Source organism: Rana temporaria, chromosome 11 (assembly GCF_905171775.1).
Source record: "Rana temporaria chromosome 11, aRanTem1.1, whole genome shotgun sequence".
Lineage (NCBI taxonomy): Eukaryota > Metazoa > Chordata > Amphibia > Anura > Ranidae > Rana > Rana temporaria.
Window position 1 is genome coordinate 33,108,407 of NC_053499.1, and position 72,089 is coordinate 33,180,495.

Below are 72,089 nucleotides of genomic sequence, written 5' to 3' on the forward strand. Positions count from 1 at the left end.
GGGAGGGGGGTGGGCGTACTAAGCGCAGGCTTACCTCGCATAGCACACCCACCGGGAGCCAGGCTGAGACCACCAAACTCAATTCACATGTAGCCGAGACCGGGATCCGAACCCCTAGCTGCAGAGGTGAATGGCTTGTCAGCGCAGTGGCAATCGCGTTGAGCCACCGCAGCTCCCTTTTGTACGCCTAATAGTTTTTGTTTTTTGTTTTCAGCATCACCCCGGACAGAAAAAAAGAAAATCTGTCTGTGAGTGTCATTCAGGGACATTTATGGACAGATGCAAAAATTACAGATTTTACAAACTGTTTGTAAATTTATTGGCAATGGGCTACCTTGCAGCATTATATATTTCTATCTAACCAGATATTTGACAGAATAAGATAATATTAAATCCTTTAAAACTGAATCACTCTTGATGAAAAATTTCAGCCGAGTCCACTTTATTAAACAGGTCATCATTCTTTTTTTTTTTTTCCTTTCCTCTCACAAGGCTGCCTTTCCTTCTTTTGGACTCTTGATTCACAGCAGCATCCCCTCCTGCAAAATGTTTTATTAGAGGGATATGCATAATTTAAATTTGAAATAGTTACTTCAATAATTAATATTTCTTTTTACAGCAAAAAGAGGGGGAAAGAGAATGTCAATGGCAGCTCCAGACAGAGGCGCAGTTCTGACTTGAGCCCACTAGAGGCCGACATGGAGCTTGCGAGCCCTGGGAATAAATCAGGCTGGGCTCACTCGTTTGTCCTTCAGTGGTACACAACACACAATTGGGAATTGGAGACTTCGTAGGGAGAACACAACACTTGCTCCTAGCACGGTCTGAATTCTATGAAGCTTCTTTTATTTTTTGGGGGCTGATCATTGGATTTTTTTATATATTTTTTGTATGCCTTGGATCCTAGCAATTGCACTGCAAATCCACTGGATGCTGCTGAGGATCATCTTAGCCTGTAGATTGGTCCAGCTTGATACAAGAGGTTCAGACAGAGAGGCATTAAATGCTTGTTGAGGGAGAGAAATCTCTAAACAGTCATCATCCCCTTTTGTCAATATGACAGTCAGCTGAGGACATGGGAAAACACACAGAACAGGTGGACCAGGAGCAAAGCAACAGCAGCAGCAGCAGCAAGACAAGCAAGCAAACCTAACCTGGGCTTTACAATTCTTCTTCTTCTTCTTCTCTGCCTTGAGTCCATCAACTCCTATTCATCATCATCAGACCTGTGTGCGAGATTACAAACAAATAAAAATAAACAATCTAATGCATAAGGAAGCCTCACTCCCAACTACCCAGCATAGTGACCTCCCAGCCAACAGATGCCTACAAGAATGGAGCTGTAAGTACATGTTTTAGGGGGGAGGTGGAGAAAATCCAGATTAAAAAGGGGAGAAAATAATCTAAGCTTTTTTTTTTCTTGGTACATCACAATATCATTAGTCTGGGAGATGCAGAGCAGAAGAAAGATAGTGGTGTTTTTTTTTAACCTTTGCATGGCTCTATTATTACATAATAAATACTCCAGATCACTGGGGGGCTGGTGTGATGGGTTTGGATGTATTCTATTTATTCTGCTGCTTGGCCCTGTGTGACACTGAAGTGCTGGAGATGATCCCTCTCTCTCAGATATGATCCCTCTCTCCCAGATCTGTTCCCTCTCTCCCAGATCTGAGCCCTCTCTCCCTGATCCCTCTCTCCAAGATCTGTTCCCTCTCTCTCAGATATGATCCCTCTCTCCCAGATCTGTTCCCTCTCTCTCAGATATGATCCCTCTCTCTCAGATATGATCCCTCTCTCTCAGATATGATCCCTCTCTCTCAGATATGATCCCTCTCTCCCAGATCTGTTCCCTCTCTCTCAGATCTGCGCCCTCTCTCCCAGATCTGTTCCCTCTCTCCCTGTTCCCTCTCTCCCAGATCTGTTCCCTCTCTCCCAGATCTGTTCCCTCTCTCCCTGATCCCTCTCTCCAAGATCTGTTCCCTCTCTCCCAGATCCCTCTCTCCCAGATCTGTTCCCTCTCTCCCAGATCCCTCTCTCCCAGATCTGTTCCCTCTCTCCCTAATCCCTCTCTCCAAGATCTGTTCCCTCTCTCCCAGATCTGTTCCCTCTCTCCCTGATCTGTTCCCTCTCTCCCAGATCTGTTCCCTCTCTCCCTAATCCCTCTCTCCAAGATCTGTTCCCTCTCTCCCAGATCTGTTCCCTCTCTCCCAGATCTGTTCCCTCTCTCCCAGATCTGAGCCCTCTCTCCCAGAATTGATTCCTCTCTACCAGAGCTGATCCCTCTCTCCCAGAGCTGATTCCCTCTCTCCCAGATCTGAGCCCTCTCTCCCAGAATTGATCCCTCTCTACCAGAGCTGATCAATCTCTCCTAGATCCCTCTCTCCCAGAGCTGATCCCTCTCTCCCAGAGCTGATCCCTCTCTCCTAGATCCCTCTCTCTCAGATCTGAGCCCTCTCTCCCAGATCTGATCCCTCTACCAGAGCTGATCCCTCTCTCCCAGATCTCTCTCTCTCCCAGATCCCTCTCTCCTAGATCCCTCTCTCCCAGAGCTGATCCCTCTCTCCTAGATCCCCCTCTCCCAGATCCCTCTCTCCTAGATCCCTCGCTCCCAGATCTCTCTCTCTCCCAGATCCCTCTCACCCAGAGCTGATCCCTCTCTCCCAGAACTGATCCATCTCTCCCAGAGCTGATCCCTCTCTCCCCAATCCCCCTCTCCTAGATCCCTCTCTCCCAGAGCTGATCCCTCTCTCCTAGATCCCTCTCTCCCAGATCTGATCCCTCTCTTCCAGAGCTGATCCCTCTCTTCCAGAGCTGATCCCTCTCTCCCAGATCCCTCTCTCATAGATCCCTCTCTCCCAGATCCCTCTCTGCCAGAGCTGATCCCTCTCTCCTATTTCCCTCTCTCCCAGAGCCAATCCCTCTCTCCTATTTCCCTCTCTCCCAGAGCCGATCCCTCTCTCCCAGAGCTGATCCCTCTTTTCGAGAGCCAATCCCTCTCTCCTATTTCCCTCTCTCCCAGGGCTCATCAATCTATCCCAGATCTCGATTTCTCTCCCAGAACCCTCTATCCCAGATCTGATTCCTCTCTCCCAGAGCTGATCTTTCTCTCTCACAGATCCCTCTCTCACAGAGTTGATCCCTCTCTCCCATATCCCTCTCTCACAGAGTTGATCCCTCTCTCCTAGATCCCTCTCTCCCAGATCCCTCTCTCCCAGGTCGATCCCTCTTTCCCTGATCCCTCTCTCAGATCTGATCCCTCTCTCCCAGATCCCCCTCTCCCTGGGCTGATGCTGCTTTCACTAGTCCAGGCAAACCTGTAGATACTGCAGGAAGCAATCCTCCCCTGGATCGCACAGGCAGCGGCACTCTGATTTTAAACGCAGCAGCAGGAAAGATGGATGTATTTCATTGAGCTTAGTGTACATAATTTATGGGGTTTTCATCTTTGTTTATAAAAAGTAAAGCATGCTGCATTTATTTCACATATAAACGCATGGAAATGCGACTCCGTTACAGTAAAAAAAAACATAAAATGTGACGCAAATGCATGACAAATTAATGTAAACACACATGCGTTGTATTTCACACACTCAACATGGGGATTGTAGTGTCAGACGCAGACAAACGCAGTTTTAGGGCCGGTTTGATGCGTTACAGTGTCTTTTCCCCACTTTTTTCCTTCACCTTAAACGCAATGCGGGTACACATGCAAGGAAAATGATTGTGTGTCAACGATACTAGTTTACACCATTGCGGGGCTTTTATGTGTATTTTAAAATTAGTATAGATTGCTGCATTTTTCTACACTGCACTGCAAATGCATCTGAATGCAAAAAAAAAATTTAATGGCTAAAAAACGCACAGCAGATGCATGTAAAAGTGTATTTTATTGCACACACTATGCTGTAACTGAACCCCTGGGGCCGGCTTACGCCGCAAAAATGCACTCAGATGCGTTTTTGCTTACAGTTGCTTACAGTTCACGCAACAAAAGCTCACTCTGGATGCGTTTCTGTAGGAACGTTTTTGATGCGTTTTTAATGCGCTCCAGTATGTTTTTCCCCCTTATGTTTTTCTCTTTTTTTAAGGTTTCCCTTCTTTTTTATTTTTTTTTGCTGTAATGCATTCCAGTGCGTTTTTACCCCTCTTGATTTTTTTTTGCTGTAATTATAATTATTATAATACAGGATTTATATAGCGCCAACAGTTTGCACAGTGCTTTACAAAATCTAAAGCGTTTAGATGTGTTCTGGTGCACTTTTGATGCGTTTTCTAACGTGTTCCATTTTTTTCCCCCTCCTCTTGTTTTTCTATTTTTTCCCCAAGGTTTTCTGTTTTTTTTTTCTGTAATGCATCCCAGTGTTTTTCATACTTTTAGATGCGTTCCAGTGCATTTTTTATGCATTTTCAATGTGTTCTAGTGCATTTTTCCGCCTCTTGTTTTTTTTTTTCTCTCTTTTCCAAGGTTTCCCTTTTTGTTTTTTGCTGTAATGCGTTCTGGTGCATTTTTGATTTGTTTACATCCAGTATGCTTTTAATGCATTTTTCCACATTCCAGTACAATTCAGTGTAAAAAAAAATACAGCATGTTCTAATTTTTTGGTCTATGCCAGCCCTCAAAATTTCCACTCGCCTGCTCGCATTTTGCGAGTGGATTTTGAGGGCTGGCGAGTGTGGGCTGCCTGGGACCGGGGGGGGGGGGGGGGCGAGCAAGGAGTGAATTTAGGGGAAGAGAGAGGAGAGTTGCCGCTGCCTGGCTCTCCTCTCTCTTACCCAGCACAGGTAGGCTACAATGGGGACACATGGCTCTACTGGGGACACAGGCTGCACTGGGGACACAGGGCTGCACTGGGGACACAGGCTGCACTGGGGACACAGGCTGCACTGGGGACACAGGCTGCACTGGGGACACAGGCTGCACTGGGGACACAGGGCTGCACTGGGGACACAGGCTGCACTGGGGACACAGGGCTGCACTGGGGACACATGGTTCCACATGGCACATGGTTATTTTTATAACCTAATTCTGCATAAAACATTGTCATTTCATGAGATAATTTATGAGGGTGTGTCTAGGGGCGGGACATGGGGGGGTTGGGTGGGGCAACTGGTGGCGAGTAACCCTTGAGGCATGGCTAGTAGCTCAGGACTTGAAATTTTGAGCCCTGATCTATGCCATTGGAATACATATAACTTATTGTCCATGCGTTTTTGATGCAGTAAAAAAAAAACGCACTGGACTGCATCTGGTGTGAACCAGCGCTTACACTAAATGCATTTGAATGCATTTTTTAATGTAGTAGGAACGCACATGCAAGAAGAATGTCAAGGAGCCTAGTTGATGCCATTTGTGGCGCTTTCCAGCGCATTTAAAGAAAGAACAGCATGTTGCATGTAAAGGCACCTGAATGGATGTGAACGCATCACAGATACATGTAAATTAAACTCCGTCAAAAAAATTGTAAATGCAAGGAACTTCACTGCAAATGCGACACAAATGAAACGCATACCAAACGCATTGCGCTGGATGCATTTTTAAGCACAGTAGGAATTTATGTGCAAGAAAAATTTGTGCGTATCAATGAGCCTAATTTGCATAATTTGTGGTGATTTCATGTGCGTTTAAAAAAGTATAGCATGCTAAAAAATCAGAGGCGAACATGTGAATGCACCGCAAAACGCATGTAAATGTTACAAAAACGCCTGTAAACACGCATGCGGGATGTCACACTTAACTCAGGGATTGTGGTGTAAATGAGCGCTCACACCACATGCAGTCAGACACCTTTTAAACGCAGTACGGTTGCACATGCAAAAAAAGAAGTGCATGTATTCCAATGAGCCTAACTTCCATCATGTGATGTAAACAGTACAGCATGCTGCAATGTATGTGCATGGAACTGCAACACAACAGATGTGAATGCATGTCAACACATCGCAAATGCATGGAAATGGAACTGTGTGGGCCCCGGTTCACACTGTCACATCGCATTCCTGTTCAAATCACAAATGATTTTATGCGGTGCGATATAAGTCCATTCATTTTGTTTGGCTCAAATCGCACCGCATCAGCCTGAAAAAGGTGCCGGCAGCTTTTCTTTTTTTTGCACTGGAACCGGATGGCACTGGAACCGGAGTGTTCATACCCATGTGATCCGGTTCAGCGAGTTGCTTTTGGAGTGTTGTTAACTTTTAATTGATACAGCATGATGCTGCATGAACACAGTGCGATTGCTATGCGGTGTGGGAAACACACAGGAATCGCTGCGTTTCTTGCATCCCATCCGTGTGAACGGGAGAAAAGAAAAATGCCCCAAAACACAAACACATTATAAATGCACGTCAACTGTACACTGTACACGGGCATTGTGGTGTAAAGGAGTCCTAAGGGCTCCATAATGCCAAATAAATGTCAATTCAAACGGATTACAAACACGTTGGAAGACTAATTAATGAGTTTCAGCGAGCCTAGTTGACACCGATGCGGTGCTTTCTGTTGCGTTTAAAAAAAGTACAGCATGCTGCATTTTTTTTTTTTTTGCTGTCATTAACCACTTCCATACCAGGCACTTACGCACCTTCCCGCCCAAGCCAATTTTCAGCTTTCAGCACTGTCGCACTTTGAATGGCAATTGCGCGGTCATGCTACACTGTACCCAAACAAAATTGGCGTCCTTTTTTCCCCACAAATCGAGCTTTCCTTTGGTGATATTTGATCACCTCTGCGATTTTTTTTTTTTGCGCAACAACTAAAAAAAGACTGAAAATTTTGAAAAAAAAATACGTTTTTATTTTTTTCTGTAATTTTTTGGTAAATAAGTAAGTTTTCTCTTTCAATTACGGGCACTGATATGGCGGCACTGATGGACATCGATGAGATGGCACTGATGGACATCGATGAGGTAGTACTGACGGGCACAGATGAGGTGGCACTGATTGGCGGCGCTGGTATGCGGCACTGATGGGCACACATAGGCGGCACTGATGGGCACACATAGGCGGCACTGATGGGCACACATAGGCGGCACTGATGGGCACTCATGGGCGGCACTGATGGGAAATCATGGGCGGCACTGATGGGCACTCATGGGCGGCACTGGGCACTCATAGGTGGCACAGATGGGCACTCATGGGCGGCACTGATGGATACTTATGGGTGGCACAGATAGGTGGGCACTGGGCATGGATGGGCACTGTGGGGTGGCACTGATGGACACTGTGGGGTGGCACTGATGGACACTGTGGGGCGGCACTGATTTACCCATGTTGCCAGTCAGTGCCCATTTGGGTGCACTGATTGGCATCTTTTTTATTGCTTTTTTTTTTTTCAGACTTTTTTTGCAAACGCTTTCCAAACGCAGAGGCGGATCTCTAATTAGACAAATTAGGCGGTCGCCTAAGGCCTCGCACCCTAATTTGCCTGTGACCAATACTAATGTCAGCGTCATCAGATCGCTCTCTTTCTCACCTCCCCCTCTCTCCCCCCTCTTATATTGTCTGAATATGTCTGATGGGTGAGGAGGGTGCCCTGGAAGTGGTGCTGATCACCTGTGTGCTAGATCCGCGCATTTTCTGCAGCCATTTTTTTTGCTTGAATAATTTTTTCCATTATGGGCGTGAGTGGGGCATCATTTCTAAGTTTTGCTCAAGGCCTCACAAAGCCGCCTCTGTCCACACGCATGTATAACTGCGGTGTAAAGGAGCCCTGAGCACAGGCCCTGCCCTGCCATGTCCTTGTCTGGTATTTCGGAAGCAGCAGAGATAAGAAATCTGATGTGTGGACAGATAGAGGGAACCTCCACAGATCACTCACAGGGCCCTTCTAAGAGGAGATCCTCGGGGCCACACAATGATCACCCCATTCTAATCTTCAGTGTAAATTGTATGGATCTTGGGGGGAAAAATTGATAAACAGACCCATTCCAAAGATTACTGTACAATCTGACAGCACAACCAACTTTTTATCTGTCCAAACCCTGTAATAGGAGGGAGGACCTTCCCAATCTATCCAATCAAACTGCATCCAACCAGGCAGGCCTTTGGGATTGTCAGTAGATCTACTAGAGATTGTACATTAGACTGCAATGTGTGTGGAGAGTTAAAAGAGGAAGTAAAGTCTTTCTGTTTAATTGTACCTACAGGTGAGCCTATAATAATAAGACTTACCTGTAGGTACTGTAAATATCTCTAGGCCTATACTAGGCATGTGCAAAAGGGAAAAATTTGTTTTGTTTCGTTTTAATTCGTTATTTAATTAATTTCGTTAAGTTAGATTCGTTACATGTGTTAAATTCGTTTTCGGAATTCGTTCGTTCGTTTTCGACCGAATTTCGAAAAATCGGGTCGAATTCGATAATATTTCGACCGGATTCGAAAACAAACAGTCTCTTTTCGAATAGAATTTGTTTTCGAATTCTATTTTTTTTTTTTCGAATTCCGATCGAATCTTTTTTTTTTTGAATTCCGATCGAATTTCGTCTGCAGGTTTTCGATTCGGAATCGAAAATGTTCGTTCGGATTCGGTAAATTCATTAATATTGCAATTCGGGAATTCGTATGCATCCGAATAATGAAAAATTTGTCCGAATTTCGATTCGGAACGAAATGAAATGCACATGCCTAGGAGATACTGTATTCACTATATACGCCACAACGTCATTGGCGCATGCGCACTGAAGGGACAGCTGATGGTGCCGTCTCTTCAGGGCCCTGTGCTGTGACCAGCGGGACCCATGCGCATGCGTGGGAGTGACATCATCGTGGCTGCGGCCAATCACAGCACCAGAGCCCACGAACCCGGAAGAAGCTCCGGGGAAAATGTCTCAGCGTTGTGCAGGGCCGCTGCAACAGCTTCATTCTAAGGTAGGTATTTCATAATGAGCTGGAATGCGATGCATACTAGCTCATTATTCCTTTATCGTAAACGTTTTTATTTTTATTTTAGGGTCTTCAACCACTTTAAATTGGTTGTAAAGCTTTCCATATATCCAGTGAAGTGACTGGCCTCAGGTGATACACAGATATGAAACAAATCCTCCTACATAAGTTATACCTATTTATCTGCAGTCTTCTCTTCTCTACATCCGTTCAAAATGCAGAGTTTATAAAGCTTGTCTGAGCTGTCAAAGAAGGGGGCAGAGAGGAGAGCTGTGAGGAGAGCTGTGAGTACTGATTAAAGAGAAGGGACACACCCTCCTTCACACAGGAACAGAACTAAGGCTCCTCTGCCAACTTTTTTCTCTTGGTGTCAAGGAAACTTGTCAGAAGTGATTCATACTGACAGCAGAGGAACAAGGCAGCAGACAGAAATGACACTTGGTGCTCTAGACAAATACACACTATAGAGGGATATGCTTTGTTCAGATTTCATGTCTGAGGTTTACAATCACTTTAACCACTTAAGGACCGCGCACTGTATATATACGTAATTTTTTTAAAGATGGATATCTTGGTAACGGCAGCAGCTGCTGCCACAACCGAGATATCCACCTTTTCAGTGAGCGGTCCTTTAAACGATAACGGTGGTCTCTCAGCGGCGGATTCGCAGTGAGATCACCATTATCGGCTCTCCCGCGCCCTCCGCCGCTTACCGGAGCCGTTGGCAGCGGCGGAGGCGATCGGGTCCTGTCTCCTGCGATGCGAGTGAGGGCAAGATGGCCCCCACCCGTCTCCATAGCATAGCAGGGCGGAAGCGACGTCAAAACGTCACTTCTGCCCATGCTTCTTAAAGGCATATTTTCTTGTTGTCATTTCTTCAAATGACAATTTTTTTTTTTGCATTTTAGTCTAAATATGAGATCTGAGGTCTTTTTGACCCCAGATCTCATATTTAAGAGGACCTGTCATGCTTTTTTCTATTACAAGGAATGTTTACATTTTTTTATTTTTTGTGTAAAAATGAATAAAATAAATACAAATAAATAAGAAAACAAAAAAAAAATGTTTCAAAGCGCCCCGTCCCGACGAGCTCGCGCGCAGAAGCGAACGCATACGTGAGTAGCACCTGCATATGAAAACGGTGTTCAAACCACACAACTGAGATATCACCACGATCGTTAGAGCGAGAGCAATAATTCTAGCCCTAGACCTCCTCTGTAACTCAAAACATGCAACCTATAAAAAAAATTTAACGTCGCTGATGGAGATTTTTAAGGGTAAAAGTTTGACGCCATTCCATGAGCGGGCGCAATTTTGAAGCGTGACATGCTTGGTATCATTTTACGCGGCGTAACATTATCTTTCACAATATAAAAAAACATTGGGCTAACTTTACTGTTGTCTTATTTTTTAATTAAAAACATTTTTTTTTTCCTAAAAAAGTGCGCTTGTTAGACCGCTGCGCAAATACGGTGTGACAAAAAGTATTGCAATGACTGCCATTTTATTCTCTAGGGTGTTAGGTAAAACAAATATATAATGTTTGGGGGTTTTAAGTAATTTTATAGCAAAAAAAACTGTTTTAATCTTGTAAACACCAAGTCTGAAAAACAGGCAAGGTCCTTAAAGGGGTTGTAAAGGAATTTTTTCACTTCCTCATTGTTCGTTTTTGCTCAGAAGTTGCTCTATTTCTTCTCTGTTCTGTTCACTTCCTGCTTGTCTGATTGTTACTCACCACCGTGACGGGAGGCTTTACTGCGGTGGTCAGTAACATGCTCACCCCCTCCTGGGAACTACTTCTGTGTGGCAGGACGCTCTCTACGTGTTAGAGACTTCAAGGAGGTGTAAATTACTGGGTGTGCCGCAATGCATGCTGGGAAATGTAGTTCTTACATGAACGAGCGATGCAAACCAGGAACTGAATGAGAAAACAGAAACTAGAATGCCGGAGGTGATATAGATGAAGGAATTTAATAGGTATTTACTTGTTTTTTAACAGAATCATTACACTATTCTGTCTGTCTACCTTGCAGACATTAATTTTAGGCAAACTTTTTTTATTCCTTTAGTGACCCTTTAAAGCGGAGGTTCGGACGATTTTTTTTTATAAAAGCCAGCAGCTACAAATACGGCAGCTGCTGACTTTAAAAAAATGCACACTTACCTGTCGAGCGGGCCTGCGATGTCAGCAGCCGAGGCTGAGCAATCGCTCGGTCCTCGGCTGCTTCCGCCGCCATCCTCGGTGAGGGAATCAGGAAGTGAAGCCTTGCAGCTTCACTGCCCCATTCCCTACTGTGCATGCGCGAGGATCACTCCGTGCCGTCACTGGTCCCCGCTCTCTGCTGGGAACAGTGTTTCCCAGAAGACAGCAGGGGGGGGGGGGTGAGGTCACAGGCTGGATTCCCCTGCGGGGATCCGAACCCTCAATCTCAGACAGGTATCTGCACCCCCCTGAAAGGTGCCAAATGTGACACCGGAGGGGGATCCAAAAAGCGGATATGCACTTTTTGTGTGAATCTCCGCTTTAAGTGGTTAAAGCTGACGATGAACTATACATCTGACTGAACAAACTTCTTTTTAGTTTACCTCTAGCTATGTAGTACAAGGGTCTGTCTGAGTGGATACAACTTGATTGGATAAATTAAGAAAGTTCTCATATTACAATGTTTTTGTAAATCTAAACATGATGGTGCAATCAGATCTTTTAGTGTATGGCCATCTTAAAAGAGATTGTGCAGTTTGATCTGAACATGTATGACCATCCTATGTCTGACCTATACAATCTGATTGGACAATATACTTTAGATCAGCCATCAACTATGTAATGCTAGAGCCTGCCTTATTGGATGCAGAATGAATGGATTGTTAAGGTTTGCCCTCATATTACATTGTGTTTCTATATCAAAAGGAGATGTTACTATCAGAATGTATTGTGTGTGGTCACCTTTAAACTGACCATGCACTATACAATCTCATTGTACAAACTATTTATTACCTAAATAATCCATTCAATGTATATCGAGTAGGACAGGCTCTTGCACTACAGTTGATGGAGATTGTATAATCAGATGGTATAGTGTACGGTAAGCTTTAAATGGTTCTAAAGGCAGAAGGTTTTTTAGCTGAATGCATCCATGCATTCAGGTAAAAAACCTTCTGGGTGCAGCTACTCCCCCCTCCCAGCCCCCCTCCCTTATACTTACCTGAGCCCCATCCTGATCCAGTGATCTGCATGAAAGCAGAGGCTCTGCCGGGTCTCTCTCTCCTCATTGGCTCACCTGGCAGGGGGAGCCATTGGCTCCTGCTGCTGTCAATCACAGCCAGTGAACCAATGAGGGGAGAGTGGGGGGAGGGGCCTAGCCATGCTCTGTGTGTGAATGGACAGTGTCAATTCATGGAAGTGAGCCGGCGCTAGTGCCCCCATAACAAGAGGCTTGCTATTGGGGGCACCTGGCAGGGGGGGAGGGGGGAGCCAGGACCGCCGGGGGACCCAAAAAAAGAGGATCAGGGCTGCTCTGTGCAAAGCTATTACACAGAACAGGAAAGTATAACATGTTATATACAGTGGAACCTCGGATTGCGAGTAACGCGGTTTACGAGCATTTCACAATACGAGCGCTGTATTTTGAAAAATCCTAACTCGGTTTGTGAGTGTTGTCTGGCAAAACGAGCAGCATTCAGGCCAAAGCGGTGTGCAGTACAGCGCTTGGCCTATGGTGGGTGGGGGCCTTTCGGATCAGAAATGCTCGGAAAGACGCGGAAATACTCCGTTCCTGAGCCTTTCCGAGGTCAGCTGAGCTGTCCCCGGGCCTTTCCGGCTGTTTCCGAGGCTCTCCGCGCCCCCCCACCTCTGGCCACATGTGGTATTGCATGCCATTGAAGTCAATGCGGAACAAATTATTTTCATTTCCATTGACTTCAATGGGAAAACTCGCTTTGATATGCGAGTGCTTTGGATTACGAGCATTCTCCTGGAATGGATTATGCCCGTAATCCAAGGTTCCACTGTATAATTTTTAATTACAGTTTAGAATCACTGAGTGGTAGTAACGCATAACACTAACTAATGTTCCCTCCCCCTCCTCCCAGCTATCCTGCATGCCCTGTATAAAAAAAGATCTGTGTACTTACCTATTTATAATCCTCTCTGGTTTGGTCACGTGATCCTGCACCTCCAGCTCCCTGGTGTAAGGGAACGCTTGACAACGGCTGTGAATTCCCGGGGCTGTGACGTCACTCATAGGATCTCATGGCCCAGCAATTGTCAGTGTTCCCTCCTCCGCAGCCACACACAGGGGAGCCAGAGCTGTGGGATCATGTGACTGGACTGAAGCAGATTATAAATAGGTAAGTACACAGATCTTTTTTCTTACGGGGTAGGCAGGATAGGTAGATAGAGGGGGAGGGAACATTTAAAAAAATTGTTACAGTCAGGCTTTTCTTACACTTTAAAGGTTCACAATACTAGACAATCTGATTGTACAATGTGTTGGTATATGTGTAGCGCTTAAATTAATACAATATATAATAAAATAATTATATTCAAAATAAACATAAATATTATATGCAAAGTGATGACAGACAAATATAAATATTCAATGAAGTCTCAGAAAAAGACAAATTATCCACTTAAGGACCGGACCAATATGCTGCTAAATGACCCAAGGGGTTTTTACAATTCGGCACTGCGTCGCTTTAACAGACAATTGCGCGGTCATGCGACGTGGCTCCCAAACAAAATTGGCGTCCTTTTTTCCCCACAAATAGAGCTTTCTTTGGTATTTGATCACCTCTGCGGTGTTCAAAAATAGAGCGACAATTTTGAAAAAAATGCAATATTTTTTACTTTTTGCTATAATAAATATCCCCCAAAAACATATATAAACATTTTTTTTTCCTCAGTTTAGGCCGATACGTATTCTTCTACCTATTATTGGTCAAAAAAATCGCAATAAGCGTTTATCGATTGGTTTGCGCAAAATTTATAGCGTTTACAAAATAGGGGATAGTTTTATTATTATTTTTTTTTTTTACTACTAATGGCGGCGATCAGCGATTTTTTTCGTGACTGCGACATTATGGCGGACACTTCGGACAATTTTGACACATTTTTGGGACCATTGTCATTTTCACAGCAAAAAATGCATTTAAATTGCATTGTTTATTGTGAAAATGACAGTTGCAGTTTGGGAGTTAACCACAGGGGGCGCTGTAGGAGTTAGGGTTCACCTAGTGTGTGTTTACAACTGTAGGGGGGTGTGGCTGTAGGACTGACGTCATCGATCGAGTCTCCCTATAAAAGGGATCACTCGATCGATACGCCGCCACAGTGAAGCACGGGGAAGCCGTGTTTACATACGGCTCTCCCCGTTCTTCAGCTCCGGGGAGCGATCGCGATGGGGCGGCTATAAACGAATAGCCGCGCCGTCGTCCCGGATCGCTCCCGCAGGAATTCCGACCGACGCATGTAGCGCGGGGGGGGGGGGGGGGGCAGGGACGTACAGGTACGCCAATGTGCCTGTACGTGCCATTCTGCCGACGTACATATACATGCGGCGGTCTGGAAGTGGTTAAAAAACAAATAATAGAATGTCCATATGTGACCATATGTAGCAAAAACATCCACCACGTGTCTCAAGTAGATCTGAAACTCGAACGTTGAAGTGATGAGAAAAATAATACAAGTGACTTCTTATGTGCAGTGAAATAACCCTCCACCGATAAGGATGCAGGCTTACCGGAACTTATGGACTCAAAGAAATATATATCTCATATGAGTCAAACAAGCTTTAGGGACCGATATGATCTCCAAAGGGGTCTCTTGAGAAGCAATGAGTCGACCAATGGCTCTTCAACAGAGATGCATTCGCCCAGGTAACGAGTAGACAATAGCCACAATAGCTTACAGCTTGCCCTCAGTGTGTTTCATTAGTAGAAGGATATGGAGACGGAGAGAGGAGGCAACATAGCGTGATTCCGTAAAAAATAATGAGGTTTAATAGGCAGTTGCACTTACATGGAATTGGAAGTTACAGCGCATATAAAGGGCCAGATTCAGATAGATCAGCGGATCTTTAGATCCGCGTAATCTATCTGATTTAAGATCCGCCGCAGCAAGTTTTAGTGGCAAGTGGGTAATTCACTAAACACTTACCTCCAAACTTGCGGCAGGGTATCTTAAATCACCCGGCGGAATTCAAATTCCGCGGCTAGGGGGAGTGTAGCATTTAAATCAGGCGTGTCCCCGCGCCGATTTAACTGCGCATGCGTCGTCAGCGAATTTTCCCGGCGTGCATTGCACCCAATGACGTCGCTAGGACGTCATTGGTTTCGGCGTGAGCGTAACTTGCGACGAGCGGTTTTGTGAATCGACGTACGCAAACGACGTAAAAAAAAAAAACAATTTGACGCGGGAACGACGGCCATACTTAACATTGGCTGCGCCTCATAGAAGCAGGGGTAAGTATACGCCGGGATAACGCTTACGTAAACGACGTAAAGTGACTACGTCGGGCCCGCGTACGTTCGTGAATTGGCGTATCTCGCTGATTTACATATCGTCGCCGTAAATCAGCGAGAACGCCCCCAGCGGCCATTTTAAAATTGCAGTTAAGATCCAACGGTGTAACACAGTTACACCTGTCGGATCTTAGGCATATCTATGCGTAACTGATTCTATGAATCAGGCGCATAAATACGACCGGCCTAACTCTGAGATACGACGGTGTATCAGGAGATACACCGTCGTATCTCTTTGAGAATGTGGCCCAAAATGTGTAATGATGAGGCAGCAATGGAGTGTTTCCGACACGTTTCGTGTCATAACACATCATCTGGTTGTACAAGCTTCTTAAAGCTCACCATGAAAATGTTATAACCTGACCATACAATCTCAGTGCAATCAACTTTAGATCGACCAAAACTATGTAATATGAGGAACTACCTACACTATTGAATTAATTAGTATGCAGTCAGGCAGGCCCTTGCACTACATAATGGTCGGTTTATCTAAAGGAGATTGTACAATCAGATTGTAATGCATGTGGTGAGCTTTAGACCTACCATCAGCTATGAAGGGCAAGGGTCTGCCTGATTGGATATGACTTTAATTGGTTGTTAAGCATTGACCTCTAAGCGTAGATTCACACCTATGCGGCCCTGCATGGCAGCCTATTTATTTAAATGGACTATCGCGCCTCGTAAAAACACAGGAAAACTGTCCCTGCAGCGGTTCAGAAATCGCAGCCCACACGGGAACTGCAGTTGCAGTGCGGGTGCAACTTCCAGTGCATTTGGCATGCCATTAGCCTAATGAGATTGTACAATAAAATTGTATAGTGTAGGCCAACATTAGAGGCTCTGACTTATTCATGAAAATGGGAGAAAATAGAAAACACTACCAGATTTTTTCATTTAATATTCTATCCATCTATGGCCAGCTGAAGCCTGCTGAGTAGAAATCACACTTTTTGTATTGAATTATTAGGAACAGTGTAGTATTCTGCGATAACCAATCAGAAATCATCTCTCTTGACATTTCTGTGGTGTATGAGCGTTAAAGTCCACCCTATTTGCCGCCACACATGCGCTTCATGAGCAACAAGAGAAGGGCCCATTTACATCTTTGTGTTGCAGGAACGTGCAGGTTACCATGCCTGTTACAGCTACACATGGCAGCTGACATTGCATTGCTATTAATTTGTAATACATTATTAGTATGTCATCATTACTGGTAATGTAAGGTGGGCCGGACTTTGGCCAGTGGGATTAAACAGTCCCTTATGCTTGGTTCTATTGGGAGGAATAATGTCCCATTGTTGGTATTCAATGGAGCATTAGTGCACCATCATTGGTGCCAGTGAGAAGAATCGTACCCCATCTCTGGTATCCATGTGAGCAATGGTATCCCATCACTGGTATCCATGGGAGTAATGTACCCCATCACTGGTATCCATGGGAGTAATGTACCCCATCACTGGTATCCATGGGAGTAATGTACCCCATCACTGGTATCCATGGGAGTAATGTACCCCATCACTGGTATCCATGAAAGTAATGGTACCCCATCGCTGGTATTCATAGGAGTAATGGTACCACATCTCTGGTATCCATGGGAGTAATGTACCCCATTTCTGGTATCCATGACCATAGGAAAAATGGTACTCCATCATTGTTGCCAGTAGATTGAATGGTGCCCCAGGGGACAGATAATGCAAGGAAAGTGCCACATCCTGCCTGTGGGCCGCAGTTTGGAGACCACTGTACTGTGTAGGCAACGAACAGATGCTGCAGCACATGGCATCGCACCATACTGCATTGCTGCAAAAATGTTGGGACACATTCAGTTGGAAGCTTGTTGATTTCAATGAGCTGCCCTAATGGATTGCACAGTAACCTGTGACATATCCAATGTGGATGCCCTGCACCAATGTGATGGGGACCTTAATAGAAGTCTCAAGGCCTGTGTGGACTTCCGCTGTTGCGTGTGTTGTTGCATTGTGGCACCATTCATTCTGAATAGCACCCAGTGCACTAAGACAACGCACATGTGCTGCAAAGCATTATATTGCCTTAGAATGTGCTAAAAACGTTGTGGGATGTTTTGTCGCACTGGAAGTCCATTGATCTCATTGGTCCCCATAAACGCAATGCATATTGTTAACCTGTGACTTAATAGATGTGTGTTATCTTACCGCACAAATGTAAATGAGTCCTTGAGCTGTCCATACATGATACAATATGATTGTGCAATTTTCTTTTTGATTTATCAAAACCATGTAATGTACAGTAAGGACAAACCTAACCGATCCAGTAAAATATTATCACATCAGACAACCCCTATACTACATAGTTGTTGGTAGATCCTATGGTGGTCATACACAGAACGATTTTAAATGATTGTATTGCTGAATGATTTATTGTCTACAACCAGAAGATTGAAAAGATCGATGTGCCATAATTTACCAATCATTTGGGTCTATGGTAACTACTTTCCTACCATCAGACTTTCTGTCAACACAGAATAATTCCAATCAAATTGATTGGTTTTGCTCAAAATCTATCGATTACACAGTAGTTGTCTTTTCGATACTTTGTAAATGTAATTGTTTTTTCGATTCTGTGGATCATTATGTATATAGGAGATGATGCAATCAGATTGTATAGTGTGTGGTCAGCCCTAGGGTCACATGTTACAATTAGATTGTAAGCTCTAACGAGCAGAGCCCTCTGATTCCTCCTGTATTGAATTGTATTGTGATTGTACCGTCTGCCCCCATGTTGCAAAATGCGGAGCAAGATATCCACGCGATATAAATCTTGTATAATAATAATAATCTGACTGTACAATCTTTGTACAATCAACTTTACATTTACCAAAACTGTGTAATAGGAAGACCTACTTAATCCATCCAATCAAGTTGTATCCAATCCGGATGGCCCATTCACTACAAAGATCCAATGGTGGCCATACACACCTCGTTTTTTTTAATCAAAATGACGTGCAATTCTATAAAAGCAATTAATCTGCAAATATTTAAATACACATAACTTCTCTTCTAATCGATTTCGATCAGATATGTTTAAACTGAGTGGATCGGCCTGGGTGGAAAACGATGGATTATGTTTCATCAATCGCTGTTAGTGGTAAAGCTCTGCTGGTTTTAGCTGCGCTTTTTGGAGTGGTTTTAATCGCTTTCAGGGCGCTTTGGAAGTGTTGCCCATTCATTGCAATGGGCAGTGCATTTTGGGGGCGCTAAATTCAGCGCTCCCAACCCGCCCCAAAGATGCTGCTTACGGGACTTTTGGTAACGTCCCGCAAGTGCACCGCCCGAGTGTAAAAAGTCACACTGCAGTGAATGGAAGGCGGTTTTCAGGCGATTTGCAGAGGCTATTTCTAGCACTAAAGCACCTGAAATAGCTTCCTTTACCTTAGCGCAGTCCTCCTTCACTTTCCTCATCCTTCCATTTTGCTTTTAAATGTCCTTATTTCTTTTGAGAAATCCTCACTTCCTGTTCTTCTGTCTGTAACTCAACACCGTAATGCAAGGTTTTTTTCCCTGATGTAGAGTGTCATGCTCACCCCCTCCCTTGGACTACAGGAGAGTCAGGACGCTCTCTACGTTGCAGATAGAGAAAGGAGCTGTGTGTTAGTGGGCGTCCTGACTCCCCTGTAGTCCAAGGGAGGGGGCAAGCACGACACTCCACACCAGGGAGAAAGCCTTGCATTACTGTGTGGAGTTACAGACAGAAGAACAGGAAGTGAGGATTTCTCAGAAGAAATAAGGACATTTAAAAGCAAAATGGAAGGATGAGGTAAGTGAAGGAGGACTGCACTAAGGTAAAGGAAGCTATTTAGGGAGAAAAAAAATTGTACCTTTACAACCCCTTTAAGCTCAGCACACCTTGCAATCTGATTGTGCAATCTCCCCGAGGGTAACAATACAAAGTATAATCTGAATTTGCAATCTCTATACAACTTTAGATTTACCAAAATAATGGAATATGAGGACCAACCCAATCCAACCAATCATTCTGTATCCCAGAAAGCGAGTCCTCCTACTACATACATATTGGTAGATCATACACACTTCAATAAATTATGGATTTCATTTCAGATTGATTGCTCCTGATTGGAATAATCAATCTAAAGTCAACAACCCATCCAATTGATATGCCACATACAAGGGGAAGTGGATTTTGGTTGACATACGATGATATTCCACGCCGGCTGATTGACTTAGATGGATAAAATCTAAATTGATCGAAAAGGCATTTATGGATATTTGATTATTCACAGATTTGATTGAATTGAACATTGATTGGTTCATAAAAATCGAAATGTATGTGGCCACCACACGGACTCTTTCACACCGCGCTGAACACATGGCCGCTGTGTGCACTGGAAGGGTTAATGCACCAATCCAGGCACATCACACTGCACACTGTTCACTTTCTTATTTTGGTCAGAACTTTATTGACATGTCACAAATAACATTTTATATGTTCTATTGGCCCACAGCTGAGTACCATGTGGGGGTTTGTGCTGCACCACGCTGTGCTGAAAAACGTACCGCATGCTGTATTTATTTCAGCTTGGTGCTGTGAGCTGGCCTCCTAGGAAACAGGCTTTTTGCCTTATATTGACTTGGGACTTTACTGGGCAATGGTGCCCGATGCACCTAGTGTGAAAAGACCCAAAGTGGCTGTAAACCTCTGACATGAAATTCGAACAAATCATATCCCTCTATAGTGTGTACTTGTCTCTATACTGAGCACTGATAGCTGGATTCAGAAAGCTTTACGCCGGCGTATCAGTAGATACGCCGACGTAACTCTGAATCTACGCCGTCCTAAATTTAAGCGTATTCTGGAAACCAGATACGCTTAAATTAGGCTAAGATACGAGCGGCGTAAGTCTCCTACGCTGTCGTATCTTACGGTGCAATTTTTCCACTGGCCGCTAGGTGGCGCTTCCGTTGAGTTTGGCGTAGAATATGTAAATTACTAGATACCCCGATTCACAAACGTACGTGCGCCCGGTGCATTTTTTTTACGTCGTTAACGTATGGCTTTTTCCGGCGTAAAGTTAGTCGAACAAATAGCTGGCCTAGTCAATGTTAAGTATGGCCGTTGTTCCCGCGTCGAAATTTGAAATTTTTACATCGTTTGCGTAAGTCGTCCGTGAATGGGGCTGGACGTAATTTACGTTCACCTCGAAACCAATATGTCCTTGCGGCGTACTTTGGAGCAATGCACACTGGAATATGTACACGGACGGCGCATGCGCCGTTCGTAAAAAACATCAATCACGTCGGGTCACCACCCATTTACATAAAACACGCCCCCTCATCCTCATTTGAATCAGGCGCGCTTACGCCGGCCCCATTTACGCTACGCCGCCGTAACTTAGGAGGCAAGTGCTTTGTGAATACAGCACTTGCCTCTCTGACTTACGGCGGCGTAGCGTAAATACGATACGCTACGCCGCCGCAAAGATACATACAGGTACCTGAATCTAGCTATAAGGCCCCGTACACACGACCGAGTTTCTCTGCAGAATTCAGCCAGAAACTCGATCGGAGCCGTATTCTGCCGAGAAACCCGGCCGTGTGTACACTTTCGGCCGAGGAAACCGACGAGGATCTCGTCGGGCCAAATAGAGAACATGTTCTCTATTTCCTTGTTGTTCAATGGGAAATTTCGGCCCGCCGAGATCCTCGGCGGCTTCACAAGGAACTCGACGAGCAAAACGATGTGTTTTGCCCGTCGAGTTCCTCGGACGTGTGTACGGGGCCTCAGTGTCATTTCTGTCTGATGATTTGTTCCTCTAATATCAGAATGAATCACTAAAGCCTCGCACACACGACATGTTTTCCCGGCAGGAAAACTGCCAGGACAGATTTTGGCTGGGAATCCCGGCCGTGTGTATGCTCCCTAGCAGTTTTCCCGTCAGGAAAACAGACGGGAATCCCGACGGGAAAATAGAGAACCCTGTTCTCTATTTTCTCGTCAGGTTTCCCGGCAGAGTGTTTGCTGCCGAGAAAACCGGTCGTCTGTATGGGTGAAAAACCGTGCATACTCGATAACACTTTGACGCATGCGCGGTAGCATATAAGGTTAGTGTGGGGTTTAGCAAGATGACGGCGATGGCATAGAATGTGACGAGACATTGGCTCGTAGCAGTCGATGACGTCACCGCGTTCTTGCCATTCAAAAGAACAGCAGGATTTTGTGTGACCGTGTGTACACACGGCTTTTCAAGTCAAGCCTGCCAGGTATACTGTCCCGGTCGTGTGTACAGGGCTTGAGAGATAAAAGATGACAGGGGGGGGACCTTCAGCTGATTGACAGCCTCATCTCTGTTCCTGTGTGAAGGGGGGTGTGTCACTTCCTTCCAATCAGCTCTCAGAGCTATCCTCACTCGCCTCTGAATAGTGTAACTTCAGCTCTCCATCCTCTGGGGTAGATTCAGGTACAGCTGCGTGCTCCTTACGGAGGCGCAGTGTACCCTTTTTACCCTGCGCCTACGCAAATTATTTGCGCTACACTTCATTCATGAAGCAGTAGCCACGTAATTTGCGTGGGCGCTCCTCAAAAATGCCCTGCGTAAGGGCGCCTAATGTAAATGATCCCGTAGGGGGTGGGAATCATTTAAATTAGGCGCGTTCCCGCGCCGAGCGTAGAGCGCATGCTCCGTCGGGAAACTTTCCCGACGTACATTGCGGTAAATGACGTCGCAAGGACGTCATTTACTTCAAAGTCAACGTGAATGACGTCCAGCAACATTCACGATTCACTTACGCAAACTACGTAAATTTCAAATTTTACGACGCGGGAACGATGGGTATCCTTAGCATTGGCTGCCCCTGCTTTTAGCATGTGCAGCCTTACGCGAAACCCGACGTACGCAAACGACGTAAACTGCGTACGCAGGGCTCGCGTAACGTTGTGATTCGGCGTTAGTATGCAATTTGCATACTATACGCTGACCACAATGGGAACGCCACCTAGCGGCCTGCGTAAGAATGCAGCCTAAGATATGAGGGCATAAGAGCCTTATGCCACGCATATCTTAGGCTGCAGTCGGCGTAACGAGCTCTCTGAATCAGGAGAAGTCGTTACGCCGGCGCAAGTAAGCAATTGCGCTGCGTAACTATGGTTACGCAGACGCAATTGCTTCTTGAATCTGGGCCTCTGTTTTTGGACAATTCAGATAAGCTTTGTAAATTCTAGACTTTGAATGGCTGTAGAGAAAAGAAGACTTCAGATAAACAGATACAACTTATGTAGGAGGATTTGTTCCACCTCTGTGTATCACCTGAGGCCAATCACTTTTGTATATGGAAGGGTTTACAACCACTTTAAGGATTGTACAATCAGACTGTGACGTGTGTGATGAGCTCTAGATCTATCAACAACTATGTAGTACAAGGGCTGGCCTGACTGCTTACAAATTGATTGGATGGATTGGGTAGGTCCTCGTTTGACATCATTTCAGTAAATCTAAGGCTGGGTACACACCGATCAAAATGTGGTCAGTTCAGTGGATCCTCTCTACTTCGCAAAAGCTGATCGCAATGCCCCATACACACGGTTGGAATTTCAGCCCCAGAAGTACCATCAATCAGTGCTCATGAGTGCCACCAACCAGTGTCCATGAGTGCCATCAATCAGTGCCCATCAGTGACACAAATCAGTGCCCATTACTGGTGCCAGTCAGTGCTCCCGTTTACTGCTCATTAGTGCTGACCATCACTTTCCATTAGTGCCCACCAGTGCTGCTTATCAGTGGCCATCAGTGCCACCTATCAGTGCCCATTAATGCCACCTATCAGTGCTCATCAGTGCGGTATAATAGTGTCTTCTTATCAGTGCCCATGAGTGCAACCTCATCTAGCACTTCAGTGAAAGAGAAAAACGACTTATTTACAAGATTTACTGACAGAAACTAAGAAAAAAATAATTGTTTTCAGAATTTTCTTTTTTTTAAAAAAAAAAAAAAAACCCAGCGGTGATTAAATACCACCAAAATAAAGCTCTATTTGTGTGAAGAAAATGATTAAAAATGTATTTGGGTACAGTGTTGCATGACCGCACAAATGTCATTCAGAGTCATTTCACATTGAGCTAGCGGTAAAGCGGCGCTAGCGGTAAAGCGGCGCTAGCTTTAGCGGTGCTTTACCGTCGTCTTAGCGGCACTATTCTGAAGAAAGGGTTAAATGCGCCGAAAAGCGTTGCTGCCTTAGCACTTTGCAGGTGCTTCCCATTTATTTCAATGGGCAAGGGTGGTGAAGGAGCGGTGTACACACCACTCCTTTACCGCCCAAAGACGCTGCTTGCAGGACTTTTTTTAACCACTTCCCGCCCGGTCAATAGGAGATTGACGTCCGGGAAGTGGTTGTGAAATCGTGACTGGACGTCTATTGACGTCCTGCAGGATTTCATGCCGGCGCGTGCCCGTGGGGGCGCGCAGCGCGGCGATTGGTGATTCGGGGTGTCAGTCTGACACCCTGCATCTCCGATCTCGGTAAAGAGGTGCGTAAGTGCATGGTATGGAAGTGGTTAACGTCCTGCCAGAGCAGCGCCCCAGTGTGTAAGCACTCAGGCTTTCACATTGGGGTGGTATGGGAGACGTTTTTCAGGCGCTATTTTTAGCCTGAAAAACACCTCCAGTGTGAAAGGGCTCTCAAAGTGTGACAGCGCTGAAAAATGCACTGGGCAGGAAGGGGGTAAAAGTGCCCAGTATTCAGGTGGTTAAACACCGTCCAGTGCATTTTTGATGCAGAATAGAAACGTGCTGGACTGTATCTGGTGTGAACCGGACATAAAGTTGATTGTACAATCAGATTGTAAAGTGTGGGGGGTAACCTGTAATGTTATCGATAATAAAATATTTTTTTTCTCTCTCTTTTTTTTTTGTTCCAGGCTGACAGGAGGCTTCATCATTCTTCTGCCTTTCCCACGGAGACCCATGATAGCGCATGTCTCTCCTCAGTGACGCCGGACCTCGGATCCCTCATGAGGAGCTCTCCTCCGTCTACACAGTGATGGCTCCCACCTACCCGCCTCCTCCGACCTCCGGCACCATGATCAGATTGACTGTGGTGAAATGAACGGGCGGCGGCGGCTCTTCTTGTGACGCTGCGAGGAAACAACAAATAAAAACACAAAAACACTGACATTCTTCTTGTTACGTTGGCGATCGTTTTTTACCTGTTGATATCGGATGGCGGCCCCCCTCGTGGATTAAGGCAGTTTTTGGCGGGCGCTCCCGTCTTCTTCTCGCACACACGATACCTTCAGGTGGTTTTGGACGGCAGCCACCGCCGCTACTTTTTTTTTTGTTTGTTTTCTTTGATTAACCCTTACCAACCAGGATGGTTATTACAATATGAGGTGAAAAGTCCACCGTTGACTAACCTAGGGATTTATTTTACCTCCTCCCCCAAGCTGAAAACTTTGGATGAATGGCATGGCTGGGGCCCCTGTGAAGCCTCCAGGGCCCAAAACTTGTCACCTCAGCTACTAGTTACAAACAGCAACAGCTTCTCCCTCATCCCCCAGGCGCGCTCCCGCGCACACACGCTCTAAAGAGGGATGGAGGTTGCCATGGTGAGCGCGGAAAGCTCCGGCTGCAGCAGCCACCTGCCGTACGGCTACGCGCAGGCTCGCGCCCGCGAGCGGGAGCGACTGGCCCACTCGCGCGCGGTGGCCGCTCAACAGCAGCAGGAGGGCGGGAACTCAGGGGGCGTGCCCGCTTCCTCGGGCCAAGGGAACAGCGTCGGGGGCGCGGGCAGCTCGAAGCGCGCGCCGCTGTCTCCTCAGTCGGAGCTGCCGCTTCAGAAGAAGAAAGTCGGAGGAGCCGGGCAGCAACAGCAGCACCACCGGCGCGCCAAGTCTTACTGGCCCCTGAGCGGCTGCAACAGGTGGAGGAGCCGGCACCAGTCAGCGGGCAACGAATGCGGCGAAGGCGGAGAAGGAGACGGAGGCACGTTCCCCTCGGAGCTGGCTCCGTGCGGCTCTGAGGAGATGATGCTGAGGGAAGAAGAAGAGGAGGAAGAAGAAGAAGAAGAAGAGGAGGAGGAGGTGGGGGGCAAAAAGTTCTACCTGTGTGATGAGGAGCAGCGGAGTGGGCAGAGGAGCCCGGCAGGCGGTGGGTACCACCCGGTGTACAGCGAATTCGAGTGCTGCGAGCGGGTGGTCATCAACGTGTCCGGGCTCCGCTTCGAGACCCAGCTGAAGACCCTGTCCCAGTTCCCCGAGACCCTGCTGGGCGACGCAGAGAAACGCATGAGGTACTTCGACCCGCTCCGCAACGAGTACTTCTTCGACCGCAACCGGCCCAGCTTCGACGCCATCCTCTACTACTACCAGTCCGGGGGGAGGCTGAAGCGGCCGGTCAACGTGCCCTTCGACATCTTCTCGGAGGAGGTGAAGTTCTACGAGTTGGGCGATGAGGCTCTGCTCAAGTACCGGGAGGACGAGGGCTTCGTCAAGGAGGAGGAGAAGGCGCTTCCGGACAACGAGTTTAAGCGCCAGGTGTGGCTGCTCTTCGAGTACCCGGAGAGCTCCGGGCCGGCCCGGGGCATCGCCATCGTATCCGTGCTCGTCATCCTCATCTCCATCGTCATCTTCTGCCTGGAGACCCTGCCCGAGTTTAGGGACGACAAGGACAACCTGCTGCCCCTGGAGGAGGATGGGGTTGGAGGGTTCGATGGGGGGGACGGTCACCACTACCACAACAGGAGTATAGGGGCCCCCGAGAATAAGCAAACCGCCTTCAACGACCCCTTCTTCATTGTGGAGACGGTGTGCATCGTCTGGTTCTCTTTTGAGTTCGCAGTGCGGCTCTTCGCTTGCCCCAGCAAGCCGGGCTTCTTCAGGAACATTATGAACATCATTGACATCGTCTCCATCCTGCCTTATTTTATCACCCTGGGCACCGAGCTGGGCAACCAGCAGCCGCCTGCCCAGAACGAACCACAGCCACAACCGGGGCAGCAGCAGCAGGCCATGTCCTTTGCCATCTTGAGGATCATCCGCCTGGTCAGGGTCTTCCGCATCTTCAAGCTTTCCAGGCACTCCAAGGGCTTGCAGATTTTGGGGCACACCCTGCGGGCCAGCATGAGGGAACTGGGGCTCCTGATCTTCTTCCTCTTCATCGGGGTCATCCTGTTCTCCAGTGCCGTGTACTTTGCCGAGGCGGATGAGCCCACCACGCACTTCCACAGCATCCCCGACGCCTTCTGGTGGGCCGTGGTGACCATGACCACGGTGGGCTACGGGGACATGAAGCCCATCACTGTGGGGGGCAAGATTGTGGGGTCGCTGTGTGCCATAGCGGGGGTTTTGACGATTGCGCTCCCTGTGCCTGTGATAGTCTCCAACTTTAACTATTTCTACCACAGGGAAACGGAGAACGATGAGCAGACGCAGGTGACTTCCAATGGCTCCAGCTGCCCCTACTTGCCCACCAATCTCCTCAAAAAGTTAAAGAGTTCCACCTCTTCCTCTCTGCAGGACAAGTCGGATTATCTAGAGATGGAGGAAGGGCTCAAAGAGTCTTTATGTGTCAGAGACAAGTCTAGCCAGAGCACGGGGAATGGCAACGAGACCATTAAGTATAACTGTGTGAATTTAAAGACTCTGGAAACTGATGTGTGAGATGTGTTTTTTTTTTCTGGAACTTTTAAAAAGTTTATGCATTGATGAGTGCAGTGATCTAAAACCGAAATATGCAAATCTAATCAGAAAAAAACAAACAAAAGAATAGGTTTCTGATTAGATATGAAATATAGTGGCTTCCTCTTGTAAGAACATCCAACCTAGGGACCAGACGCAAACAGAATGATTATTCTCATACAGGAATTCTAGTGCCTGTTCTTTGGCTTTGTTTTTTAAAGCAACCCACATAAAACGCGTGCGTTAAGTGTACACGCAGCGTTGTAAAGCCTTTTATATATATATATATAAAAAAATATAAAAAATACAATACAGAGCGAATCTTTATGCCTTGGAACTGCGGGGCATTTTTATTCTTTTAAGAGAAAGAGAGAGAAAACTATGAATATCTTTATTTTTGTGTGTGACTGCTGTGGATTACAGGTGCCCAGTCAACTTTAAGGTTTACTATTTTTTTTTTGGTCTGTCCAGATACTGTGTATTATTTTTCTATTTTTTTTTTAGCTCTCAAATTTCTATATGACAAGGATTTTAGCCTATGGTGTATTTCAGGGTGGATCACTGTAACTTCAGTTGTGGTATAAACGCTATCTCCGGTAGTGGTCCTACCATAACATAACTGAATGTTCTTAGAAGAGGAATTTACCAACTGTGTAAACTAAATTCTTATATGTGGAGTCCACTGTAATTGTTTTCTTTTTTTTCATCATGCTTAACATATCAAAGGAAAACGGTAGACTAAAAAAAAAAAAAAGGGTATTAAAGTATAAATATATATATATATTTTTAATAGAATGCAATTGTTTTGCACAGATAAGACCTAAGGGGCTGTTTTTAACTTGATGTGATATTTGCTCTCAAAGGTAACACAAAAGGAGTTGATTTACTAATAGCAAATAGGCTGTTCGGTTTGCGTTGGAAATTGCATTTTGCAAGGGGAATTTGCCCCCGAGCTTAGTGAATAAGGTGATGTTGTGTTGTACAAGAAACTTTTTTTTTTTATTATGTGTGTGTTGAGTATTCTTTAGGCTGGCCCTACATTGTTTAATTTTCTAATGAAATTTCTTTTGTAGTGTAGTAAAAGAACCGGCCTGATTGCATACACATTGAAAGTCTGACCTCATATTATATGGTTTTGGTAAATCTAAAGGACAAGAAAATTGTATAATGTATGGCCAGCCTTACATAGTAGGGTTGAGTGCAAGATCTGCAGTTGTGCATAGAAGCAAACTTACCATTTTTTTTTTGTCTAATGCAAGACATACACTAGTCGAAAAATCGTTCAAACCCGTTTCCGAAAACCAAACATTCGGTCGTGAGAGCAAACGATATTGCTAAAACATAATGACCAAATGTTTAATCGCTCAATGGTCATAAAGGAATCGGTTTCTCATTTGTTTTTTTGCTTCTGGGTCCCATATTCCCAGTAGAAACAGTGAAGCCTCGTACACACCACTGAGTTTCTCGGCAAAAACCAGCAAGAAACTTGCTGGGAGATATTTTTTTGCCGAGGAAACCGGTCGTGTGTACATTTTCGTCGAGGAAACTGTCGAGAAACTCGACGAGCCAAAAAGAGAGCAAGTTCTTTATTTCTTCGGCGGGAATGGAGAAACTTGCCTTGTCGAGTTCCTCGACAGCCTGACAAGGAACTCGATGAGGAAAACGATGTGTTTCGCCCGTCGAGTTCGTCGGTCGTGTGTACGAGGCTTTACATTTTTAACAGGCGAGAAACACGATAACCTTTCAATTTATCGGCATAAGTTTTCCAAACTTTTCCTTCATTTTTTGAGCTCAAAAATGTCAAAACCAATTACTGCCCATTAACTGGCTGAAAAACGAACAAACTGTTCAAAATGACAGATTTTCGAATGATTTTTTGTTTCGTGTATGGGTGCCATAAGGCTGGTCATAAATTATAAAAAAAAATTGTTCAAGTTATTTTAGATTTACCTTTAACTATATAGCGCAAGTGCCTGCCTGATTGCATACAAAAAGTATTTAGGTTTGACATTATATTATATGGTTTTGGTAAATTTAAAGTTAAATTGTACAAGAAAGTTGTATAATGTATCTCCAGCCTGAAACTGGAGAGTGCAAAATCTTGTGCAGCTGTGCATTAACTACTTCAGCCCCGGAAGGATTTGCCCCCTTAATGACCAGGCCATTTTTTGCGATAGGGCACTGCGTCGCTTTAGCTGACAATTGCGCCGTCGTGCGACGTTGTACCCAAACAAAATGAATGTCCTTTTTTTCCCACAAATAGAACTTTCTTTTGGGGGTAATTGATCACCTCTGTGTTTTTTTATTTTTTGCGCTATAAACAAAAAAAGAGTGACAATCTTGAAAAAAAAAAAAAATTGTTTACTTTTTGCTATAATAAATATCCCAAAAAACAAACAAACACATTTCTTCATCAGTTTGGACCAATATGTATTCTACATATTTTTGGTAAAAGAAATAAGTGTATATTGATTGGTTTGTGCAAAAGTTATAGCATCTACAAAATAGGGGATAGATTTATGGCATTTTTTATAAAAAAATTTTTTTTACTAGTAATGGCGGCGATCTGCGATTTGTAGCGAGACTGCGACATTATGGCGGACAGATCAGACACTTTTGACACTTTTTTGGGACCATTGAAATTTATACAGCGATCAGAGCTAAAAATAGCCACTGATTGCTGTATAAATGTCATTGGCAGGGAAGGGGTTAACACTAGGGGGTATCAAGGGGTTAAATGTGCGTCCTAGAGAGTGATTCTAACTGTGGGGGGATGGGACTGACTGGGGGAGGAGACCAATCGCTGTTCATAACCAGTATGAACAGGAGAGCTGTCTGTTTACATTGACAGACATTTGTTCTGTCAGTCTCAGGAGTGATTGCGGGTGCATTGCGGACATCACGGCCGCCGGGCACGTGCATCAGCTCCTACATCACGCGGCAGGTGCCCCCTATACCCCTTAAAGCACCATACAGCTACGACGATTTGCGCAGGGGAGCCAACCTGCCGCCGTATAACAACAGTAGCTGGTCGGCAACTGGTTAAACCAGTCAGCTTCCAGATATTTTTGTCTTAAGGCCTGTACACACGATCAGAAAGTTGTAAGAAAAATATCGCTTCATTTTCGATATGAGACTACCATGCAAACAAAAACCGGACTAGCCATACATCAGGGATTGACAAATTTGCTTGGAATCTAGGAGCCAGCTAAAAAAGTTAGGAGCCAGAAAACGCACCCCGTCCCGACGAGCTTGCGCGCAGAAGCGAACACATACGTGAGCAGCGCCCGCATATGTAAACGGTGTTCAAACCACACATGTGAGGTATCGCCGCGATTGGTAGAGCGAGAGCAATAATTCTAGCCCTAGACCTCCTCTGTAACTCAAAACATGCAACCTGTAGATTTTTTTAAACGTCGCCTATGGAGATTTTTAAGGGTAAAAGTTTGTCGGCATTCCACGAGCGGACGCAATTTTGAAGCGTGACATGTTGGGTATTTATTTACTCGGCGTAACATTGTCTTTCACAATATTAAAAAAAATGGGGATAACTTTACTGCTGTCTTATTTTTTAAATTAAAAAAAGTGTAATTTTTTCCCAAAAAAGTGCGCTTGTAAGACCGCTGCGCAAATACGGCGTGACAGCAAGTATTGCAACGATCGCCATTTTATTCTCTAGGGTGTTAGGATAAAAAATATATATAATGTTTGGGGGTTCTAATTAGAGGGAAGAAGATGGCAGTGAAAATAGTGAAAAATTACATTAGAATTGCTGTTTAACTTGTAATGCTTAACTTGTAATACCAACAGCCACCACCAGATGGCGCCAGCTCACAGAATGAAGAGCTGGGGACTTCACAAGGCCGCAAAGCCGCGGCCTCAATTACCGGACATCACGGGCCCCCCGCGATCGAGCGGCGAGGGAGGTGGGGGCCTAGTCCGCCGCGATCCTGGGGAAAAGGCGCTCCGCGGACTAGGCCGAAGCCGCGGCCTCGCCTAAAACATCCCGGCCGCAGCGATCCTGGGAAAAGGGCGCGAGCGGCAGATGCCGCTCGCGCCCTTTTCCCAGGATCGCAGCGGGCAGGATGTTTTAGGCGAGGCCGTGGCTTCGGCCTAGTCTGCGGAGCGCCGGACCTATGGAACAAAAATTTTTTTTAGTCCAGGTTCACACTGGGTACAATTTGGTACGATTTGAGATGCGATTTCACATGTCAAATGGCATCTCAAATCGGCGGCATTTGTCGGCAATAGCACCGTCCTAATCGGTGCGACGCCGCATCTGCGGCGCTGCACCGATTTCAAAAAGTAGTTCCTGTACTACTTTTTGCGATTTCGGGCCGTGATTTACATTGAACCCTGCACAGATGTCTCTTAAATCGCAGCCGAAATCGCGGCAAAACCGCAGCCGCGAAAGCGATTTTACCGCGATTTTGAATTCGCAGTAGTGTGAACCTAGCCTTTATGTCCGGCCAGCCAAAGCATAATTGATCAAACTGAAGTTAGAATCTGATTGGCCACCATGCACAGCTGCACCAGATTTTGCACTCTCCAGGTTTAGTAAATCAGCTCATGTGAAACTTCACCACATTCAATAAGTTTGGGGAGAATTCTATTGAAAAATGCAACTTCCCTTGCTAAGTGAACAGCCTGTTTGCTTTAAAAAAAAAAAAAAATCAACCCCAAAGGCTTTAAAAAAATAAAATAATAAAAATAAGGTACTCTATATTTTTAGTAGCCATTACTGCATTTGCCGTGAATATCGCGTTTGAACTGAGCCAGTGAAAATACAACATTGGCGTGCTTTTTGACAAGCTCGGTAATTTTGATTCTCCGGTTCAGTAAAACTAGTCTTAACAAAGCCGAATTCAGTAGGTGACGTAAGAAATTCCTACCTATTCATTCATTTGGAGATGGCTTCTACAAATAATTCATTACCAACTGCGACCTGTAAGGGCTGCCAACCCACAACTTCAGCTAGCAGAGCATTTACTGGGTGATACTAAGGAGTTACTTCCACATCTGCATGTTGATCGGTGGTAGGGAATGCTTTCTTTGCACTACAGTCTAATCTGGATATATAATATCTAAAGAGACTTCGTACTGTGAACCATTTGTGTAACTTTAAACCTTAAGGACAATCGTTACAATATGATCTCCGTAGCACCCTTTTAGATACAATGCATTGTAAAGTATTGATGCTGCTTCAAAGGAGCGTGTTTAACACATTGTAAAAGATAAACTTGCAATTCTTAAGACAGCTTTATTATTATTTTTTATACAGGCAGCTACATATGGGCTGCTATATATTTACTGCAGAGGATTGAGTTACTTATACAAGGTGAAGTTAATCCTACTATCTTAATGATCGATTATCTCTATATATATATATTACATATATATTTATTTTTCTGCCACATTATTGCTGCATTGTGAATGGCAGGCCTTAATATATCAAACAGATACATACCAAAGCCCAAACAAGTTTTACTGCAGTTTATGAGGAAACAAAGAAACCGAAATGTGCTGGAAAGCTGCTACCTCCAACTCAACAGTTGGTTTTATTTTTTTAAAGTAGTTTGGTGTAATGTTGTCAGTTGCTGATAGATCACAAAGAAATTCTTCTATCAGTAACAAACTGTTAATCTGCCCTTCTATGTACATCTTATATTGTTTTTGGTATAGGATAAATGTGAGCATGTGCCTAACATCGGGGGAGGTTTACTAAAACTGATGCACACAGAATTTGGTGCAGCTGTGCAGAGTAACCAATCAGCCTCCAGGTTTTAGCCCCCGTTCACATTGACTGTGGCTTTGAAATCGTGTAACTTCAGCTGAAATCGCGCAATTTCAAAGCCGCATGTCAGTGCGACTTGGAAGACATCTGTGCAACCTGGTGATTTTATGTGCGATTTCAAGTCACACCTGAAATCACCAAAAGTAGGGCAGGAACTACGGGCCAGATTCACAGCCGAGATACGACGGAGTATCTCAGATACTCCGTCGTATCTCTGATGCCCCGTACACACGACCGAGTTTCTCGGCAGAATTCAGCCAGAAACTCGGTCAGAGCTGAATTCTGCCGAGAAACCCGGCTGTGTGTACACTTTCGGCCGAGGAAGCCGACGAGGATCTCGGCGAGGAAATAGAGAACATGTTCTCTATTTCCTCGTTGTTCAATGGGAAATTTCGGCTCGCCGAGATCCTCGGCGGCTTCACAAGGAACTCGACGGGCAAAACGATGTGTTTTGCCCGTCGAGTTCCTCGGACGTGTGTACGGGGGCCTCAGAGTATCTATGCGGCTGATTCATAGAATCAGTTACGCATAGATATCCCTAAGATCCGACAGGTGTAATTGTTTTACACTGTCGGATCTTAGGATGCAGTACCGCGGCCGCCGCTGGGGGGAGTTTGCGTCTTATACCAGCGTCGGGTATGCAAATTAGGAGTTACGGCGATCCACAACGGTTTTTCGCGTTCGCTACGTCGCCGCTAGTCTAGTTTCCCGTCGCAAAGTTAGTCGTCGTTTTGGGTGCCTTAACTTTACACAGCACACGTATGTGCTGTATAAAGTATGGCCGTCGTTCCCGCGTTGAAATTTAAAAATTCACGTCGTTTGCGTAAGCCGTCCGGGAATACGGAATTACACTACGCGCGACGCCGTTCGTAAAAATGACGTCACTTCGCGCAAAGCACGGCGGGTAATTCAAAAGGGAGCATGCACAGTAGGTCCGGCGCGGGAGCGCGCCTAATTTAAATGGCATACGCCCCTTTGAATTACACGGGCTTACGCCGGAGGCCGCCGGCGTAGATTTTCATTGCAAGTGCTCTGTGAATCAGGCACAGCTGCACCAGATTCTGTGTGCTCCGGTTTTAGTAAATCCGCCCCCATTCTGTCTAGTTTCGGTTTACAGTTGGCGGAGTTTTTATACATAATTAGGTGGTTTTATATGAAAGCCACCAGATTATTTAAACAAAAATCTCTATCCAGTTTCATTGTTCAGAGTAAATGAAGCATTCCAATATATGCAAAGTGCAATTTGGGGAATATTTTCAGAACTATCAGTCCTATATTATTACATCAGAGCCACTTTATCCTGGAGCCATTTTTGCTACTAGGTGGGGCTGTTGCAACTTTGCAGATGTGTTGCATCGCCATCCTCCCTGGCAGTTAAAGGGTAAAATAAAATGAGGTATTTGGATCCAGAGAAATATTGTGGACATTTTTTTTTTTTTTTTTTAAGAGAAGCTCATGCTGCCATCTTTGCAATATGGGTTTTTACAAGCAAAATACATATCTGCATGTAATGAAAATGGTACTCAATGTTCATCTCAATCCAACAAGCTCCTCTTTTTCACAACTGTGTGGGAAACCTTTCATATTTGTGAATGCTAGTTTCTGCAAACATGCTTTTTTTGTGAAATTATTCTTAATAAATTTCCATTGATAACTAAAATTGGTGGATATTGGGTAAGTACAGGTTCTTTTTTTTATCAATTTAACTGCAGATTTCCACCTTGGTATGTATCATTTTAATTTTCAGCCTCATCTCAAAATACAATTTGTATGTGAAACAGAACTGGAGATTAATCATGAATGAGATTCTCTCTTTTTTTTTTTTAAGTGTACACTGTCATGTTGCAATCATGCATTGCAGGCAAACTAGATTACAATGGAATTAAAGCAATGTCTCCAATGAAATATATTTATTGTAGTTTTGTTAATCTTCACAATAGAGATATCATAAAAAAAAAAAAAGTGACTTAATGGGGTTGATTTACTAAAGGCGTAGAACATGTTCAATGTTAAAATAAATGTTACCTTTAAAGCAAATTTTCACTTAGGCTCTCTAAAGCCTTATATAAGTTTATTTACCAACGGCATATAGACTGTGCACTTTACAATTGCTCCAGAGCTTAGTAAATGAGCAGAAGCTTTGCTGACTTCATGTGCAAGCAAAAATGCTGTTTTTTTATTTATTTTCCTGGCAAGTGATTGGGTATTCTCTGCAAAGTACCTCATTAACTAAGCTTTGGAGCGCACAGTCTATTTGCCTTTAGTAAATCAACCCTATAGACTGCACTTTTGCAAGTGCAATTGTTCCAGAGCTTATTAACCCCCCTGGCGGTATTCCCGAGTCTGACTCGGGGTGAGATTTTCATACCCAAAGCGGTAACCCCGAGTCAGACTCGGGCTCGCCTCGCTGCAGCAGCAGACAAAGTTACTTACCTTGTCCCTGGATCCAGCGACGCCACCGTGCTGTGTGAGGCGAGCAGGTGCTCACTCGATTCACACAGTGTCCTCCTGTGCCGCCGATCTCCGTTCCCTGCAACGTTACGACGCACGGGAGCGGAGAACTGCGCCAAATTCAAAAACGTAAACAAACACATTACATACAGTATACTGTAATCTTATAGATTACAGTACAGTATGTAAACAATACACACCCCCCTTGTCCCTAGTGGTCTGCCCAGTGTCCTACATGTTCTTTTATATAATAAAAACGTTTCTTTCTTTCTGCAAACTGTAGATTGTCCATAGCAACCAAAAGTGTCCCTTTATGTCAAAAATGGTTTTAGATCAGCTAGAAAACAACGATAATAAATTATAATCACTTGCAGAATTGTGCGATAGCGATTTGTGGGGAAATTCGTCATAGAAAAAAAAAAAATAATGACAGCAACTGAGCAAATTTCAGTGATTTTGAGTTGATTACATTATTGAATAATTTTTATTAGAATTATATTATTATTTGTTATAATTAGTTATAATTTATTATATTATAATTTATAATTTTGTTTTTAAAAAAATGTCATACCCGGGATGCCTACTAGACTCTTGTTTGGTCAGATTTAAGTGAGTTATTCCTAAAAATTACAGGCCTACAGTATAAAACGCCAAATTTCCTTGCAAATAATGGTACCGCTTTCAGCATCTTTTTTCTGAAAGAATCATACCGCCAGGGAGGCTAAATGAGGTGGAGCTCTGCTGACTTCCATCATTTAATCATGTGCAAGCAAAAATGCTGTCCCCCCCCCCCCCTTGCATTTGATTGGGTAATCATTGCAAAGTAAAGCTTTACCTAATTTATTAAGATCTACTCTAAAACAACTGCACTTGCAAGGCGCACGGTCTAATTGCCTTTAGTAAATCAACCCAACAGACTTCCCCCATTCAGGCCATGGACTGAACAAGTGAAATCTAATAGAGTCCCTCAGCCCTGGTTTACATAAATGCGACGTGGAAAACACCGCAAATCCTGTGCGATTCCCACACCGCATTGAAATGACATGGCGTTTATGCAATGTTAAATTAATGACACCATGAAACAGCTTGCAAAACGCAATGCGATTGCTTGAATCGGATTGCATGGGTGTGAACACCCATGTGATGCGATTTCGGTGTGGAAAAAAAGGGTGCTGCACGTTTTTTGTGCGGATGTGGTACAATTTGAGCCATAAAAAAATGAATGGGCTCAAATTGCACTGCAAACTATGTGATTTGACCAAGAATGCGGTTCTCCACATTGCACCAGTGTGAATCTAGGCACAATCCGTGCTAAACAGACTACATGGAAGAATCTCCTCTCCTGGCTATTGTATTCTGACAGCCAGCACCCACGACTGTCAGAATAACCAAACAGTCACCGAATCTGATAGGATGTAGTCACTGTGCAAATGACAATTTTCCACCCAGTTCCTTTTGACATTTGAGCTGGGTTATGCCAACAGGGTCACACCATGGCTCAAATTTTGGCCACATCAGCAGGAATCTAAATTCTATGCATGTATAGCAGGCTTTCATTAGTGAATTAAGTGAAGTTTTGCTGACCTCAATCATCCAGTCATTTACATGAAAACATTTTGTTTACATCTTCCTTACATATGATTAAAGGGGTTGTAAAGGTTTTTTTTGTTTCTAATTCGGTTCCTTTAGGCTAGTGCATTGTTGGTTCACTTACCTTTTACTTCAATTTTGCTTCTAAATGTTTTTTTTCTCTGTCTGAATTTTTCACTTCCTGTAAGCTTGCCCCCATCATCCGAACCGTTCTGGCTGGGAGTTAGTCAGCGTGCTCGCCCCCTCCCTTGGGACTACATCCCTGCGGGGAGACGCTGTGTTCACCGGTGTGCCAAGGTTTTGATAGAAGCTGTTGCAGGCAGGCTGCAGGGATCTGTTAAAGCGGGAGTTCACCCATAAAACATTTTTTACCCTTAGATTGGTGCTCATTTTGTCTAGGGGAATCGGCTAGTTGTTTTAAAATCGAAGCAGTACTTACCGTTGTAGAGAGCGATCTTCTCCGCCGCTTCCGGGTATGGTCTTCGTGACTGGGCGTTCCTATTTTGATTGACAGGCTTCCGACGGTCGCATCCATCGCGTCATGAGTAGCCGAAAGAAGCGGAACGTCGGTGCGGCTCTATACTGCGCCTGCGCACCGACGTTCGGCTACTTTCGGAAAATCGTGACGCGATGGATGCGACCGGCGGAAGCCTGTCGGAAGACTGTAAATCAAAATAGGAACGCCCAGTCCCACAGCCCATACCCGGAAGCGGCGGAGAAGATCGCTCTCTACAACATTAAGTAAAGCTTCGATTTTAAAACAACTAGCCGATTCCCCTAGACAAAATGAGCAGGAATCTAAGGGTAAAATTTTTTATTTCCGGGTGAATGTCTACTTAAAGTCATTTTTTGTTTAAAACGGTTGAGAACCTGCTCAGTCACTTTCCCTGTGTTCACACCAGAGAAAACTGCGGTTAGAGCTTTGGCCAGGAATCCCGGCCGTGTGTATGCTCCACTGCGTTGTTTCCCATAGGGAAACTGGCGGGAAAAAGACCGCCGGGAATCGCAACAGAAAAAAAGAGAACGTGTTCTCATTTTTCCTGACACAATTCCTGGCGGTTTCCTGTCGGGAAAACTGCCATGGAGCATACACACGGCCAGTTTACCCGGCCAAAAGCTATCTTGGCAGTTTTCCTGACAGGAAAACTTGTCGTGTGTACGAGGCATTAGATGTGTTTAGTGCTTCTGTTAATCTGGTAGAAATACGGAGTAAAACTTTTTCCTTTTTAATTTTTCAGCTGCATTTCCCAGTTATGAAAGCTACTCTCAAATTTGGTTGCCAAAACAAGTATGTATGTTTATTGATAAAGCAGCAATCTTTTCAAAGTGCAAGTGTTTTATATATATATATATATATATATATATATATATATATATATATATATATATATATATATATAGCGAGAGAGAGAGAGAGAGAGAGATTAGGATTTTATTGGAATCTGGGACTAAGTGATTCCTTCTCAGCTACTGTCATGGTGACTCATATATTGACCAGAGAGAAAGTCAGAAGACATTTACAACAGGGGCACACACTAATAAAAATCTGATAGCTTACCCCCGCCCCCACTCATTTTAATTTATATCTTTGTTGCTGTTGGAAATTTTCGGCTTCAGAGCATCTTTTTTTATTTTTCGCACACATGTAAAAATCTTAATTTTTCGCAAAAAAAAAATTGCCCAATCCCCGCAGAACATTATATATTTTTTAAAAGCAGAGGCCGTGTACAAATAAAAAGGTGATAGTTGCATTTTTTGTGTCACATGATATTTGCGCAACTTTTTATTTTCATAGAAAAATATAATAAATACATTTTTAGTGCAAAAACACACAATATAGTACACCTTTTTGGTTAAAATATAAAAGATGAACTTGCCCGGAGTAGATATCAAACACTCCATGTCTTAAAGGGTCACTAAAGTAATTGTTTTTTTTAGCTAAATAGCTTCCTTTACCTTACTGCAGTACTGGTTCGTTTTTGCTTTGAAGTTGCTGTAATTCTGCTGTGATCTCCACACTTCCTGGTTGCCTGTTTCCTTATAACCATCATACTGGGAGATTTTCACGGTGGTCTAAGCTGTCATTACTGTGTGTCTAAAACTCCTCAGAACCAATCAGATTCATTTTAAAAACAAAACACTGCCCTGGATTTGTTTGTTTTTGTTCTGTGTGTCTTCCCGACTCACCTCTCACCCAGAACTTCATGTATGTACCTTTAAAACCGAAAGTGAAACTAGAGGCACATTATATGATAGATTAAATTCAATTTGTAATCATTTTTAAAAGGAATCAGTTAAAGGAGTTCTCCAAGCTAAAACTTTTAACCCCCGCTGTGCCCGGGCTGTAAAACTATACAAAATAAACTTTCACTTACCTGCCTACGATCCCCCGTTGTTCCGATATCGCCGTCCCGTTCTCCGGTCTGTTCCACTTCCTGTGGGTCGGTGACTCACAGTGCGCTCAGCCTATCAGCGGCCACAGCAATGTCCCGTCGCGGCCACTGATAGGCTGAGCGCACTGTGAGTCACCGACCCGCAGGAAGTGGAACAGACCGGGACCGGAGAACGGAACAACGGGGGATCGTAGGCTGGTAAGTGAAAGTTTATTTTGTATAGTTTTACAGCCCGGGCACAGCGGGGGTTAAAAGTTTTAGCTTGGAGAACTCCTTTAACTTTTATGTCTCTATACCCTGTAAACAGTCATTTCAGCAAAAACATTTTTTTCCTTTAGTGACCCTTTAAAATTGTGTGCGCCTGCAATATTAACAAAAACTAGGTTGCCCAAAAATCTCCATAGGTGACAATTTAAAAGCCATTACAGCTCATCAGTTTTGAGTCAACTAGGAGCTCTTGTGTTAGAATTATTGTTCCCACTCTGATGTTTCGCACCGATATGTCACACGTGTGGTGCAACTGCAGTTTACTACATGGGCTTGCATTTGCGTTTGCGCAGGTGTGCAACGGGGGTTATGGCATATTTTTTTTTACTTTAATATATTTTATAACAATTGTATTTTTTAAACCCATTTCGTTTATTTTTTACATTTATTTTTACTTTATTGCTATCACAAGAGGTTAATAAACCTATGTAATAGCATTGGGCAGGTGACAGGTACTCTTTATAGAGACATTAGGGGAGTAATACACCCCAATGTCTCTGCTGCCCTTCACACCATCTAACCAAGCACAGATCGGCTTGGTTATATGTTTCCCCTGGCTTTACTGGCAAGGAAAGGGTGCATCTGAAATTGTTTGACCTCAATTCCAGTTTCATTGTTTGTATGTGAGATCGAAGCATGGATTTGCCTCACAATGATCCTCTCTTCCTTAGCCGGTGGTGGTGTTCCCGGGCGCCAGTAAGAGCAGGAAGAGGGGGCCTGCCAACAGGAGAGGGGGGGGGGCAGGTACCGCGCTGCCGGCTCTGTGAAAGTGATCAGCTATGGAGCTGCCGTATCACTTTCACTTTCAAGCTGGGAGCAATAGTTCACACTATTCCCTGCATCCAACTCACACAGCAGGAGATTGTGATCAGCTCTCTATGGAGCCGGTTCACACATCGCAGCAGTTTCGGTGCGAACTGCACAAGAGCCCTGTGCGTCTTTTGGTCCGTTGCAGGTCGGAATTCAGCCCAAAATTCGGGGCTGAATTTGGACCTGAAACTGTGAATGGAGATGAACCGGACCCCTGCACAAAACCACTGCGTTCTCTAGTATGAACCCAGCCTAAAGGTTCACTCTTTGGATGAATGTTGTACGTCAAAAGAGCTGAATTGGTTATAGTGCTAGTTAACTGGCTGTTATGTTGACCCCGTTAGGTTATTTAGTAAAACTAGAGAGTGCAAAATCTGATGCATGGTAGTCAGTCAGTTTCTAACTTCAGCTTGTTCAATTAAGCTTTGACAAAAAGCCCTGGAAGCTGATTGGCTACCATGGACAGCTGCACCACATTTTGCACTCTCTAGTTTTAGTAAATCAACCCCTATGTCTTTACTATCTTGAGTCAATGACAAGAAACCAGTATGCATGTCAAGAAAGTCAAATGTCCTTAAAGCGGTGGTTCACCCTCCATAACAACTTTTTAGCATAAAATGAGGCATAGTAGCGCGAGCTACAGTATGCCTGTCTTTATTTTTTTATCCCCGTACTCACTGTGCACTCGTAGAGACAAGATTCCGACTCCCCGCGGGGAATGGGCGTTCCTATGGAGAGGGAAGGTGATTGACGGCCGGCTCTGGCACGTCACGCTCCCCGAAGACAGCCGGAACAGGTCTCGGCTCTTCACGGCGCTATACGGCGCCTGCGCACAGACTATGCGCAGGCGCCGTGAAGCGCCAAGTCCTATTTCGGCTATTTCCGGAGAAGCGTGACGTGCCAGAGCCGGCCGTCAATCACCTTCTCTCTCCATAGGAACGCCCATTCCCTGCTGGGAGTCGTAATCTTGTCTCTACGATTACACTGTGAGTACGGGGATAAAAAAATAAAGACAGGCATACTGTAGCTCGCGCTACTATGCCTCATTTTATGCTAGAGGAAACATTTTTTTTTTTTTTTATTAATAGGGTGAACCCCCGCTTTAAATGCATTTTTGATTCAAGTTAATTATTCTGTCTTCAGGCAACATAGTCAGCAAGGCAGCCAGGAAAGTAGTATTTTATAGAATTTGGTCAGCCAAGGCTGCCTCCGTGATTCTTTTCTTTGTCTAAAGAATAAGTGCGGTTTCAAACAAAGTGCACATATTCTCCGTGCTATGATTTAGCGTCTTTTCACACAATCCAGCGCTTCATAATGCAGTTACTGGTGTGTGGTGCAGAGGGAATCATTTGGTACCACACCCATCCTTTTTTAAAACAAACTTTATTGAAGTGTCACACAGATGGTTCAATTTGCCGCTTTGGTGCCTTCCGCTTGCGGTGTGCTAAGAAAGCAGTGCAGGCACTCTTTTTTAGTACCCGCACACCACCGCAGCACATGGTGAGTCGGGTACTAGGTATTTTGTCGGGTACAAGGAAAAACCTGCCCAGTGCAGTTTCACCGCATCTGGTGTAAATGGTGTCACTAAATTTACATCTTAAAAAACGACCAATAAATGGTGTTTTACATGCTGTTCACAATCACTCAGTCTCTATTGCCTCGTACACACGGCCGAGGAACTCGACGTGCCAAACACATCGAGTTCCTCGGCCAGTTCAGCACTGAAGCCGCCGAGGAGCTCGGCGGGACGAGAGCTCCCATAGAACAACGAGGAAATAGAGAACATGTTCTCTATTTCCTCGTCGAGCTCCTCGTCGGCTTCCTCGGCCGAAAGTGTACACACGACCAGTTTCCTCGGCAGAATTCAGCCAGAAACTCGGTCGGAAGCTGAATTCTGCCGAGGAAACTGGTCGTGTGTACGGGGCCTATGAGATTAGTTTTCTGTAGTCTGCAAAAAAAGCTGGTTGATCCTGCTGCTCTCTATTGCCATCTTCTGTCCATGTCCCCACTTTATCTAGGGATTTTGCAGAGCAGTGTTGGCAGCTTTGCACATGTTCAGTTTTCAGTGAGTTTTTATGCTGAGTCCTCAGCCACATGTGGGTTATACACCCACATGTGGTAACTGACAGCCCACTCCCTCCCTCCACCCCCATGCCCACTAACCACACCGCTAAACACAATAGGGGTGGGATATTTTATGTAGATTGATGGTGGCTTCTGCTCCTTCTTATCCTAAGATACAGGCTGGAGGGGAGTGACAAAGCCTGTGACTGGCAGAAATCCACCCACACCACAGTATTCCCACTTAATAATAAATATTTGATTTCAAATATATATTTGTATACCAATTTATACAGTTTATTGATATTATTTATTTATTGTTACTCTGTATCCCAAAGACATTTTTTTTGTGACCAGCAGCAGAGGACTAGAAGCTCCTCCTGCTTATGTTTCCCTGCAGACAGGCTGGGAAGAGCTGGGTCTTGTGACAGCTCTATATCGATTATGCCATGATACATATACAGAAAAAGAACGGACCATGTAAATTAAACAGTGTGTGTTTAATATCTCTTTCATTTAACTCATCTCTCCCTCCACAGATGTATATTTACTGGGAACTGACAAGCGAAGCCTCTGGTATTAGTTTATACTAAGAGATGCAAGTCTCACTGTCCTGGTTGCACCTGCACATAGACTCCTATGGCCTCAGGCCAGAGCCCGTTCTATAGATGTCAATGAGATTGTAATGCACAGGTGTGGCCAGAAAGTAAACAATAAATAGAGGGTGCGGGCATCGGATCTAGGTAAGTACGCATCTGTGGATGGTGAAATGGTTTAGGTCAGGGCAAAGGAATAAATGGTGTAAGTGCCCCTATACTTTATCCTAATTCCTGACTTGGCAACTACATGGGGAATTAAGGGAATCTCTCCAGTGGGGACACAGCACAAAACCTAAGAGAGGTGCTCCCTTATAAAAAGGTACTTTTATTGCTGTCTCCCGAAGAAATTATGTTCAGTTTTTTGTCCTTTTTCCTGAAAGAGGATCTTCACCCTGTAAACAAATATTTTAAAGTCAGCAGCTACAAATACTGTAAACACACACTGTTCCAGGATCTAGCGATGTCCTGATCCGACCCAGCTCTTTGTCTTGTCTTTGGGTCCCCAGTAATGACATGTTCAATGTGGGCAGCCAACTATGACCTCTTGCAGCTTCATTGCCAGCTGCCCACTGTGCATGCCTGAGCCGCGCTGCACCCCATAATTTGCCCCACAGTCTCTTGGGACCTCTGACTTGTCCCAAGAGGCTGGGGGGGGGGGGGGGAGAGGGAACTTCAGCTCCATTCGCCTAGGCGGCCGGAGTGGAAGTGGGAGCGGGTACCTATCTAAATCAGGTACCCACTTCCACTCCAAAAGACACTCCAAACATGAGGAGATGGAAAAGTGTAACTTCCCTCTTTGGGAAAAGTTCCGCTTTAAAGTATAACTAAAGGCAAATTAATTTTGGATAGAGTGAAGAGGGATTAAAGAAATATCTGAGGGATTTTTTTTTTGTGCCCCCATTAGGAAAATGTACTTTCTCTGTTGGTCTTGTTTACTTTTATTACTTAGAGTAAGCCGTGGTTCACATTGGTGCGATTTGGCGGCAATTACTGGCAATGGCACCACCTGAAGTGGTGTGGCACTGCATTTGCCGCGCCGTACCGATTTCAAAAAGTAGTTTCTGTACTACTTTATGCAATTTCGGGGTGCGATTTCCATTGACATCTGTGCAGAAACCCACACACATGTCTGTGAAATCACAGACGAAATCAGGACTGACATGCGAGAGTGAAATTGTGCGAGTTCAGCTAAACCCGCGTGGCTTCATTTCCACAGCTCAGTGTGAACCTCAGCTGAAAGTGAAAGAAAATCTAAATTTTTGGGTTGTCACCAGAGTGAAAATAGAGGGGAAATCTTTCAACGTGAACACTAATTATGGTGATGCTGGGGGCAGGAAGGGAAATATCCCCAATAGGACCCAGATGGGGAAAAAAACAGCAGTGGTTATAACCCTCCTTAATCCATTCAATTTTTTTTTTGTTAATTTTTAATTATACTTTAACTACTTTCTGCCTGCATGATATCATATGATGTCGTGAACTTGAAGTGGCTATATCTGGATGATGCTTGCAGCTACAGGCATCATCCAGGTATATTTTTTTCCGCTATTGATTCCCTAGACTGTAAATGCCATCCTAGCGGATGATTAGCCACTGGATGGCTTTTACAGGCATCGATAGGGAACGTCTCACCGCCCATCGGCGCTTCTCCGTGCTCCCCCATTCGATCGGGAGGCCGTAGATCCAATATGTCGGTGCTACTGGGTTAGCACAGAGCTGGCCCTGGCCATCTATATGACCCTGGAAAGGCCGGAAGTGACGTCATAACATCACTTCTAACTCTGGCAGATTTAAACACTGATTTTTTTTCCCCCTGGAAAGCAGAGCATGCACAATTTTAAGGTGTGACATGTTAGGAATCTATTTGCTCGGTGTAACATCCTCTTTTAAACATTGGGTTATACTGTATATTGTGGTATTTTTTTCTGCATAAAAGCAGAGTTCCACCCAAAAGAGGAACTTCGGTTGATCTGTCCCCCCTCCGGTGCCACATTTGGCATCTTTCAGGGGGGAACGGGTATCTGTTTTTCAATCACCATTTTATTCTCTAGGGTCTTTGCTAAAAAAAATCATATAGAATGTTTGGGGGTTCTGAGTAATTTTCTAGCAAAAAAAAAAAGATTTTTGTATGTAGTAGAGAAATGTCAGAATTGTCCTGGGTGGGAAACAGTTAAAGGAGAAGTACAGCCAAAGCTTGTTTGGCTGTACTTCTTCTATGGATTACAGGAGTGAAGTTCGTTCTGCACTCCTGTGACCCATTTTCAGCAGAGAGCGGGCTGAAGTCCGCTCTTTGCTCACGTCACAGAGTTGGTCCAGGCTCGGGCGTCAACATAACCATGAAGTAGGGATCCCCCAGATCCCTGGACCAGCACCCAGCTCAGCCTCTCAGCGAGCCGGCCCCTCCACAGCTCAGCGCTCCAATGAACGAGGAGGGGGCAAAGAGCTGTGACTGACAGTGTGCAGCTCTCTGCTCATGGAGCTGTGAGAACTGAGTAATCGGAGGTGTTCAATCGCTCGGTTCTCAGTGTACGAGGCACCGAAGGACAGATGAAGCATCAGACTGATGCCGCATTAACCTGGGTAAGTATGAATAAAAACAAACAATACTTCTCTTTTATTATCACCCAAAGAATTGTTTTTTGTGTAGCTTCATTTGACTTGCATCTAGATCTGTCAACCACGTACATGAGCTATTAAACCTAAACATTTGTAAAAACTTGACCTCAACACATTTTTACGTTTATCACCTCAGAAAAATCAGAGAAAAAAAATGTATCTAACAAAATGCCTGTTTATAAGGGTCTTAGAAATGTTCCAATCTGCTACTGGCATTTCCCTACACATCCAACTCCGGTCATAAGTGAACTGGCAGATTGTTTCCATCAGGGCCTTCTGAAATACCAAAATGACTCTTCTTATCCCGATGTGACTGACTCAGAATGTTTGTGGTTTTAGCAGATATAGTATATCAGCAAGAACGAATGAAATGATCACCAAGGGTTTTCTGTGTTGAATTTGGCCATGAAAAGAGTTGGAAGGTTTACAGGTTTTTGATGAAGTGAGGGAAGACTAAATGAAACACAGATTGGAGATATGTTTAAATCTTACACAGTACAATATTTTACATTGTGTGCCCTTCGAGAGTCTGAGGTCTCAGTTTTGCTTATGTCCATCTTTTCATGATCTGTTTTTTTTTGTATGTGTTTTATGAAGGTGCTGTGATGATAAACTCATAGGGGCTGATCCACAAAGGTATTACGCCGGCGTATCTCTTGATACGCCGCGTAATTTAAAATTTTGCGTGTCGTATCTTTGTTTTGTATCCTCAACAAAAGATATGACGCCATCTCGGCTAGATCCGACAGGCGTACGTCCTAGCGGCCGCTAGGTGGCGTTTCCGTCGAATTCCACGTCGAGTATGCAAATTAGCTAGTTACGGCGATCCACGAACGTACGTCCGGCCGGCGCATTTTGTTTACGTCGTTTGCGTTCGGCTTTTTCCGGCGTATAGTTAAACCTGCTATATGGTGGCATACTCAATGTTAAGTATGGCCGTCGTTCCTGCATACAATTTTGAATTTTTTACGTCGTTTGTGTAAGTCGTTCGCGAATAGGGATTTGCGTAGAATGACGTCACCGTCGTGAGCTTTGGCTTGTTCCGGGTTAATTTCGAGCATGCGCACTGGGATACCCCCACAGATGGCGCATGCGCAGTTAAAAAAAACTTTGTTTACGTCGGGTCACGATGTATTTACATAAAACACGCCCCCATTACATCCATTTGAATCCTGCTCCCTTACGCCGCCAAAGATACACTACGCCGCCGTAACTTACAGCGCAAATTCTTTGAGGATTCGAAAAAAATAAAATAAGTTGCGGCGGCGTAGTGTATCTTAGATACGCTGCGCCCAGCTTATTAATGCGCCGAGGTACGTGAATCTACCCCCTGGAGTCCTTTCATGTATGTTTTTTTTTTTTTAATTAGTAATCATAGACTTGTATGCAATTGAAAAAAAAGAAGTTAAAGGCATAGTCCACCTTTGCAACCATGTTACACCCATATTTAGTGTATGACATGGTCAGGGCCATCTCAATAGCATCATGGGCCCCTGGGCAAAGTAATGCACTGGGCCACGACCAGTAGGGATGAGCTTCGAGTTCGAGATGTTCGACTCGAACATCGCCTGTTCGCCGAACAATTTGGGGTGTTCGCAGCAAATTCGAAAAGCCGCGGAACACCCTGTAAAAGTCTATGGGAGAAATGTAAAGTGCTCATTTTAAAGGCTAATATGCAAGTTATTGTCATAAAAAGTGTTTGGGGACCTGGGTCCTGCCCCAGAGGACGTGTATCAATGCAAAAAAAAGTTTTAAAAAACTCACATTTTTTCGGGAGCAGTGATTTTAATAATGCTTAAAGTGAAACAATAACAAAAGTGAAATATTTTAAATTTCCTACCTGGGGGGGGGGGGTGTATAGTATGCCTGTACAGCAGCGCTTGTTTCCCGTGCTTAGAACTGTCCCTGCACAAAGTGTAATTTTTGAAGGAAAAAAAGTCATTTAAAATCATTCGCGGCTATAATGAATTGTCGGCTCCCGTCAATACAGAGAAAAGTCATTCATAAAAAGAATGGAATCTTTTTTTTCATTTTTATTTTTAATAAAGGACTTTCCCAACGGTGTTGAATTTGGGGGGACCCCCACACTTTATTTTTTATAATAGATTTTTCTAGACAATTCATTATAGCCACGAATGATTTTAAATTACTTTTTTTCCTTCGGAAATTACATTTTGTGCAGGAAAGGTTCTAAGCAAGAGAAACAAGCGCTGCTTTACAGGCATACTATACACCCCACCAGGAACGAAATTTAAAGGAATATTTCACTTTTATTGTTTCACTTTAAGCATTATTAAAATCACTGCTCCCGAAAAAACTGTAATTTTTAAAAAAAAATATTGCATTGATACATGTTCCCTGGGGCAGGACCTGGGTCCCCAAACACTTTTTAGGACAATAACTTGCATATTAGCCTTTAAAATCATCACTTTAGATTTCAAACGTTCGAGTCCCATAGACTTTAATGGGGTTCTAAAGTTCACACAAACTTTTGGTTTGTTCGCAGGTTCTGGTGCCAACCGGAACGGGGGGGTGCAAAAGGGGGGTGTTCGGCTCATCTCTACCCACCAGCTTGCCCCAATTTACACACCTACTTTCAAGAAATAAAGTATAAATAGTTGATAGAATTAAACATATATTCATTAGTACTTTCAATAAAATAAATTTTACAAAAGGAAAGAATTCCATAAATCAAAGACTAGTCAACACAAAGGGTACAGTACAGGTGGGATGCAAAAGGGCACAACACTGGGATCAGGAGGGCACAGTATAGGTTCTGGGACGCTTCCCGGGACACAACCATATTGGAACAGTTTAGTAAAAAGCAAGACTGTCTCAGAAAATCTGGGACAGTTGGCAAGTATGATGTAATACAAGATTATTGTGGGCCCCCCCTGTACTTGGGGCCCCTGGGCAGTGCCCAGGAGTGCCCTTGAATTAAGATGGCCCTGGACCCGTGCCCCCACCAAATCCCCCCCCCACATGAAGGATTCTTTGCAATGCAGCCGTCTGTTTAATTTCTGCCCACATAGCCATGTCCTCTATTCAGAGGAATCTGTGAACAGGAAAGTCCTATTTACACTGCGACAGACAAACTCACACATTTCAATGGAGGGAGCGCAAGTGCGGTGAAGTCCCCACACTTGTAATCCATTGATTACTTCCTCCAGCCCCATAAGGTTTGGTTCATACAGAGCCAAGGGCTGGGATGTAAACTATGCAGAAGCCTGTGCATTGCACACATAATGCTCTTCTTACTTTGATTGCACATTTTATCTTTTATTAATGCGGGTGTACCGACTACATTTTTGAAGAAAGTGAACTATGCCTTTAAAGAGGCCTGAGGCACAAAAGCCGTAAATCTATTCTGCAGAATGTTTAATACCAATGCCTTTATTCTTAAAATGCTTTCATTTGCTGTACACTGAAAAAATGCCATAGATGTTCCTTAGAGAAGACAAAAATGTTACTTGTCTTGTAACTGCTTTACATGGAAGGTAACATATCACTATACTATGTGTGACCTTTCCGCTTTTAGTTTATGTAGAACAAGACTACCTTTGTCACTTCATTTTAAACCAATTTGGGGGGAAAAAAAAACGTAACTCTATTTTGTTTAACCACATGCTGGCTTTCTAAGTTATATATACGGCGGCAAGGCGACTTACCAAGTAAGTGATCCCGCACTTCTGGGTCTGAGACACGCGCCTCTAGCAGCCCGCTCCCGCTGTAATTATACGCAACCGGAGCTGATCGTGGGTATGGCAGACACGATCAATGCCTTCCACTAATCAAAGCACCTCCCCCACTACACTGAAACACCAGTTAGGCACACATTTAACCCTTTGATCGCCCCTGATGTTATCCCCTTCCCTGCCAGTGTCATTAGTAAAGTGACAGTGCATATTTTGTAACACTGATCTATGTATTAGTTTCACTGGTCCCCAAAAAGTGTCCGATTCGTCTGTTGCAATAACGCAGTCCCGATATAAGTTACCGTCATTACCAGTAAAAAAAAATCTATCCTATAGTTTGTAGACACTATAACTTTTGCGTAAACCAATTAATAAATGATTATTGGGATTTTTCTTCCAAAAATATGTAGCAGAATACAGATTTGCTTAAATTTTAAGAAGAAATTATTTTGTTTCTATTTTTTATTGTATATGCTTTATAGCAGAAAGTAGAAAATATATATTTTTTTTTCAAAATTGTCGCTCTTTTTTTGTTTACAGCGCAAAAAAATTAAAATCACAGAGGTGATCAAAAACCATTGAAAGAAAGCTCCATTTGTGGGAAAAAAGGACAATAATATTATTTGGGTACAGTGTTGCAGGACCGCGCAATTGTCAGTTAAAGTAATGCAGTGCCGGATCACAAAAAATGGTCTGGTCATGAAGGGGGGTAAATCTTCTGGAGGTCAAGTGGTTAAAGAAAATCTGTCACAAATCATGGCAATTCAGACTGAATGTAAAAAAAAATAAGCCAAGTTACAATCAGTTAAAATAATCAAAATAGAAAAATTCTGAGACATTTACATTTATTCACATGGATACAAATAAACGCTGCAAGCAGATGTGTACGGCATCTAATTTTTTATGCAGCAATATATAAATATAGGGCCCCTTTCACACGACAGATCCGATCAGACCCTCCATTCTCCTTTATGAGCAGTTGGATGTAAATGGACTTGTGTCTGTTTACACCTGGCTATGTCCGGGTCTGATCTGGCCTGGCAAAGAAAAAATGGAAGGGGATCCATTCCTCTCCGACTGGCTGGATCAGATTGGAGGGCAGCCGAGTGGGAAAAGACCTGTCATCCACCCACTCTGCTCAACTCAGCATGGGATCCATGGATGGATCCTCTGCTCAGCAAAAAGGGATCCGGCCCATCTGAAAGGGGCCTAAGGGTCCACTCAGGCAGCTACATTGGCCAGAGTAAGGCCCCTTTCACACTGGGGCGGGAGGCGCAGTGGTGGTATAGCGACGCTATACCGTTGGAATTGCCGCGGGATTCGGCCGCTAGCGGTGCGGTATTAAGCCCCGCTAGCGGCCGATAAAAGGGTTAATACAGCCCGCAATGCGCCTCTGCAGAGGCGCATTGCGGGCGGTATTACCGCGGTTTCCCGCTGTTTTAAGTGTGAAGTAGCGGTATACATACCGCTCCTCTCACCGCTCCAAAGATGCTGCTTGCAGGAGATTTTTTTCTCTCCTGCCAGCACATCGCCTCAGTGTGAAAGCCCTCCGGCTTTTACATTGAGAAGGCTGGGGCAGGAGTTTTTCAGGCGGTATAGCAGCGCTATTTTTAGCGCTGTAACGCCTGAAAAACTCCTCAGTGTGAAAGGGGCCTAATGATCTGCATTACCCGCATCAATAATGCATAGCCAGCGGCACCTGTGGAGAATGACCAGCTCTTATTCATTCATAAATTATTGCTGGAGTCATCCTGTGCATGTTCTGCATGATTGACTAATTCTGGGATAAGGGCGACTTCAAAATCGCACCATTTTACCGTTATTTTGCCGCGATTCGCGGCCGCGATTTCTGGGAATGCCAGTCTATAGAGCTGAATTTGCATCGCACATGGATCAAACTCGCACAGGACCCTTTTTTAACGCAGCTTAGATTCGCAATGCATTGATGTGAACGGCACTCATGGAAAACTATGTTTAGTTAACCTCCCTGGCGGTATGATTATTTCAGAAAAAAGGTGCTGAAAGCGGTACCATTATTTGCAAGGAAATTTGCCGTTTTATACTGCAGGCCTGTAATTTTTAGGAATAACTCACTTAAATCTGACCAAACAAGAGTCTAGTAGGCATCCCGGGTATGACATTTTTTTAAAAACAAAATTATAAATTATAATATAATAAATAATTATAAATAATTATAACAAATAATATAATTCTAATAAAAATTATTCAATAATGTAATCAACTCAAAATCACTGAAATTTGCTCAGTTGCAGAATTGTTGTTGTTTTTTTTATGACGAATTTCCCCACAAATCGCTATCGCTCAATTCTGCAAGTGATTATAATTTATTATCACTGTTTTCTAGCTGATCTAAAACCATTTTTCACATAAATGGACACTTTTGGTTGCTATGGACAATCTACAGTTTGCAGAGAGAAAGAACCGTTTTTATTATATAAAAGAACATGTAGGGCACTGGGCAGACCACTAGGGACAAAGGGGGTGTGTATTTTTTTTACATACAGTACTGTAATCTATAAGATTACAGTATACTGTATGTATAGTGTTTGTTTACTTTTTTAATTTGGCGCCGATCTCCGCCCCCGTGCGTCGTAACGTCGCAGGGAACGGAGATCGACGGCACGCGGGGACACTGTGTGAATCGAGCGAGGTCCCACTCGCTAACACAGCGCGGTGGCATCGCTGGATCCAGGGACAAGGTAAGCCAGCGCGCGCTGCAGGCTCTGCATAGCTACCCCGAGCATGACTCCGGAATACCGATTTTAGTCACGCTCGGGAATACCGCCAGGGGGGTTAAATGACTTGCGAATCGCACCAAAACAAAAATCGCAATAGAATTCGCAGCAGTGTGAACCGGCCCTAAAACATAAACATCCATTGTGTGTAATCAGTGGCACTGGCTCTGCTGATTACCGTACATATAATTTGATATGTCAGCCTTGAGCAGCAGTGGCAGTCAGTAGCGCACATTTACACTGTACGCATGTAATCGTAGTAAAAACATTACGTGTTTTTAATGTAAATGGAAAACATTAACATAGGATCTTTATGTAGTATGTAGGGGTTTGAGACAAATTCTCCCGTGCTTGGGAGTGAGCCCGCTCAGAAGGAGTATACTATATCCCTAACTCCATCTTGGTTCAATAAGGATAAGTCAAGTCTTGGGGCCCTCTTATGGCTAACGCAATTTGAGGTTAAACCTCAAGACGCGTTAGTCTATTGGGTCTTCACCTCCTGCCCCAGATGTAGATGTGCTGTAATCTGGACGATGCTGTACCATGTGATGAACTTTGATGCTGTACCATGTGATTAGCCGTAACCTAATTGTGAATTTGTAATAAAATTGTGGTTTTAGGATAATGCACTGGGTCGGTAGATGCTCTAACTTTTGCGCAAAACCAATCAAATTACCATTATTGGGATTTATTTTTACCAAAAATATGTAACCGAATACATTAAGGGCCTAAATTGATGAAGAAATGCGTTTTAAAAAATAAAAATTGGATATGTTTTATAGCAGAAAGTAAAAAATATATATATTTTTTTTAATTGTCTGCCTTTTTTTGTTTATAAAGCTCTATTTGTGGGAAAAAAATATATAAATTTTATTTGGAAAGGTGTCATATACTTTTTTTTTTATCATTTTGTACCATTACATATACATTTGCATGATGCTCTGTATGTCCTATAAGATTTCAATCTTTTGTATCAATAAATGTTATTTTTTATCATTTTGACGTCTGTTTAGTGCCGACATAGTCCCGCCCTTAGAGGGTCTTTCCTTTCATATACCGTATATATTAGGGATGATGGCACTTCACCCACTATAGCCAGAGTAACCCTTTACATCAATTATATTGGACTACAGCATTGCACGACCGTGCAATTGTCAGTTAAAGTAATGCAGTGCCGTATCGCAGAAAATTACCTGGTCATGAAGGGGGGTACATTTTAGGGAGGGCAAGTGGTTAAAGTAGTATTAAACTCTCAGCATTTTTTAGCTCAACACATTATGCACAATAAAATAAGCATTTCCCTGTAAACTATTTGTTACCCCCTCATAATGAAAGTAGAGCAAATGCTATTACCGCTTTGCCATGTGTTAGGCCCCATACACACGAGAGAATTTATCCGCGAATACGGTCCAGCGAACCGTTTCCACGGATAAATCCTCTCGAGGATTTCAGCAGATTTTAATGCGATGGAGTGTACTCACCATCGCATTGAAATCCGCGCCGAAATCCTCTGGCGATGACGTGTCGCGCCGTCGCCGCGATTATGACGCGGCGACGTGCGCGACGCTGTCATATAAGGAATTCCACGCATGCGTCGAATCATTACGACGCATGCGGGGGATCCCTTCGGACGGATGGATCCGGTGAGTCTATACAGACCAGCGGATCCATCCGTTGGGATGGATTCCAGCAGATGGATTTGTTTGGCATGTCAGCAAATATTCGATCTGCTGGAATCCATCCCAGGGGAGAAATATCCGCGGAAACAGATCCGCTGGAGTGTACACACCATAGGATCTATCTGCTGAAACCCATTCGCTGGGATTTTTCAGCGGATGGATTCTATCGTGTGTACGGGGCCTTAGTAACATTTCACTACAACTACATAGGGAATCCAGGTGAATACTTTGGATTAGGATTTTTAGGCATAGATTTTATTTTTTCTGTTTTAAGAATGAAAATAAACTTTACTGACTTTACAGCATAGGTTTGCTGGATAGCGCATATACCCTCCAACATATTTTACTTATCTTCTGCATTCTCCTTGCTTCTTTATTCACCCTATTCACCCACAAAAATCGTGGAAGTTCTGGATTAGTGCTAACACTGTGGTATGGTTCCTATCCCCAACTTGCAGTGCTTGGGTCTGGTGGTTTGCTGTTCAGGCATCTAATGCTGCAATGTGGGAGACAATAGAAGCAATCATTTGTTCCTCATACTTGGAATTGTTGGGTTATTCTCAAATTTCTGGTAGATGAATGTTTACGCAAACCAATCAATGTATGCTTATTGCGATTTTGTTACCAAAAATATGTAGAAGAATATATATTGGCCTAAACTGATTTAGAAATTAGTTTTTTAAAAACATTTTTGGGGATATTTATTATAGCAAAAAGTAAAAAATATATATATATTTTTTTCAAAAGTCTTGCTCTTTTTTTTGGGCGAGGTGATTAAATACCACCAAAAGAAAGCTCTATTTGTGGGAAAAAAATATGCACATTTTATTTGGGTACAGCGTTACACAACCGCGCAATTGTTAGTTAAAGCGACGCGGTGCCAAATTGTAAAAAGTGCTCTGGTCAGGAAGGGGGTAAAATCTTCCGGGGCTGAAGTGGTTAAAAAACACAGAAAATGTTGAACATTTTTTTTTACTTTCTGCTATAAAACATATCCAATAACAAAATGTTAAAAATCGAATATCTTCATAAATTTAGGCCAAATATATCTTACTACATGTCTTTGGTAAAATAAAAAATCCCAATATGAGTAAATTAATTGTTTTGCATGAAAGTTATAGTGTCTACAAACTATGCTATGAATACTAAAATCTTTATTCATTTTTTGTTATGCAAGTAATGATGGTAATCAGCAAATTTTAGTGGGACTGCGTTAGTGGGCAGTCTGACACTGGGTGGGAACTGACGAAATAACACTGACATCTCCATGGAGAGAATGATCAGTGCTAATACTATACACTGTCACTGTCAGGGGAGGGCTGGGCCGGGGGGAAGGATGGCCATTGCCTCCCAGGCCGCCCTGACTTATGGCCGGCAGCCACTGCCCGCTACCATTTTCTTTTTTATTCTGGTCTAGGAAGTTGGCAAGGACCTGCTAAGATCACTGTGGTGAGAAACCCTAACACCATAGCTGACCCACCCCATGTAACCTGCCCCAGTTATCAGGTTGCATTGATAGGCACTGGAGTTGACTGCACTGGTAAGGCTGCATTGAAAAACCAGATGGGCCATGGATGGTGAGCTGATTCGGCGGTTCAATGGGCCAATTGACTGAACCTGCCCCCCAGGCCTAAGGTTGCCAGCCCTCCCCTGGTCACTGTACTAATGACACTGACTGGGAAGGGGTTAACATCTAGGGGCAATCGAAGGGTTAAATGTGCCTAACAAATTTAAGTGTGTAGTGTGTGCTGATTTTATTCCCTGTTTTGCAGTGAGAAAAAAACAGCCACATCACTGCTCTCCCTAGAGAGCCCTGTGTTGTTTACCAACACAGGGCTCTCTTCTGTGGTCTCACAATGCACTGTATGATTGGAGTAAAAGGTAAAGTTGCTTTTTTTAAAGTTTAAATTGGATAAATGCATTCCCAAAAAATAAAAGTCAGCAGCTCCTCTAATATAAGGACACATACCAAGAATCCAGCATTGTCTGCACCCGAGTTGATTCTTCAATCAGCTTCGGGTGCAGGCATCGGCATCTTAGGTAAGGGAAACCAGCAGTGAAGCCTTCCAGCTTAACAACCGGTTTCCTACTGCGCACGCGTGAGCGCCGCACTTTGTGAATGGTCATGCAGTCTTCTTGGACTTGTGTGTGTCCCATAAAGCTTCCGGGAAGAAGGAGGAGGGGCCTAAAATTCTCATAGTTTGTCACCGTGATGTGACCCGAGAGTGGGAGTTGGTACCTGTTAAAACCAGGCACCTGTCCCCCCCCCACCAAATGTGAGGAATGTGGTAGTGGGTGGTTTGAAAACAAGTGGAACTTCTCTTTTTGGGTGAAGTTCCACTTTAAAAAATAAAGGGTGTTCAAAGTCTAAGGCCGCGTACACACGGTCGTTCCAAACCGATGAGAATGGTCCGACGGGCCATTTCCATCGGTTCCATGCTAAAGTGGCCTGATGGTCTGATGTGCGTACACACCATCGTTCCAAAAACCGATCGGGTCAGAACGCGGTGACGTCAAACACACGACGTGCTGAATTTAACGAAGTTCAATGTTTCCAAGCATGCGTCGACTTGATTCTGAGCATGCGCGGGTTTTGAACCGATGCTTTCTGTACTAACCATCGGTTTGGACCGATCGGGCAGCGGTCCATCTGTTTGATTTTAAAGCATGTTTTAAAATTTTGGACCGAAGGACAACAGACCGATGGGCTATACACACGGTCGGTTTGGACCGATGAAACTGAACCTCGGTCCATTCTCATCGGTTTTGTCCGACCGTGTGTACGCGGCTATACAGTTTGCTTTCCTTAGAAAGCAGCCACAACCTAAGAAGAGCCTGGCCCCTGCTAACATGCTGCAGAGAAGGACCCTTGCTCTCAGTGGGAAAGCAGTGGTCTTTGTAGAGGTCCGATAGGCCTTCTGCTGAGTCAAATCTAGAGCTCTCTAATTAGCAAACCCCAGATTCCCTAATGATTACAAAGCTATAAGTCTGACTACTCATAAGGGGTGTATTGGATCTCTGCAGTGGGACCACTTCTTCCACGAATAGAGCGGGGGTCCTTTAGTTATCTATTTTTATAAGAACTTGGGGGGATATCCACAAAGATCCGGCGTAACTTAATTTTTTGCATTTAAGTTACACTGCCTTAAAATTTCTACCTAAGTGCCCGATCCACAAAGCACTTACCTAGAAATTTTGGGCTGTGTAACTTAAATTCCGCCGGCGCAAGGCGTTCCTATTGTAATGGGGGCGATTCCCATTTAAATTAGGCGCGCTCCCGCGCCGGTCGTACTGCGCATGCTCGTGACGTCATTTTCCCGACGTGCATAGCGCAAAATTACGTTACGCCGAGCTTTGTGGATTGCGACGGGTCAATAAAGTTGCGTCGGGAAAAAAAAAGATACGGCGCGAAAAAAGAAATTCAAAATTAAAAAAAAATCGCGTCGCTGGACAGAAAGGTCTGTTTTTACATGGTGTAAACAGTTTACACTTTGTAAAAGCAGCCCTAATTTTGCGTTTGTAAACTAAAACTTACGGAGAAAAAACGAAGCTGAAAAGTGCTAATTTGCATACCCGAGGCGGCATTTCGACATGAAATGCCCCCAGCGGCGGATGCGGTACTGCATCCTAAGATCCGGCAGTGTAATTCAATTACACATGCCGGATCTTCTCCCTAACTATGGAAAACTGATTCTGCGGATCAGTTCCATAGTTAGGACCAGGGATACGACGGAGTAACAGCAGTTACTCCGTCGTATCTCTTTTGTGGATTTGGCCCTTGTTTTTTTGTGAGAAAAGGGAAATTCAGGTTTTCAACAAAAAGTGTTTCAATGGCATTTTTGATATATTTTATTGCATTTGATTTTAATTGCTCAGTATGCATTCTGGTTCTGGTTTTTAGTGTGTTGAAAATTATTTGATCTCTTCTGCATCTTTTAATCATTGCAGTCTTCCTAAATGTATGTTGGCAGGTAGCTTTCAGTTTTAGGTGTATCTTTTTGTTTTCCTTTTTTTCATCTGTTTAACAGATTTTTAGGTCAATTAGTATTTGTTTAAATGAATTGCTTTTTAAAATTAATGAGATGCTTTCCTTTGATTAAACATGCTCCATAAAAAAAAAAAAAAATGTGTTTAAAACGGTTTTGTTTTATAAGCTTGTAAAAAGCAGACTGTGATCTAATAATTTATGAAAAGAAAAGGTTAGCTTTGTAAGAATATTTCCCAGTTTACAGCTGCACTTTGAGAATGTAAGAAGAGATAAAAAGACACGTTCATGTGACACGGCCATGGCTCTGCATATAAATGATGCCATGGTTGTATACATTAGTGCACCCGATTCCCTGGAAGCCACAAGGTTCTGAAAGCTGAAGCAAGTTACGAATACCTAGCATTCCGCTTTATTGTAATATATATATATGATCACCAAGTGAAATCTCCTAAAGTCACTGTAAAAACACTACTAGGCAATTTAAAAAAAAGAACAAAACCATCATACAGCTGAATGTCAATTTACTTTGCAGCCAGCTCTGGGAACCTTAAATCCGATGTGTCTCTGGGTCTACGTGGGAGTGGTGATAATCTTATGTACTTTACAAGTCCTTTGTGTCTCCTAAACATCTACCAGAATACAGATTTTGTCAGGTTCAAGCACATATTTTATAGCACACTTTACATTCAGATCTTGCAATCACTGGGGACCATGTCAAATTCTTGCTTTTGCCAAGTAGGTGTCAGGCCCCGTACACACGACCGAGTTTCTCGGCAGAATTCAGCCAGAAACTCGGTCGGAGCTGGATTCTGCCGAGAAACTCGGTCGTGTGTACACTTTTCAGCGAGGAACCCGTCGAGGAACTCGTCGGGCCGAAAAGAGAACATGTTCTCTATTTCCTCGTTGTTCAATGAGGAAAGTCGGCCCGCCGAGCTCCTCGGCGGCTTCCACACTGAACTCGCCGAGGAACTCGATGTGTTTGGCACGTCGAGTTCCTCGGTCGTGTGTACGGGGCCATACTAGCTGCATAATCTCAGCCAGTTTACTTGAAAGAGTAGTATAGTTTTTTTTTTTTTATTCATACTTACCTTGGTGGATACAGCATCGGTCTGATGCTGCATCTGTCCCCCAGCGCCTCTTCACCGAGAACCAAGTGATCGAACACCGCTGATCGCTCGGTTCTTACATCTCCGTGAGCAGAGAGCTGGTGACTTTCAGTAACAACTCTCTGCTCTGCCCCTCCTCACTCACTGGAATGCTGGGCGATGGAGGGGGCAGGAGCATCCGGCTCAACCTCTCAGGCCGCGTACACACGGTCGTTCCAAACCGATGAGAATGGACCGAAGTTTAGTTTCATTTTCATCGGTCCAAACCGACCGTGTGTATGGCCCATCGGTCTGTTGTCCTTCGGTCCAAAATTTTAAAACATGCTTCAAAACCGAACCGATGGACTGCTGCCCGTTTGGTCAAAACCGATGGTTAGTACAGAAAGCATCGGTTCAAAACCCGCGCATGCTCAGAATCAAGTCGACGCATGCTTGGAAGCATTGAACTTTGTTTTTTCAGCACGTCGTGTGTTTTACGTCACCGCGTTCTGACCCGATCAGAATTTGAACTGATGGTGTGTACGCATATTAGGCCGTCAGGCCACTTTAGCGGTGAACCGATGGAAATGGCCCGTCGGACCATTCTCATCGGTTTGGAACGACCGTGTGTACAAGGCCTTAACCGCTCACTGAGAGGCTTAGCTGGGTGTCGGTCCAGGGATCTGGTGGGTCCCAACATCATGGTCGTGATGATGAAACTGCTGAAAACAGGTCACAGGAGTGGAAAACAAATTGAACTCCTGTGATCCACAAGAGAAGTACAGTCAAACAAGCTTTGGCTATACTTCTCCTTTAAATCAAGTCTCTCCCTTGCTGGCAGAAGCCCAATAGCTACCAAGGTAGCAACAGAGGAGCAACATCCCCCCCGATTTGGCACTGACACCATAGAAAAACATAAGTTAACAAGTTTTTTGTGGGCAACAGAATCACTAGTGTGTGCTTTGCTTAGCGTCTTTCAAAGTTATTTGCGGTAAATCCAAGAAAGCAATAAAACCTCTGTAGTGTAATAATGCTTTACCAAACAAAATGCTGCACATACAAATTGCTTACAATTTTAGGAAAAACTATTTATATACGCCTAAGGGAATGGTTTACTGCAGGGGTCATTTTTCAAATTTAAAAAATCATACTAACCTAGGTGGATACAGCATCAGTGCGATGCTACATCTGTCCCTATCCAGCTCTAATGCCGCATACACACAACCGTTTTTCGGGTTGTAAAAAAGTATGTTTTTTTTTTTTTTTATGTCATTAACTACTTGCCGACCTGCCGCCGCAGTTCTACGGGGGCAGGTCTGCTCCCCTGCGCAAGAGCCCGTACAATAACGTTGGCTCTCTTAGCGGCCACTAGGGGCGCGTGCGCCCCCGCTCGTCCGTGACTCCCGTGCGGGCGCGTTCGCCGCCGGGCACCCGCGATTGCTCGTTACAGAGCGAGGACCGGGAGCTATGTGTGTAAACACACAGCTCCCGGTCCTGTCAGGGGGAGAAATGCCTGACCGTATGTTAATACAATGTATGAACAGCGATCAGTCATTTTCCCTAGTGAGGCCACCCCCCCTACAGTTAGAACACACCCAGGTAACATACTTAACCCCTTCCCCCGCCCCCTAGTGTTAACCCCTTCCCTGCCAGTGGCATTTTTATAGTAACCCAATGCATTTTTATAGCACTGATCGCTATTAAAAATGCCAATGGTCCCAAAAATGTGTCCGAAGTGTCCGCCATAATGTCGCAGTACTGAAAAATAAAAACGCTGATCGCCGCCATTACTAAAATATTAATAAAAATGCCATAAAACTACCCCCTATTTTGTAAACGCTATAACTTTTGCGCAAACCAATCAATAAACGTTTATTGCGATTTTTTTGTTTACGAAAAATATGTAGAAGAATACGTATCGGCCTAAACTGAGGAAAAAAAATGTTTTTTTTATATATTTTTGGGGGATATTTATTATGGTAAATAGTTAAAAATATTATTTTTTTTCAAAATTGTCGCTCTATTTTTGTTTCTAGCACAAAAACTAAAAACCACAGAGGTAACCAAAAGAAAGCTCTATTTGTGGGGAAAAAAAGGACACCAATTTTGTTTGGGAGCCACGTCGCACGACTGCGCAATTGTCAGTTAAAGCGACGCAGTGCCGAATTGCAAAAAGTGCTCTGGTCTTTGACCAGCAATATGGTCCGGGGGTTAAGTGGTTAAAAACGATTGTGTGTGGTCTCCAGAGCATTTTTCACGATGTAAAAAATGGGCATTAAAAATTATGAACATGCTTGAAATTTTCGCTACGTTTTTAACGTTGTTTATCCCCTGATCCTGCAAATAACTTCCTGTCCTAGTCTGACAATGCTTACTTACTGTACTGTATTTCTGGAGGAACAGCGTAGTCACCCAAAAACAGGAAGTAAGTTGGTACTATACTATACATTCCATTCCATCTCTATATTTCCATATCATAGCGGGGTTAGTGCTCTGTAATTTGTAGGCAGACAAGACAGCAATGTTAGCACAGTATTGTCAGCTACCGTGTTTCCCCGAAAATAAGCCCGGGTCTTATATTAATTTAGGCAACAAAAGACACAGTAGGGCTTATTTTTGGGGTAGGTCTTACCATGTAATGTGCTGTCTTCTCTCCCCCTCTCTCGCTCTGCCTGTTAGGAATCCCCAGTGTGAACTTAGTTAAAATGCTTGTAAAATCTTGTAATCCACTCCATTACTGTAGTATATAATGTACAATGTGTGTATTTCTGTATTATAATTGTGCCAAATACCTTCATTATAGCACCGCTCTGCGCTTTTGTGACCTGCCGGAGCTCTCTTCCCTGCATTTATGTTACAGAAACACACACATTGTACATTGTGTACTACTGTAATAGAGTGGGTTATAGCATTTTAAACTAGGGCTTATTTTCGGGGTAGGGCTTATATTGCAGTCCTCCTGGAAAATTACGCTAGGTCTTATTTTAGGGGTAGGTTTTATTTTCAGGGAAACAGGGTAATTACAGCGAGTTACAAGCTTTTGGGATTTCTGGCAGGATAAATAGGTCTTTTTCACACAAAAAATATATATTAAAAATGCTTCCACTGTACAGTAAATACATTTTCATTGAAATTTTTCAGGATACACATCATAACATGAAGAAACAGATAGATTTATGAGCTCTGAACCGATGGGACTGTAGCTGCTGATGGTTTCAAAACTATTTTGCGGCGCGACTAAAAGTCCAGACATACAAAATTCTCTCAATTGTGGATTTACAGACCGACAGGATGCAGATAAGAGAAGTTCATTGTTAGGGTTTACATACACTTTAAGGCAGAGGTAGGGCAAGGTTGCCTACCCCTGCATTAAGGGATGGGAAACCTTCAGTGGGTTTCTAGGTGCATCATTTCCAACATTTGCCTGGCAAGGCCAATGGTCATTTTATAACTCAAAGCTTCTTTTGATGTGGTTATCATAGCCTTCCCTATTGTGAATCTAGCACCAATGAGTCTGTATATGCGCTATTGTGTTATGTATTAGGTTTCTAGATTGTCTGCCAAAGCTGTCTGACTTGAGATTGATTTCAAACCCTCCTGTGTTTGAGGTTACCTGGAGCTGTTATTGAACATTCAGGTATTCTTAGTGATACATGAGATGCTTACAATCTAATTAGGTGTTTAGCAGTCAGTTTTTTCCAGTTTCATGGCTGCCTTTTTCTGCACCATTCTCCATCACTGTAGGCATGTTCTTAATGCATGCACTGCCCTCAGTGAATGTATCATCTTTCCTTAACATGCTTTTTAATATTGTAAAACATAGTGACGGTTACCACTGGCAGAGAGATAATTTTTGAACTCTTTAGTGATGTTTTAATTGGGTCTTCTGCTTATGACGTCGGGAATGACCAAAGGCAGGAATATTACTGATTTAAAGGTTTTGCCATTCAGCACTGTTTCAGTATGATCATTAAAGGGGTAGTAAAGTCTCATGCCACGTACACACGATAATTTTTCGGGTTCTGAAAAACTGCAACATTTTTTTTTCGAACATGCTCTATTTTTTAACAACGTTTTAAACAATATCGTTTTTCGGCTTGTAAAAAATGATCGTGTGTATGCGGCATTAAAGTTTTTCACCTTACTGCATTCTATGCAGTAAGGTGAAAAAACCTTCTGTGCTGCAGAAGCTCCCAGAGCTCCCCTTTTTCTTACCTGAACCCGTTCATTGCAGCGACGATCACAAGCCCAGCAGCTACACCTGCTGTCTCTGTCCTCATTGGATAGATTGATCGCAGCAGGAGCCATTGGCTTCCGCTTCTGCCTTTTTTTTTTTTTTTTTTAAATCAGATCCTTTTTTATATTTCTATGCCAACAACATTGAAACAATACAAACAAAGGGCCAGATTATGTGAGTAATGCGGTTTACGAGCGTTTCGCAATACAAGCTAATTGAAAAAAAAATAAAAATCCTGACTGGATTTGCGAGCATTATTCAAGCTGCTGGGGTGTGCAGTACCGCGCTTGCATTGCTCTGGAACGAATTATGCTTGTAATCCAAGGCACTACTGTAATAATATTAATAATTACAGTAATATAGATTGCTTACTCTCATATTGGATGGGGAAGCACATGTAGTTTATATAGCATGTCTTCTTTCTGGCCCTCTGTTTGCAGTGCCCTGCACTGTGACAGGCGCTGTGACCGCCTTTGTTTTTTTCTCTTTTATTGTATGTTCCCACCTGCTGCCCTCCCTCCACCTGTCAGGCCCGTGGCACAGAGTTTAAGAGGAGTTTCGGAAGACTGTGCTACAGGTCTGCCAGGGGGCAGGCAAGCCTACAGGTGGGGACAGAGGCTATCAGCTGCCAAAGAACACAAATTAAAGATCCCAGAGGTGGCTGCATTGGGGACCCAGGGCACTCGCCGAGGCTAGTGACACCTATGACCAGATATATGACAGCAAGTTTATTGTATTTGTGAGTGTGTATATGTATATATACAGTGAGGAAAATAAGTATTTGAACACCCTGCTATTTTGCAAGTTCTCCCACTTGGAAATCATGGAGGGGTCTGAAATTGTTATCGTAGGTGCATGTCCACTGTGAGAGACATAATCAAAAAAAAATAATCCAGAAATCACAATGTATGATTTTTTTAACTATTTATTTGTATGATACAGCTGCAAATAAGTATTTGAACACCTGAGAAAATCAATGTTAATATTTGGTACAGTAGCCTTTGTTTGCAATTACAGAGGTCAAACGTTTCTTGTAGTTTTTCACCAGGTTTGCACACACTGGAGGAGGGATTTTGGCCCACTCCTCCACACAGATCTTCTCTAGATCAGTCAGGTTTCTGGGCTGTCGCTGAGAAACACGGAGTTTGAGCTCCCTCCAAAGATTCTCTATTGGGTTTAGGTCTGGAGACTGGCTAGGCCACGCCAGAACCTTGAATTGCTTCTTACAGAGCCACTCCTTGGTTATCCTGGCTGTGTGCTTCGGGTCATTGTCATGTTGGAAGACCCAGCCTCGACCCATCTTCAAAGCTCTAACTGAGGGAAGGAGGTTGTTGCCCAAAATCTCGCAATACATGGCCCCGGTCATCCTCTCCTTAATACAGTGCAGTCGCCCTGTCCCATGTGCAGAAAAACACCCCCAAAGCATGATGCTACCACCCCCATGCTTCACAGTAGGGATGGTGTTCTTGGGATGGGATCATTCTTCTTCCTCCAAACAGGGTTAGTGGAATTATGACCAAAAAGTTCTATTTTGGTCTCATCTGACCACATGACTTTCTCCCATGACTCCTCTGGATCATCCAAATGGTCATTGGCAAACTTAAGACGGGCCTTGACATGTGCTGGTTTAAGCAGGGGAACCTTCCGTGCCATGCATGATTTCAAACCATGACGTCTTAGTGTATTACCAACAGTAACCTTGGAAACGGTGGTCCCAGCTCTTTTCAGGTCATTGACCAGCTCCTCCTGTGTAGTCCTGGGCTGATTTCTCACCTTTCTTAGGATCATGGAGACCCCACGAGGTGAGATTTCGCATGGAGCCCCAGTCCGAGGGAGATTGACAGTCATGTTTAGCTTCTTCCATTTTCTAATGATTGCTCCAACAGTGGACCTTTTTTCACCAAGCTGCTTGGCAATTTCCCCGTAGCCCTTTCCAGCCTCGTGGAGGTGTACAATTTTGTCTCTAGTGTCTTTGGACAGCTCTTTGGTCTTGGCCATGTTAGTAGTTGGATTCTTACTGATTGTATGGGGTGGACAGGTGTCTTTATGCAGCTAATGACCTCAAACAGGTGCATCTAATTTAGGATAATAAATGGAGTGGAGGTGGACATTTTAAAGGCAGACTAACAGGTCTTTGAGGGTCAGAATTCTAGCTGATAGACAGGTGTTCAAATACTTATTTGCAGCTGTATCATACAAATAAATAGTTAAAAAATCGAAAATTGTGATTTCTGGAATTTTTTTTTTTTTGATTATGTCTCTCACAGTGGACATGCACCTACGATGACAATTTCAGACCCCTCCATGATTTCCAAGTGGGAGAACTTGCAAAATAGCAGGGTGTTCAAATACTTATTTTCCTCACTGTATATATATATATTACATTATCTCACAAAAGTGAATACACCCCTCACATTTTTGTAAATATTTTATTATATCTCTTCATGTGACAACACTGAAGAAATTACACTTTGCTACAATGTAAAATAGTGAGTGCACAGCTTACCGTATATAACAGTGTAAATTTGCTGTCCCCTCAAAATAACTCAACACACAGCCATTAATGTCTAAACCACTGGCAACAAAAGTGAGTACACCCCTAAGTGAAAATCTCCAAATTGGGCCCAAAGTGTCAATATTTTAGGTGGCCACCATTATTTTTCAGCACTGCCTTAATCCTCTTGATCATGGAGTTCACCAGAACTTCACAGGTTGCCATTGGAGTCCTCTTCCACTCCTGACATCACGGAGCTGGTGGATGTTAGAGACCTTGCTCTTTTCTATCTTCTGTTTGAGGATCCCCCATAGTTGCTCAATAGGGTTTAGGTCTGGAGACATGCTTGGCCAGTCCATCACCTTTACCCTCAGATTCTTTAGCAAGGCAGTCGTGGTCTTGGAGGTGTGTGTTGGGGTCGTTATCATGTTGGAATACTGCCCCACAGTCCAGTTTCTAAAGGGAGGGGGATCATGTCACAGTACATGTTGGCATTTTTGGTTCCCTCAATAAAATGTAGCTCCCCAGTGCCGACAACACTTATGCAGCCCCAGACCATGACACTCCCACCTCCATGCTTGACTGTAAGCATTAGCAAGACACACTTGTCTTTGTACACCTGGTTGCTGCCACACACGCTTCACACCATCTGAACCAAATATGTTTATCTTGGTCTCTTCCGACCATAGGACATGGTTCCAGTAATCCATGTCCTTAGTCTGCTTGTCTTCAGCAAACTGTTTGCAGGCTTTCTTGTGCATCATCTTTAGAAGAAAATAAAAAGGTTAGCTTATATAAGGGGAAAGAATAAATTTCCTCCCCAAATATAGGGATTTTTACGTGAGATGTGTTGCTCTTAGTATCGAAGGTAGGCGCACAAAACACAAGGTTTTTAGATATCAAAAATAATTTAATTATATAAATATAAAGTTTCACATTTCATAAAATAAGTTAGCAGAATGAAATATACATGATCACGACCAATTTTACATGATTTATACAAAAAGGAAATCAGGATTATGATTAGAAGAAAAGCAGATGCGATATTGCCAACTAGTTTCGCACTAGATGTGCTTCATCAGGGCTTGCATGATACTTCTGTTCCTTAATTACATGTAGTGGTCTGTGTATGACACAAAGGTTCATTATTAATGCAGGTATGGTAAATGTAGTATCTTTAAGCTTTATAAATAAGTGTTCAACACATATACAGTTAATAAAGTAAGAGAATATAGTGCGCTTACCAATTATGTTTAAAAAGCTCAAAGAACCTGGCAGAACCAAAAGGGGCTGCCAAGAAAAATAGCGAAGGCGAACCTGATGCGGACAGGAGATATTGGATGCTGCACTTTCAATCAGTGGAGGCAGGATCCACTTGATTTTTGCAGGTGCGGACAATGAGATGTATAGAGGGGGGGTTTTTTCCCACAGTTAAGGAGGAAGAGATACAGGTATAAATACGTTGTATCTATTCCTCTCCTAAAGAAGAAGACACAGAATTAAAATTAAAGGTATAGAAAAATAATATTGATTGAAAAAATGAATGAAAAAATGATAATAATATAATATAACAGATTAAGGATGTATCCATATATATTTTTATAGACATTTCTTAGATAAAGCAAATATCTTATATTTAAATGAACATAGACAGAATAAATATCTATGCATTAAATGAGTATGGATAAAGTCTAAAGAATATGTATAAATCTAGAGAGTATTACCTCAATAGTAGTGAAGTTTGGATATAGGCTTAATACTGCTAATAGAGTCCAGCAGAGTTCATACTGAATTCATAGTAAGTTCTATAAGTAAATAAAGTACAGAATGTGTATGCATATAGGTATATAGATGAATTCAATATAATATGAAAAACATGAATTCAGTGAAAATAACTATTGCGACGCAACATAGTAACCGTCTATTAGAGAAGAATATAATTGAAAAAGAAGAGAGTTTACCTTAGATGCTTAATGACATGAAGTATATAATAAAATATGCTGTTGTCCTAGGGGGATATAATATCCCAGTAGCATTAGAATCAAGGACAATGCTGTAGAATAGTCCAAGGGCAGTTATATATGACGTTTATACTGCGATTCTATAAACAAAATAATAGATAGGTTAAGTTCGTGCATATGGCAAGGAAAACCTGCGTAGAGCACTAGATCTTAAAAAGATAGACTGAAAGGTAATTACCTTGTTTGTGTCATGACACCGCAAAGCTAAGTAAAGCAGCGTCACATGTGTGGCGTGATATCCTCCCTCAAGCCGTCCAAGTCAGCGTCTGACACACACTGTGTCAGCGCTGACCTTAAGAGCAACATCTCCACCGGAAGTGAACAGAGTCAAACATGACCCCTGGCGTCATATCCGGTCCACGTGTCCCAAGATACTTGCGCGCGCATCCCATGCGCTCCAGAGTGATGATGTAAGCTGGAGCGCATAGGAAGGAGACATGTATTGACAGTCTCAGACCGGCCAGAGACGAAAAAGTGTCCGGATGTGCGCGCGCGTCCCATCAGATGTTGATGATAGGGACGGGAGGCATTAAGGAAAGCACGCCCCCTGTGTTGGGACCTGTGATTGGCCACACCAAGGCTGTGCAGAATCCGACCTCCCCCCGCATCAGGAATCCCTCCCCATGTTAAATGGAATGGTTCAGAGCTCAGAAAACGTAAAAATAAAGTTTTAGTAGACACTAATAATAAGTTGTATACAATAAAGCGTGTATTTAACTATAAAGGGATATATTAGAATATACTACTGATTTCTCTCAGCTGGACATCCAATGGTTTATTTTTACACTGTCTTATCTGAGGGAAGGTTAATGAAAAAGACATCTACAATAATAAATATTTTTAGAAAGTTTTGACATTTTCCAATTACTAATTCATAAATCATAATATAACAAGGCAAAATGGAACAAAGCAAAATACAATCCAAGCAAGAAAATAAATAAAACAGAAACAAAAAACATATAACAAAGCAAAACAAAAAACAAAAAAACAAAAAACAATAATCAAAAAACAAAAAACAAAATTGATAAATGAATGTATAAAGTGTATTCCAATAGGGTTTAATGATGATTAATCACGGCCATGGCATTTCCCTATAAGAAAGGTTTAAATGACAGGGATGTATTAAGCCCTGGTACATAAGTGGCCCGTTGGTCAAAAATCCAACGGGCCTCACGTTGAAGGATTTTTTTATCAAAATCTCCTCCTCTTTCAGGAGGGGAGATCACTTCTAATGCAAAGAAAGTAATGAAAGATGGATCATAGCTGTGGTGCAGCCCCACATGCTTGCAAATGGGTGTATAGAGCAAACCTGCCTCTAGATAATAAAGATGGTCCTTAATTCTTCTAGAGAATGCCCTTTTCGTCTTTCCTATATAGAAAGCGCCGCACCGACACTTTGCAAGGTATACAATACCTATAGTTGAACAATTAGCATGTTTCTTAGATTTAAGAAAACCTCCTCTAGGGAGGGGACAGCCGTCCCCTTCTTCGATCCAGGGACAAACATCACAGTGTCCACATTTATATGTACCTGGTATCTCAGGCTCCTGTGAAGTGGGAGCCTCAGGTACCAGGTGACTATGTGTAAGGCCATCTTTGATGGACCTACATCTTCTATAGACAATCTCAGGTCTTTGTGAAATATATTTTGAAATAATAGGGTCCTCAGCGAGGAAGTGCCAATTATGGTTAATCAGTTGGCGAAAAATGTTCTGATCAGAGCTGAAAGTGGTTATCAATTTAGTTGTTGGATTGGTCTCTTTTTCCTTTTTCTTAAATAGTAGTGAATCTCTTGTGTTTATCTTTGACTTTGCATATGCCTGTTTGAGAACTTTTTTACTGTATCCTCTCAATAAGAGGCGTGAGTAAAGGGCAGACGCCTCTTTTTCAAAGTCTTCCTCCTTTGCACAATTGCGCCGAAGTCTTAGGTACTGACCGTAAGGGATGCTTCGCACCAAGGATCTTGGGTGAGAGCTGGAGTAATGTAAAATAGTGTTTCCTGCCGTTTCTTTCCTATACAAATTAGTGGACAAAGTACCGTCATCATTTACTGAAATTTTTAAATCAAGAAAAGGGATACTTTTGGTATCCGACTGGATCGTAAATTTTAAATTATAATTGTTAACAGATAAGTATTCCATAAATTTGGACAGAAGTTCCGCACCGCCAGTCCAGATGATCAAAACATCGTCAATATACCTCCGCCATAATAATATATGGCGGAGGTATATCACGGCGGAGTCATCTGAAAAGATGGCTCTCTCCCACCCCCCCAGGTACAGGGTGGCATACGATGGGGCACACGAAGTCCCCATCGCCACACCCTGCACCTGGAGGTAGGTTGAGCCATTGAAAACAAAAACATTATTAGTCAATATATGCTCAAGCAAAGCCGTGACGAAATTACAAAGTTTCCAATTATTGTGGTCTTGTTCACGTAAGAACTGAGAAATGACCTGAATCCCTTTTGTATGAGGGATACTAGAATATAGGGCCTCTACGTCTATTGCTGCCAAAATTGATCCTGGGGGTACACTCATACCTTCGACTATTTTTAAAAGTTCCAACGTATCTTTAAGATACGATGGTAATGCCATTACATGGGGTCTCAATTGCATGTCTACATACTTACTTGCAGTTTCCGTATGGCTGCCTATACCTGAGATAATGGGGCGCCCGGGTGGATCCCCGATGTCTTTATGTATTTTGGGCAATGAATAGAACGTAGGAGTTATAGGCCACTTAATCTCTAGATATTCCCTCAAATCTTGATCGATCAATCCCTGCTGAAATGCCAGTGAGATTAATGAAATATAATCAGATCTGGCTTTTGGAACATCATCTTCTGATATTATTTTGTACCAGTTGTTATTACATAGAATTTTGTCACACATTCTAATGTATTGGATCTTTGTCATTACAACCACATTGCCCCCTTTATCGGAGGGTTTTATTACCAATTCACTATTGCTAGTGAGTTCGGTAAGTGCTTGCTGTTGTTTTTTTGATAAATTATTATCAGAGATTTTGGGAATTACTAAGTTTTCAATTTGTTTCCTTGTTTGCTTAAGGAAAGCCCATACTGCTGGGGAGGTTTGTAGGTTAGGGAATCTTTGTGATTTTGTCTTAAACTTACAGGGTTCTGGGATCAGTTCTATTTCTGGTTCTATTTCATCGGAAAGGTCAATAAGCTCTTCAGAGCTCTCGTTTTCATCCAACAATTGGATCAAGATTTTCAAGGCTCTGAAGTCTTGTACTTTGAAGTCTTTATATAATTCTTCTTCCCTAGACGCTATACGTCCCCTGTCAGTGTCAAACATAAATTTATATGTAAGGTTTCTAGCAAATAAATGTAGATCTTTAATTAGGGTAAATTTATCCACTTTTTGTGAGGGGCAGAAACTAAGTCCCAGTTTCAGCACCTCAATCTCAGTGGATGAGAGATTGTATGTCGAAAGGTTTACAATGTCTAATCCTGAGCACTTACCGAACTCACTAGCAATAGTGAATTGGTAATAAAACCCTCCGATAAAGGGGGCAATGTGGTTGTAATGACAAAGATCCAATACATTAGAATGTGTGACAAAATTCTATGTAATAACAACTGGTACAAAATAATATCAGAAGATGATGTTCCAAAAGCCAGATCTGATTATATTTCATTAATCTCACTGGCATTTCAGCAGGGATTGATCGATCAAGATTTGAGGGAATATCTAGAGATTAAGTGGCCTATAACTCCTACGTTCTATTCATTGCCCAAAATACATAAAGACATCGGGGATCCACCCGGGCGCCCCATTATCTCAGGTATAGGCAGCCATACGGAAACTGCAAGTAAGTATGTAGACATGCAATTGAGACCCCATGTAATGGCATTACCATCGTATCTTAAAGATACGTTGGAACTTTTAAAAATAGTCGAAGGTATGAGTGTACCCCCAGGATCAATTTTGGCAGCAATAGACGTAGAGGCCCTATATTCTAGTATCCCTCATACAAAAGGGATTCAGGTCATTTCTCAGTTCTTACGTGAACAAGACCACAATAATTGGAAACTTTGTAATTTCGTCACGGCTTTGCTTGAGCATATATTGACTAATAATGTTTTTGTTTTCAATGGCTCAACCTACCTCCAGGTGCAGGGTGTGGCGATGGGGACTTCGTGTGCCCCATCGTATGCCACCCTGTACCTGGGGGGGTGGGAGAGAGCCATCTTTTCAGATGACTCCGCCGTGATATACCTCCGCCATATATTATTATGGCGGAGGTATATTGACGATGTTTTGATCATCTGGACTGGCGGTGCGGAACTTCTGTCCAAATTTATGGAATACTTATCTGTTAACAATTATAATTTAAAATTTACGATCCAGTCGGATACCAAAAGTATCCCTTTTCTTGATTTAAAAATTTCAGTAAATGATGACGGTACTTTGTCCACTAATTTGTATAGGAAAGAAACGGCAGGAAACACTATTTTACATTAC

General features: G+C 43.5%; 1 protein-coding gene across 1 annotated transcript; it reads left to right on the plus strand.

The window, feature by feature from the left end:
- The first annotated feature begins 656 nt into the window (after positions 1–656).
- Positions 657–27,740, plus strand: KCNA4 (potassium voltage-gated channel subfamily A member 4). The gene is made up of 2 exons (XM_040328338.1): positions 657–1,342; positions 24,307–27,740. The coding sequence occupies exon 2, from the start codon at positions 24,979–24,981 to the stop codon at positions 27,043–27,045; it is 2,067 nt and encodes a 688-aa protein (XP_040184272.1). The 5' UTR covers positions 657–1,342; positions 24,307–24,978; the 3' UTR covers positions 27,046–27,740.
- Positions 27,741–72,089: the final 44,349 nt, after the last annotated feature.

What these genes read in the sequence shown, in the direction of transcription:
- KCNA4 (XM_040328338.1), top strand. Translation starts at nt 24,979, where the DNA reads ATGGAGGTTGCCATGGTGAGCGCGGAAAGCTCCGGCTGCAGCAGCCAC.